This window comes from Sciurus carolinensis, chromosome X, assembly GCF_902686445.1.
Source record: "Sciurus carolinensis chromosome X, mSciCar1.2, whole genome shotgun sequence".
In the NCBI taxonomy this organism is placed as follows: Eukaryota; Metazoa; Chordata; class Mammalia; order Rodentia; family Sciuridae; genus Sciurus; species Sciurus carolinensis.
Window position 1 is genome coordinate 58,772,002 of NC_062232.1, and position 72,089 is coordinate 58,844,090.

General features: G+C 38.5%; 1 long non-coding RNA gene across 1 annotated transcript; it reads right to left on the reverse strand.

The window, feature by feature from the left end:
* Nucleotides 1–14,024: 14,024 nt before the first annotated feature.
* On the reverse strand, nucleotides 14,025–31,958 carry LOC124972357 (uncharacterized). Its single transcript, XR_007106451.1, has 3 exons — nucleotides 31,720–31,958; nucleotides 24,833–25,063; nucleotides 14,025–14,743 (listed from the first exon to the last, which is right to left on the reverse strand). It is a non-coding gene; the product is annotated as an uncharacterized LOC124972357 (long non-coding RNA).
* Nucleotides 31,959–72,089: the final 40,131 nt, after the last annotated feature.

A 72,089-nucleotide genomic window follows, 5' to 3' on the forward strand; every position in this document is an offset into this window, starting at 1 on the left:
ATTGCTGTCAAGAAAAATATCTTGCTTCATCTCTCTTCCTTCCCACCCTCTGGGTTTAGGGTCAGTCACCTGGAACTGGGATAACTATCAGGAGTAACTCTTAGCTAAGACAGCAAGATGGGGATTTGGAATGGTTTTTGAAATGAAAACAGGTTTTTGTTGTTTGCTTAGCATAACCTTATTGCACTCATCCTTTCAGATTTTCTCCAAAATTTCTTTTGTTTTCACTTCCTTTGCTTTCTATTGAGTTGTGGAAAGTGGTCTTGTCTCTGTCTCTCCCTCCCTGTCCCTCTCCATCTTCCTCTCCCTTCCTCTATCCCCTCACCCTATCTCCTCCCCCAAAATTATGAGAGTAATACAGTGCTTAGATCAGCCAACTAAACTTCTTTTCATAATTATGAATGAGAGATGGGAACTACTCTTCCCCTATGAGAACATAAATTAATTCAGAAAAGACCAACCACAACTTAACAACTTGAGGATCCCCGGTGAACAATGAACGGTAAAATAATAATTTTTTAAAAACAGCAATATTGTCCTATGTCATGGATGTTCAACTCCACTGTATTTTTAACAATTCCATCCTCTTGCAAGGAAAACCATGATATGGTACAACCTTTAAATCTAAGTGTTTGAAAAACACTTGGGGTCAACAACCACCATTTGGCTATAAATTAAAGGGAAGCTAAAGTCACAAGTTGCAGCCCTGTGGTGAATGCCTTTGAGCTAGGGCAAAACAAAAGCAGTTGTCCATAACCAATGGTCTTTTTCCAGTGCTGAACTCCACTAAAAAGCTTCCAGAGCAGCATCTAAGCAGATTTCTTTGAGAAGTCCTCCAAACACTTCCCAAAGGGCTATTATTATGTCTAAGACAATGAATTCAGTTCTCTCTCTTTGTCCAGCTAAAATTCCTCTATTGGATATCATCTTGATAATAGAAAAAAAGATGAATTTGACTTTTATAGACTTTTAAAGAAATCCTAATGGTTCTGAATTTATGTAGTGTGAAACCTATCTAGCAAGGCTTTCAAAACCAGAAAGAACAAGGTCACAGAGTTGGGCATCCAAAATTGAGTTTTATCCAATACATGACTGAATATTTCCAACTACTATGAATGTTAGGAAGAGAAGAATGAGCCATAAAAGTATTTTACCAATGATTTCACACCCTTAACTTTACCAAGAGGTGAAAAGATTAGCTAAAATGAGAAGAAAGCAGAAGAATGTCCAAGTCCTAAGCTGCCACTATGGGATTCATTGTCACTGGACATACTAAACATTGAATAAAAAGAACACATTTTTATCCAATATTTTAGTATGTATCTGTCCTGTTTTCAATGGATAAAGGAAAACAAAATACAGTTATGTGTCCTCAAGAAGCTCTTACATTCAGCAACCATGGCTGACACTTCAACTACACTGTAAGTTCCTTGAGGATAAAGATATTGCCCAATATATCTGTGTTAGTACCAGTGTCTAAAACAGTGTATCTCAATACCTACTAAATATTCTGTATGTATCAATACCTTCCAGTGGCACTTTGATGCTACTACATATTCAATTATCCTCAGATTCTCTTTCATTTAACTGTGCCTCACAGTCCTTATAAAATTATCCAATAAATAATCATTTCATGAGTCAGTAAACTCAGCTTCTAGTCTTAGTTATCCTGCTACTTATCTGAATTTGTGTCTGTTTTATCACTCATTAAAATATATGTGTATATGTATATATATATACACATACCTGTAATTTATGCCTTACATGATGTCCTAAGCTAATATACTTCCTGGAATAAGGTAGGACACATATAAACATCAACATGCACAAATATTATAATGAGTAAATAATATAATTTTATACAGATGCATAGTGGTAGTTACAATAATACTTCATATGAACTGTGTCTGGAACCTGATTGCCCAAATTTGAATCTTGGTTCAGTCACCTATTCTCACATTTTATGTTTTATCAGTTTCTTTTTCTATAAATTAGAGGTAATAATTATACTCACTTTATCAAGTTATGCTTAAGATTGAGTAGGGCTGGGATTGTAGCTCAGAAGTAGAGCACTTGCCTGGCATATATGAAAGACTGGGTTTGATTCTTAGCACCACATAAAAATAAATAAAATAAAGGTATTGTGTCCATCTACAAAAAAATTTTTAAAGATTAATTGAGTAAACTTGCATAAAAATGCTTAGAACATTACTTGGCACATAGCAGATACTCAATATTTAAGGTATTTTTTTCCAGTGATCTCTGACTTGATTGTGGCAGTGACTGTCAAGATATCCACCAAGTAAGACATCAGCTGTACACATATGGCTTCCCAAGACTAAAAACAAACTCTAGCATACTTAGAGATAGAATTCCCTCTAAATTCTACCCTTAACCCCAAAATTCAATATATATGGCCAACTCTTAAGAACATTCCAGAGATCTAAGGTATGCCATCTGGTCTTCAAAATTGAGTACATTTTCATTTATTTGGAAACTTTGTGAATTTGCCCCAGTAACCAGGGACAGTTCCAAGTTTACATATTTCCAATGTAAGAGCCAACTCCCCCCAAGTAGGTGTGATATAAGGGGTTCCCCAAAACCTGTTTCTCAATAAATCCCTACTGAACTTCTATTGGTCCCACCTCCCTCCTGCCTGATGAGAAAACCAATTGTCAGAGCCTCCTTGAGTCAGCAAGAGCTCATGAGAAGGAAAAATTGAGGAAAGAACTTTCAAGTACTTTTTATGTTTATTGCCTCGTAGAGTTGTAAATAGAGTAACTCAGCTCCCTTGGGTCAGTTCAACCAGGATTATATCTTATGACAGTTTCCCAAATCCTTTTCAGAGAATATCATACAAAAATTTGACTTGGAAGGAAAATCAATAAGCAGGGAAAGGGAGTTATACACAGAAAGTAAATGTGCTTGATTTTATACATTTGAATTTGCAGCATAGATGGAACCAGTAGTCTTTATTGATCCTAAAGCCACATACACCCAGAGATGAAAGATTTTTGCCATGTCTCAAAACAAAACAGAACTTGAAAAGGGGAATTTGAGTGAAGGGTAGGAGCTAGGGCTGAGTTTAAAAGAATTAAAGTTTGAAATTTGAGTCCTATTTTAAATTCTGGATTAGTGGACCTAGAAAGGGAGAAAAGAGATTACATCAAAAGGCTGCCCCTAACTAAGTCGATCCAATGATGAGAGGTTACTCCATTGGCCTAACTCTGATTGCCTCATCCCCATCAAGCCACTCATCTGCTTGCAGATAGGGTAGCATTGTTTTGGTTTCCAGCAGTCTGTTAAAGTTGAATTTATGACACTTGCAGTGAATTCTAAGTATATTTTTAGTATGTGTGTTTTTCTCTACCCTCCTCCAACACACTTATTTCTGATGTTACTTTTGAAATGAGCTATTTCAGTTGCTTCTGCAGATCACATGCAATTCCCAATAACTAATTTTAACTTTTTCATCTGGTTCCAGGAATGAGCCAGTGCCCAACAGAGAGCTGATGTTGCTCTTGGAAAACTGCTATCCCAAAAGAGGAGTGTAGCATAAGCCTCCAATTCATCAGACCAATGGGCCTCACTAGGTAGAATTAATAGGTCTAGTAGGAGACTTGGGGTATCTTGCAAGCCCAAAACTTCTCAATCAGATTTTCAATTCTTAGTCATTCCCTTTGAACTCCTAGACTGCAAGGAGACAAAAACGTCCAATGTTGCAGTTCTTTTCTAAATTTGCTTATGTTTAACACAGGACTATTAAATAAAACATTTTGATCTAACAGATTAGTTGTCTCTAACGAGGAAAGTTGATTTACTCATACAAATAGTCAACTCCACTTTTCAAGTCAATCTAAAAAAACAGGTCAATGTCCTCTAGTCAATTCAATCAATTCAGTCAAATAGACAATTCAGTCTAACAACAGATTAGAATAATTCTGTCTTACAACTAACAAAATTGGTACAAACACTTATTAATTCAATCAATCAGTTCATTCAGTTCACCAAACAACCAGCTGTAATAGATTATATTCATTCCATTGGATGAACTGACAAAAACAGAAATACCTGAGGGGTGGGTGAGTACAGAATTAGTCATAGCCTCCTACATCTAAAGTAACAGATATATTGCTTTCTTGTAAATATTAAATGTGCCAAACCAAAGAAAACTCCCTGAATTAAAAAATAATTTTCAGGAAAATAAAATTGCAAATAATAACTTATTGTTAATATGATACACTTAAGATAGATCGTGGGAACATTTTTATACGTGCTTTTCACACCTTGAAATATCAATTCAGATTTTTCAGTTCCATTGTAAGATAGATTGTTATCAATTTTCACTCTTAATATATCATTCCATAAATGACTATGAACAGTATCATTAACCTCAATAAGCATTTAATAAGTAATAATTAACTTACCACACAGGGATACTGAACCAAAATTTACATAGGCTTAGCCCTGTTTACTTGTAGCTTACATTCTAAGTTGAACCAAATACATACTTATAATAAATATACAACCAGATCAAAACATTAAACCCCAGATGTGAATAAGTATTAAGATATATGCATCTGGGTCAAAGGTAAATATACCTTAGAAGTAAGTCAGGAATAGTAGGAAAATTTTTCTTTTCAAATAAAATGATAGTAAAGGAGTCTTCATCTCTCCTCTCATTAATTCCAAAAGACATCATAAAGGTGGAAACTCACCTTGAGTAGACCAGGTCCTCTTACACACTTATTTTTTTTACCACTATATACATGCCACATGTCCACATGGTACAGTAACTGGAACATTTTCTCTAGAACAAACTCTTTGCTGCCTCTAACTCTACTCCTATCCTAGTGTATTATGATTTCCACTTAAGATTTAAATTCAAAAATTTCATGCTAAAAGTCTTCATTACAGATCATGTGTGGCCACCAAAAATGTTCTTTACTAGCTGCAGGGAAACTTCTGCATTTCTATAATGTTCTTTATAAATAATTCAAAGAGAAAGCAACATAATCTTTAGGATGATGCATGAATTAGCAATATGGAGACTTCCCTACATAACTTTCTTTTCCCATTCTAAGCCAAAATAAAAGAAGAAAGCAGGAAAACATTATTTTTTGACATTTATTAAGTTCCTGCTATGCCACCAGGAACTTTCTGACCTGCCTACTTTAACCCAGCCATTTTGATGGGGCTTAAAATAAAACAACTCATTATACTTTCAGCTGTTTTATAAATTACCAAGTAATATGTAAAACAGATGACCTTATCCCTTTCCTGAGACTCATCCTAGTGCCAGCCTCTACCAGAAGGTGAGGTTCAAGGATAGAGTGGGAATTTGGCGTATTTATATTTTCTATTTGCCAAAATTGGTGTGTTGACGATCCTTGGTCATTTCAAAGGCTCAATAATCATACTCTGTGAACTATCTTCTCACTTTGAAAATTTACTTGTATCTTGATATATACTTCAAATATCTTGATTTCCCTCTCCCAAAGTCAATGATATTACAGAGAGAAGGTGTCACATTATAAACTCTTATTCTTAGATTCAGACTCTACAGGAAATCCACAGTTGAATTTCTAATAATAATCTCAGGCATCTCAGTAATACAAGTATTTTTTACATCATAAGTGTCCTTTAACTGGGGGTTTTCCAAAAGCTTAAAGATACAACTTAGAAGTTAACCTAAAGGCTGGGGAGAGAGTTGCTGCCTAGTGTGTACAAGGCCCGGGGTTTAATTGAAAGAAAGGAAGAAATGAAGGAAATAAAAGAGAAATATTTTCAAATTAAAAGGTAATATACTCCTCAAATGTTTTAAGTAAAGAAATTAATATAGGAAGAAGTGAAATACTCTGCTAACTTAGGATTGGAATTAAGTAGATATACATGCACAGTAACTGATAGGTTTTAAAAAGTAATAACTTCCTTCTTGAAATAGTTATTCAAATGACAAAGTCAATATGAGCTTCTTTAGGATTTATTTTGCTTGTTTTTGCAGTGCTGGGGGTTGAACCCAGGGCCTTGTACATGCTAGCCAACATAACACCGCTGAGTTACATCCTTTGTCCCCAATGCTCTAGATCTTTGATAGTAATTGATGGTAGCAGAGCTGGAAAAGGTGAGAGACCAGAATCAGAGATTGGAAGGCTATTGATAACTAAAAGCATTATCAGAGTAAGGAAAACTGACATCAAATGAGACTCTGCTAATGCCAACTGCTATATAGAGATGCATAACTACTACTTTATAAAACGGAGAAGTAAGGACAAGCAATTCAATACCCCATGGAAGTGAGAGATAAGGCAATGAAGGCAGAATTAAGTTAAACAATGACATAGAAAAAGAAAGTTTTTAACATGTACATATATATTTATATTTCTTTAAACCTTGTTCTACATTATCCACTATGGCATGTTAGGAAAAATAAAGATTCATATTTATTTTACACAAAGACTAATATAAATGATCTCTACTGTCCTGACTATAGCAGGTCTATCTAATGGGTTTACATGATGAATATGTAAGATTCTACTCATTCCTTTGTCACCTATACCTAAATACCCAAAAAAAATCAACCAGAGGCAAAACTTGAAAATATAAATTGATGTAGTAGTGGTTCTTAACTTTTTGAGGACTTCAGATCCTAGAAAATCTGATCAAGGTCACAGCCCCAGAATAATGCACATATGAATATACACACAAATTATTTGCATACAATTTTTGGGGATTCACAGACATGAGGTTAAGGGACCTTGTCTCCTTTTCCTTTGGCCCTGAGCACAGGGCTCATTTCCTGAATAAAGATACATCTTTCTTAGCTGGATACTAGCAGAGTCACCTTCCAGCAACATGTTTCTTGTTCTCTTTTTGCCTCAGATAGCATGCCGATGAAGTGTGGATAGTGGCATAGCTCAATTTTACTTGGGGTCCTTGGGAAACTGGCACATTGCCACAACTGCTAACCCTGTCTTGGAGGCCAATGTGCCAGACCATGTATAACAATAACATAGTAAAAATAACAGAACAGAAACTCCCTAAAACTTTTTTCTTACCAGCATATTGACAGGCGTGCAAAACCCGACTGAAGGTGTAATTTTTTTCGCCTTCTTTCTACATTAATTTTTCTTCCTGATTTCAATTAGCCAAACTTGAATGGAGACATTACAGACAGTTCAACCCCACCTCAGAGCTGTGCAGACAGCTCTTGCTGCCAAGCTGTCTATCACCTAGACAACTAGGCCAATGTGCTTTTGCTCTGGGTAAATACCTCATCAGGGCCAGTTGCAGAAGGAACCTCTTTGCAATGACCTCCCATCAGATTGAAATCCTGACTCTTAGTAATCCAAAACACTTTTTGAAACTGTATGGGGTATATGTAAATAACCACTAATATTTTTCAATATTTGTTTATGCTAATTAAAGGTAGTTTAGTTCCAGAGATACTGTCATATGCATGCAAGTTGATGAGAAGTATCTAGAAAAACTCTATCCTCCCTGGTAAGTCTAAAGTTCCTCTATTTGTGGGTCATATTACTTTTCTTACTTTTGCGTTAATCATAACTTTATTCCAACACCTTCTTCTAAGCCACAAATTCCCCTGAAGCGGTCATCAGTTATATAGCAATCTTCCTATCTCCAGTCTCTCATTTTTAAACATTTTGAATAAGAAGAGATGATAAAAGGTGGGATGGCCATGTATGTATAGTATGTCAAAATACATTCTACTGTCATGTATAGCTAAAAAGAATAAATAAAAATTTTTTTAAAGGTAGGATGGTTGCCACGCTTACCTTCGATGAATGGAGATGGGTTAACTCTTTGGACATAGTGGCATTTAACGAAATTACATTTTTGATTAGTTCAGTACATGTAAATAAGTCAAAAACAGAAAAACTATATTTTCAGGAGATTCAAAGAAAGTTTTAAAAAAATCTTGGTATATAAGTGCCAAATTTGAGGGTCCTTAGGGATCTAGCAGAGGTGGCAGATCATTGTATTCCTCCCATCCAGGCTCCATTAATGCTGATCCACCCTCAGGAGCTTTCGGAGTAGTCCCTCATAGCTTTATTGTTTGCTGGTCTCCTTGGCGGCAGGTGTCTGCTAATCAAAGGCTTAAGAAGGTGTGGGGTTTAGGAGTCGGCCCTTACTGGAAGGAAAACTTTCCATTCAGCCTTGGGCAACAATATTGGAGTTTTTTTTGAATGTTGTAATCAACTCTGTGCCAAGTGGGGCCCAAGCTCCCCCTACACAGCCCCAGGAATCCAAAGAAAGAAGTGTTTTCAATTCTCTTCAGAACGTCTGATCTCCCACACTGCAGACCAAATAAAAACAGTCTGGGCCAATTGTGCCTCCTCCTACCCCCATCTATTGTGGAATCCGCCTGGGAGAAACTCAGGAAAGTTGGCCTCAGGCCAGCACTGGCCTTCTATGGAAGCAGAAAAATTCCCTCACCTACCCTCCCACAGACTGTTTTGGACAATGAAAGAAGAGCCCCCACCTCAGATATCCCATGGGGAGGGAACAGGGAAGAGCCTACAGTGATGTAGCCAGGATATCAAGACCTAAAAAGTTCTAACTCACCTGAGTTGGTATCTTCTAAGTGCCTACTATCTTGTTAGTTATCTTTCATCTTATCAAGATGACTGGGATGAAGAGTAGAAAAAGTTGGAAGTTGAACTGGGCAGGGATTGAATCTCAGCACTACTGCTTACATACTTACTATGATATTAGACAATTTAATCCACAGACCAAGGCTGTCATCCCAGTTCTCTCACATGTTAGCTGTGTGACCTTGGCCAAATCCCTACCTCGGTTTCCCTATCATAAAAATGAGGAGGTTGTAATAGAAGATCTCTAACAGCCTTTTTAAGTATAGTAGTTTAACTCACTTCCGGGAACATGAATTTTAAAAGCACTTAAGTGGGGGATGAGATCCTCGGAAGTTTTGTCTGCCCTATTCCCAACACCCATCAACCTCAATAGAAAACTTCAGCCATAACTCCCCCAAGCCATTTGTCTTGGGGGTCTCCCAGCCCTTTGAGGAAGGAGGAGTAGGCAATGAAATGCCAAATCCACAATAAAAGTCCAGGTGGCCATGCTCAAAGCAAGAATAGCTCAGAACTGCAGGTTTCCAGGCCAGAGATGCCTGTTTATAAGCTAATAATAAGGTAATAGCGGTTTTTCCCCAAGAATTTTACCAAGCAAACCTTGCCATGTAGATGAGAGGTAACTTGGAGAACATGGCTTAGCACCAGCAGAGCAAGGGCTCAGGGCTCAGTTAATGCATCCTGAGCCCTGGCAACAGCAAATGCTCCAATAGAGGAGAATCAGGGAGCACAAGGCTTCGAAAGTTCTTGAACACAGAACTATAGAAAGAAACACTTCTAAAAACTCAAGAGAAGGAAACAAGAAGAAAAGGCTCTCTCATATTGCAAAGGTTATCAACTTTGAGCCAGAAGAGATGATGCCAAAAGGCCTGGATAAACCTCACACAAATATTGGAATAAGGACTCTTGGAAACCATAACTCCCGTCAGGATCTAAATGAACAAAAGTTTACAAGGCTAATTGTAAAATTTCAGGTACTGTCATGGTTTTGGAGGGGTTAGGAATATGAGGAAGAATATAGTGGAATTTTAAGCAATATAATGCTTACAGTAGAAATACAGGCTATTTCCATTCTCAAACTATTCTAGTCTGGATTTATTAAAAATAAAACGAAATAAAAAAAAGAACAAGGCTAAATTCAAACTTATGTTTTTTGTGTTCATGACACTAAATAAACAGATTTTAGTGAATTCTCCCTTTTTAACTAGTCGGTTGGTATTGTATAGATGCAGCCAGCATCTAATATGCTTTCAATTGTGTCCTCCGCCCTCAAGACCCTGGGGGTCTGAAATCTCAGCCAACTTTGCAATTTAATCCAAAACCCAAAGCAGTTCAGATTCCAAGTAACCTGTTACCCTCTGCTAGCAAAACATCACTCGTGGTTTGAAAAATACCATTTTTAATAACCCCTTTTCAGTTTCCTGGCAGGCCCCCAGCTTTACTTCAAAGTTGATTTTCCCCAGTGAGAGTACAGCTGGAAGAATCCAGAAGTGCACTGTGCCACACTCCCACTATCCCAGGCTGTGAAGGCCCAGCTCTAGGGCAATGAGGAAGGCTGGGGTGGGAAGGCAGGCAGGGGGAGGGGCAGACTGTGGATCACAGGGAAATGGCCTCAGCTCAGACCTTTCCAGAGACAAAACAATGTATCGCCCTTAACAGTGAACAACTGGAGGAATTGAATCCAAATTGAATTTTGGATTGTATCATTTTGGTTTATTTTTAAATAGATTTGATAAAGAAAAACCATTCTAATTTGAACTGCCTCTGGAGTGCCATGTTTTTTTTTTCATTGACCCATTCTTCAGATGACACAAAAACAGATGCCAAGAACACAATCTATGAAGAGAGGCATTGGAGGCAGGCGTGAAGGCAAGTAAGCAGAACTTCATCTTTGGAGACCTAGGGTCTCTTAAGACAAGTGCAGACTGAACTCTCCTTAAACTCCAGGACAGTAGCCTCCCAGTCCTGAATTTGCTCTTGTATTTCTTGCCCAGGACTAGTGAAGTTGGGGTTGCCAATAAAATGACCACTTTGCTCAAAATGTCTCATTTAAACTCCAAGCCTTCTTAAAACAGCAGAGCAGGATTTTGGCCAGAAAGTGCTTTCTAGTACAAACACTAGTGCACTTTTACAAGGCAGGTAAAGCCCAAAATTATGTTGCTAATTAATTTTATATTTCCTCCAGCTACCTAGAACCAACTGCAGCCCAACATTCTCCAATTGGGATTTTGCCAAGAATTCAGATAATGCCATTTATGGACCATGCCAACAGCTGAGGTCATGCTTTCTGTCTAAAGGGAAAAAAGAAAGAAAAAATAAATAGGGAAGGATTCGTGGAAAGTACATATTAGGGGATTGGGGCAGAAGGGAGAGGGAAGAGACAAGAGGTAAAAAATCTTTCTATAGCAACCAAGCCCAAACAGACACACATACCAGAGGAGAGCCTGGAGGCTTTGAGTTTGTATGATTTTTGGGTAAAAGTGAAGCAAAATAGGAGAAAGCAGTGTCTCTATGGAATGCCAGGGGAATAACAACTTGACCTTAAAGAAGTAAAATCCTCTAAAATTTGAAGAATATAAAAATGAAGTCTAATGTTTTACATTATGGCTGGTGCAAACCCTCTCTGTTATGTGCATGCCAGGAATGTGAATTGAGCCCTACTTGATTTGGAGTTCTGTAATTATAAGTGAATTTTTTTCCAACACAAATTCAGATTCCAAGAACTAAAAACAACTCTAGGAGTCACAGTATCCTGAACATTAGAGCTGAAAAAGAGCTTGGATTGCATCAGATCTAATTGTCCCTATTTTAGAGATAAGAAAACTGAGGTCCCAAACTGGGGGCAGTAAGATGTCCCCAGAGTAAATTAGTGGCAAAGTCAAGACTAGAACCAATACCTAGTGGGGGTGGTTTTCAAATGATCAGTTAATAATGAACATTTCACTAGTCCCAAGGAAAAGTGAGAAAAGCAAGGACTATGTAGGGATTATTTTATAAAGTTAAATGTTTAAATAACTTTTAATTTTGATATTATATCCTTTCTACTTTTTTTTAATTTTAATTATAGATGGACACAATACCTTTATTTTATTTATTCATTTTTATGTGGTGCTGAGGATCGAACCCAGTGCCTCACGTGTGCTAGGCAAGCACTGTACCACTGAACAACATTCCCAGTCCCTCCTTTCTACTTTTAGATGTTAGAATATCTCTTCTTTTATTAAATGATGATGATAAATGATAATTATTGTTTTATAATGTCCTTAATTAATAAAATATAAGTTGGCAGCCCTATGTGATACCTCAATGTTTTGGGGGAAATTTGTGGTGTATGAAAATCACTAGTGCAGTCTAATACTCTGCAGGATATCACCACTCAATCCAACGTCTCTTCTGACCCTAACCTTGTGAACCCACTGAATATGCCACTGAAGTGTTATATCATGAACAATGCATAAAACAGGATGGCTGAGCTTGAATGTAGGGTAAAGATCAAATTAGAAAAGGAAAGCAGCACATGGCAGAACATGGAAAAAGAAACTGGCTTGTGATGAATACCTCATCCTGTTTTGTTATGGTAACTTCAAATTACCTTGTTCCTGATTTAATAGGCAATCATTTTTCCACTATATATTTATATTTTTCAATTCAAATTTTCACCATGAGGGGAAAAAATCACACATTTCTGAAAGGTAAGCACATTGTGTACAGGAAGCTAGAAAGGTTAAGTGACTCACCTGTAATCACTTGGTTCATATGGGGAATGAGCCAGGAATAAATCCTAGGACTTCATTCTAGATCTCATAATCCTTCCTCCCATCAGTATTTTTATCCTGTGGGCATGTGAACTCATTTTCTGCATATGGCTCATCAGCAGGACAATGGCATTATTATTATATGTTCTATTTGCCCCGAAGTACTCACTGTCACCACTCCAGGTGACAAGCCCAAAAAGCAAGCACCAGGACAAGGTCACTGGAAGTATAAAGACCTTTAGCTTCTAGCCATGCACTTATGTGATTAGTGGGAGATATGTGCCCCAAATTTTCCTATCACTATAAGTATCTATTGCTATCGCTTCTAGCCAGATAAAGGCCAGACGAACAAACCATGTGTCAAAATGTCCACCCAAGTATCATTGTCATCAATATTCAGTGATCCTACTTGTGGTGACTTGACTAATGAAGTATATTGGGAAAATGTTTCATCCTAGTCACCACCCTCTATCACTCAATCAACACTAAACATGATCATCTAAATGGATTTTAATGTCATCTTAAACCAATAATTATTTTAAAAATATTTTTTAGTTGTAGATGGACACAATACCTTTATTTTATTTATTTATTTTTATGTGGTGGTGAGAATTGAACCCAGTGCCCCACACATGCTAGGCAAGTGCTCTACCACTGAGCTATAACCCCAGCCCTTAAACCAATAATTTTAAAGACAGAACAACTAATACTAACCAAATAAACCACACAATATAGTATGATACCAAACCCAAATCCCTTTGAGATTTCTGCATTTTGGAACTGCCACTGGTTGGGATTGCTACTATTTGGGATTGTAGCTGGGATAATCCCGATCTGTACCTCTTTACATAGGTAGGAAACATACTTTTTTTAAGACAATGCCAAAGACTGTCTCTGGCTCCTGGTTAAATTGGTAGCTAGCAACTTTCAGGACCTAACTTAGCAAAGTACTAGAAGAATTACCTAGTAGTCCCTTAGCTGTGGCCCAGCTACAAACTGTCTTCATTCATAACAAACTTTTGAAAAAGAAACCAGTATCTCCCCCTGGACAGGCACAGTCCAATACAGACCTTAGACCTGGCCCATCAATAAATGTTTATCTCTGAAACCCTGGTAAAATAAAACAAGGCTCAAGGGCTTTGAGTAAAACAGTCAGCTTCCCAGACTCACATGGGAAAAAGTTAATATGGTGGTAATGAGCCACTTAAATGCCTGTCTGCCTATGTTACAATAACATGCCCTTTTCATTCCTTCCAACAGCTCCCAAAGGGCAGTGTGGACAGCTGTATTTTGTGGGTACTTCTCTCCCACTCCATACACCTAACCAAGGAAAGCAAATCACATCTTATCTCATGCAAACTTTTTTTAAACTTACTAGGTTTTCCCCTTTCCTTTGTTTTTGTTGTTATTGTTATTTTTACTTTTTTTATTATGCCTTTTATCCATTAAGTTTTTTTTATATCCTTTTCAGTGTTTAAGTATTTTTTCCCTTTCCCTTTTCATTCCATCTCTTTTTTTTTAATGTTCTGTTTTTATGGCAGTTTGTTTTTCTGTTTAGAGGAATTCTTTTATTTTAGGGGGTTCTGGGATTTTATTTTTTGGTTTTTCTTTTTTGCTTTGTTGTTTTATGTTTTGTGGAGTTTTGGGTGGTTTTGTTCCTTTTTTACTTGTAGTTTTTTTTTAATTTTTCTTTTCCAGTTTTTTTCCCCATTTTTAAATTTCCCATTTTTCTTTCCTTGGGTTTTGGATTTTAATTGTGTTTTACTTCTTTGTTTTTCAGGGGTTATGTCAGGGGGTAGGGATATTTTTTTAGAATTTTACACTGGTTTTTCTTATATAGCTTATCCTTTTCTGCGTTATTTTCCTTCAATTTTTAAAAAAACTTTCTCCTCTTATGTATATCATGTTTCACATTTGCCTACTGTCTTCTAATTTTTTAAATAGTATCTTTATTTTGGAATAGTTTTAGGTTTATAGAAAAGTTGAAGACAGTACAAAGTATTCAATAAACACAACACCCTTTTCAATACCACCCAGTTTTCCCTACTATGAACATCTTTCATTAATATTTTACATTTTTTACCATTAGTGAACTTATTCTGATATATACTTTTTATTATTTATAATTTTTACCAAAGTCCATACTTTATTCAGATGTCCTCAGAATTTACCAAATGTCATTTTTGTGTTCCAGGATCCCATCCAAGATACCATATTACACTTACTTGTCATGTCTTCTTAGGTTCTTCTTGGCTCGAACAGTTTCTCAGACTTTCCTTATTTTTGATGACCTTGCCAGTTTTGAGGAGTACCAGTCAGATATTTGTAGAATGTCTCTTAAATGGGATTTTTCCAATGGTTTTTCTCATGATTTGACTGAGGTAATGTGTTTTGGAGGGAAAAAACAGAGGTGAAGTGCTCCTCTCATCACATCAAAACAAGGGTACATAGTATCAACATGATTTATCACTACTGATGTTAACCTTGATCACTTGGTTGAGGCATATTTACCAAGTTTCTCCACTATGAAGTTACTTTTTCCCCTTTTTTGTACTGTACTCTATGGAAGCAAGCCATTGACCAGGCTTGGGATGGAAGGATTATGCTCCACCTCTTGGAAAGTGGCAAATATCCAAATCAAGGTTTAGAATTCAGTACCATATTATTTATTTTGCTGCTCTAATCGTTCCAACTTTGGCCACTGATAGTTTTTTACTATTGGCTCTTATGTTCCTTTGACATATCCCCTTCCTTGTATATTTTCACTCATCTAACTTTCTAAAATCATTTCCTCTTTTTTACATGTGTTTCCTTTTACACTTTAGTTTTCCTTGTAGTTTCACTCTTATTCCTCTTTTCACCCTTGATAGCTTTTAATGTTTTCTTCTTTCCTCCTTTTTTCTTTTAAATTTCCACCTGTGTTTTAAAAATAATGTTCTCCTTTTCCAATAGTCTTTTTGTCTTTTCTCCTTTTTACACAGCATAATTTTATTTTAAGCACACTCAATATCACCAGTATATTGTCAATAACTAGCAAAACTCTAATACATATAAAGATGCAAAAGAATAATATACCTGCATTCCCACCACATCAGCCTCACTATCAATATCATCAGTCATCTACTAGATTTCATACCACTCCTGTAAAGCTGTGTTCCCTCCCAGGAATGACCAAAAGACCCCATGTGATTATTTCTGAGAGTCTGCTACCAACTGTAATCCACAGTCATAATCATTAAAATGAAAATTAGCTGTAATTCCAAAGCCATCATCAGATATTTAATGCCTTTCTATATAGAAATACCCACATTAAAATTACCTTGGATAGTTATGACTGAAAGAGAAATATCATACAATGCCTGTTATCAGGAGTTTTTAGCTCTTAGCATCCACAGTGTGTATATATGTGTGTGAACATATTCCCAAGCTCAGGGAGCTGCTAAGAACCAGGAATAAAAAGTGAGTTGGAGCCTACAGATCTTAGGGAGGAAAACCTTGTCAGAAGTGAAATATTCATGTAGCTAGAAGGTATTAGGAAAATACCAGAAGCTTCACAACTCAGGTGACCTATTCGAAGACTTCATTCTGTTATCACTCTTTTATCTTAACTGTTTACTCTCTCTGTTCAGTTATGTTTTCTGGGAAGTTGACATGTCAAACCTAACCCTATCTGTAGCCAGGCTGGCAAGTAAAACTGAGTCTCCAATTATTTTGCTTTTTTTGCAGTCTAGTTTCCCTGGGTGGAAATAGAAATAATAATCCTAGAGCTTTTTCTGACAAGTCCCAACAAGTTCAGCAGTTAAGAGCTTGTTTCAAGTATAATCCTGCATAGGAGCTAGGGGTAGGGAAAAGAGAAGGGGTTAATACGATGACCCATAGACCCTACTTTGGATGGTGTGACTCATTTATCTGAAGGATTTTGCTGGTGATGTCAATTATGGTTGACACCAGGAACCAAACAGACTCTGAGCTAGAACAAAACTGGATTCCTTTTGGAGCTGCGGAGAGGAGAGAATGTCATTTCTAGATCCTACCAGAGCCTTCTGCTCCCTTTCCTTGTCATGCTATCTACTTAGAAAAGAAGACAGAGAGGGCTCTATTTAAAAAAATGTTCCATCCTTCCAACAAGGAATCCCTTCCAACCCAGCCTGAGTTGGAATGGTACTTCAGATCTAGGACCCCTGGCCTAGGGTACAGTGTGCTTGCTGGTACAGATCCACTCTACAGTGTCAGAGAGCTGTTCTTCCTGTCTTTTGCCTTCCACTATGTATCAGTCAAAGTCTTATACTGGCACTGGAACTGGAGACCATGTGACTTTATCTTCCTTCAATATGGTATTAATTTTCACTAGGAAAAAAAAAAGAAAGTGGTTAATGGAAATCAGGCACTTAAGGTAATAAGAGGGACAGAGTTTTGCCTCAGGGCAAAACATAAGGGTTTGATTTTCCTAGAATTCTCAAGATGATTCTGAGGTCAGCAGCAACCAGTATGGGGGTAGTGCAAATGCATGAGGTAAGTTCTCAACTGAAGACCTGGAGTCAGAAGAACCCACTAATTCAGCAGCCCAGTGACTTTATACAGTCCACGTGTTGGAGGCCTTTTCAACAATGTGGCTATAATCTACATGTAGCTAGACTGAGCAAGCCTACTCTGGGAGGTAACTTCAAAAAGGCAAAGGTAATATTGGGGTGGGAGAGATCTCAAAGAATGCCTCACAAGAATGATGGTGTTTCTATTTTGTTGGTCCAATTCTTTGCCTATGGCAAAGCCTAGCTGATGGCATAGCCTTTGCCTATGGCAAAGAATAGCTGTTTACAAGGGCAGATGAATGTGAAGGAAGCTAGGAAGGCCTCCTCCCAAACATCAGCCTCTTTGAGACTAGACATTTCACTGTTAGTTTAAGCATTGTGAATTCCTTGGGCTGCCTTTGGAAAAGGTATATTCAATCCTGGACACCATAGATCCTAAAGTGGAGAAGGAGGCCCAACAGGGAAGTTTTCCCTTTAGAATGTAAAATACTTCCTTCAAGTGAACCAAAGACTATTTATAGAGCAGGAAGTGACCTTAGAGATCTTTTAAGTCACCTTGAAACTTAACTATAATAAACAATTTCCACAGACTAACAATTGGAAATGAGGGGGAGAGATTAAGCTGGAAATAGACAGAGGCTCTAGGCTATGTAGGAAGGCTAAACCCAGAAAAGATTTTCATTTTCAGGAAGTGGGTAGTATATGATCTTGAAGGGAAGAGGCAAGATGGCAATTGGTAAGATAAAGGGGCACAGGCAAAGACAGGCCAGTGCATACACAGCAAGAATTATGTGGAGGTCTAATATTAAAATACAATTTGCAATGAATTCCAATGGTGCAGAAAACTCTTGAATGACCAGACACAAACATGATTTTTCTTTGCTTTAGGTCCCTCAAAGTAATTGAATTAGGATGTTTTTGTTTAAACAAACATCCACCTGAACCCAATCATAGTCATAACCCATTCTAATAAAGCAATGGGTAGGAATAGTAGCAAATGTCTATGTTTATCTCTATGTGAAATACAAAATACAGAATGTACACTTTTGAGGTTTGTTATGGACCTATTGAGAAGGTTTTAAAGACACAATAAGATTTCTCAGAAGACATGGGGGAAATTGCAATAGTAAGATTCTCTCCTGATAAGTTCCCTTCCCCTGCCTGATGTCTTGTTGTGAGTATTGAGTATTAATGTTTGGGGAGAAATGGGCAATGGGAAAGCAGACTTTTCAGAAGAGTATTTAGAAATTTATGCACTTCGACTATATGATTTGAAGGTTTTGGAGTTTTTTTCTTTATTTGAAAGAGTAACATACACACATAGCAAACAATTTTAACATGTCACAAAGAGTATATGCAGCTTTAAAGTCAGTTAACTTTGCTAGTGGAAAACACTGTTAAAAGTTCCTTGTGTTACCTTCCAGAGATAGTTGACTTTTACAAGCATACATCTACTAATTATAATTTGAGATCACACAAAACCTTTGTGAAGGCTTCTCCTTATGTGAAGTTTGCTTCAGAGCAATACTGGATTTCCACAGAAATGGTCTACACCATGTGACCAAAACAATCTCCAAAGACTCAGTCAGGTACCAGTCTCTTATTCTCCGTCACACACCAAACCCATGCTATTAATTAAAGCAGGAGGGGTAAAGCAGGATAGACCCTGGGAATTGTAACACTGTGTCTTTCTCTTAGGAAAATGAGGATATTAGTACTGCCATGGTTTAGATGTGGTTTGAGTGTATCCCAAGGCTTCATATGTTCACATTTAATCCCCATTGTAAGGCATTAAGAGGATGGAAAATTAATCCAAATATGGCATTTAAAGGTGGGGCCTTTGGGAGGTAAAGTTTAGACAAGGTCATTAGGATGGAGCCCCCATGGTTGAATCCTGGTGAATTAACAAGAAGAGGGAGAGAAACCAGACACACAGATAAACATGTGCTTCCTCTCTCTTGCTATGTGATGTTCTGCTCCATCTTAGGACCTGCCCAGCAAAGCCCCTCAACCGTATACCTCCTGAAACATGAGCCAGAACTAACCTCTTTGATTTATAAAGTATCCTGCCTCATGTATTTCACAATAGCAATGGAAAATGAACTAGTAGAAGTATCTACATAGTATTATTGTTCTAAGTATTGAAAGAACTAATATGCATAAAAGTGCTTAAAACAGTACCATGCATAGAGTGCTACTTAAGTATCAGTCTCTGTCATCATCACCATAATTGTTATTTCTTCTTGTTATTTTTGTTACTGTGAAAAGGCAGCTTGGAGCTTCTTGGAGCCATTCCCTAATTTTTCTATGTTTTCCTCACAGGTAATTCCCAAGATGGGAGTGGCTACCTGTCACTATTCTTCCTCTGAGATACCTCCCCTACCAAGATCTAAACTCTGGAACCAATTGGTAACCACAGTTGTACCTCAAAAGCTCTGCTGGACATGAGGATAACTTGGCCCCACTGCCTGACATTCCTCTCACAGCATCAGTGAGATAAACTGTTTCATATGTTATTACTCACTACTGTTCTTGTAAAGACCATGGAAATACATGGACAGACCAGCAGCTCACCACACTTTCTGGGGAATTACTCAGCCTAGAACATGTTGTTTCCATCTCCTTTGTGTGATTCAGTTCCTCCTCATCCTTACACTTCTCATTGCTTCTGAGGAGTTGCATGTTACCGGCTAGCCACAGACACTGTACTGCCTTATCCTGCTGGCTAGTCCTCTACACAGCTGGTGCTACTGGCACAGGCTAGACTCCACAGTCACAAGTCAAACATCTCATGCAGCCTACATCTGCCATCTCATTCCCTTAGAAGCCCTTTGAAGAGGAGAAACTAAGCTCACAGATACACAGCACAGCTTCTCTCACCTACTTCTGTGTCCTGGAAGGTAAGGGGATGAAAACTAATAGACTAGCCTTCCCTGCTAATGCATCTCATCACCAACATCTTACTTCTTGGTTTCTCCCAAACATAAATTGAATCTTTGACTCCTGATGCAAGTCTTTATATGATAATGGAGGAACATGAACATCATTAACTATGGAGCCCCGCTTCCATAACTCAACACCAGTGACCTGTTCCTACACTTTAGTTATCCACATCCCAGGTGTTTTCATTGCCTTGAAACTACTCTAACTCCGTAATCTTAAATTTGTATATCACACTCTTTGGTTACTTTTTTTTTTTCTACTGAGGACTTTTATTTCCTTGACATTGCTATTCCTATTCTTTGATCTCCTGATTTCTCCCAATTTATCCATCCCTTCAAGCATAATTATCTTCTCTGCTAGGCCTAGGTCCTACAGTCCATTACTTCAACCACTGTCCTTTCCATAACTTAGCTACATTTTGACTTGATGGCACTTAAAAATTCATGATCCCCTGCTTCAGGAGAGTTCTGTGTCCTGCATCAGTTTTTTTCCTGGAGTTCTTGGCCAGCTTCTGCTTTTATCTCCTTTTATATCCTCAGAGATCTAACTTCTGAATCTTCACCCCTTCCCTCTTTAATGGTTCTTTCTCCTCTCTACAATAATATGCTCATATCTCTCATCATTCAAGAAGCGGTCCCTCAATCTTACTTCTCTGCTCTCTCTCCTTCTTAACCAAGGTTTCTGAACAAATGGTCTATATTCACTTTCCTCAAATCCTCTTCCCACACTCAACCCTCAACACACTGCAACTTGGTTCTGTTTCCTGGGTAGGTCCTCTCCTATCATACCTCTGTCATTAAACTTATTTCCCTAGACCTAAGCACCTCAAGGAGAAGGACCTTGTCTAATTTATCTGTGTGGTCCCAGAGCCTAGCACAGTGCTTGATTGATAGGAGGTGCTCAATAAACGAATTACGTCACAAACACTTACTGAACACCTACTGGGAACCAAGCACTATATCGGCTCTGTTAGAATCCACAACACTTAGACCCGAATCCATCACAAAACCTGTACCAAAGCACCCTTATTCTCACAGCAACTTTCTCCCCTTTTTGCATGTGAAGTTAGTACATTAAATGAAGTCACACAACTCCTTTCTGTGCTATGTCATTCAAATTTTGTGGAATGAATATCTGATAGAGCTCAGCAGACCCCAAAAGTGTCACTGTGAAGAGCTGTGAAAGAGTTGGAAATGGCCACAGAGAGAACTGTTCTTGCATCTGGGAACTTATAAAGGGCTTTTCAGGCTTTCAGAAACATTTCTGAACAGGTCTATAGAAACACATTCATTTAAAACTTTATTTCAACATAGCCGATAGTTTTGCTAAGCCTACTTATGACTGTTCCTTTCTTTTTTCTTCAACTTCTCTCTCCTCTCTGCAAGCTTCTCCTCCACCCAAAAACAAGTGTAAAAGTCTCTTCTTGTTACAATGTAAATAAATATTTTCAGGTATGAAGAAATACGTAAATTAGAAAGCCTCTCTTGATGCAAAGGTACTACTTTACCTAACATTCTTCCTTTCTCCAGTAATAGTGTATACTTGCTAATTCCATTTCTTTCTTCCCACTGGCTCCTACACCAAGTGATCAGAAAGGATAGGATATGGGTTAGAATGGCCATGGAAAAGCTTTATAAACATGTAAGGACATAGGACACAGGGGACATTTTGTCATTAAAGTACAGAAGATGGAAATATAATGGGTGCATATGAGGTTTTTCTAATCTGTTTTGTGATTTTCTTTTTTGAAGTAAGTAGCATGCACATGCTATACAGTCAACAGGTACAAAATGAAAGTTGTGTTCATTCCCACTTTGATCAGATCCCTTCTCTAGGGGCAATCACAATAAAGTTTCTTGTGTATTCTACCAGAGATAGTGTATGCATCCACAAATTATATATAATATAAAATATACATTATATAATTATAATTTTATATGACAAATATTCTACAATATTTTACACACACACACACACACACACACACACACACACACATATATATGGAAAGAGAGAGAAAGAGAAAATCTGTATTCACTATAGTGCAAAACAATAGGATGTACCATTATAGGGGAGGTGTTAAAGAATTAGGGAATATTACCTTTCCCCCCAATATTCTTTTGAGTCCCTGCTTCCATTAATAGCTTTTCCATCCTCTCAGGTTGCCCAGACTCAAAGCTTCTGGGCATCCCCCATTGGCATTGAACTCTTCAATTTACAGAGCACTATCATAGCCCTTGTTTCATCTAACTTTGACACAACACTGTGAACTAAGACTCCCAATGGTTATCTGTGCATTCCAGTTAATGCCAATTAACAATCCCCACCCTATGCTGCAGCTTTTTCCAATTTTATTTCCGCATACATCTACTTCTTGCTACCTCCACTACCCCATCACCCTTTAGGTCCTCATTACTTCTCCTCTGCAAAATTGGAATCATTGCCTACTTCATGGGATTGTTCAGTACATTAGTTAAAATTAAAAAGACCAAATATATGTTTCTTTTTCCTTCTCTCCCCAGTATCTACCCACTACTCCACCGTCCTTAATCTATTTTCCACATTATATAACCTCACTCATCAAAATGCTATAGAATTCTTGAAATGTTTCTGTGTGTCTATCCTCTATTGATCTCAAGATCAGAGCATAAGAATATGACAACTTCCTGAACTCTGAGAAAAAGCACTAGAAAATTCCAGGTACAGTCACCCCAAAGGAGAATCACTTTTAGTACCTCTCAAATGCACTGACCTTATAGTCAAGGGTGGCATCATTGACATTTAAAAGCTAAGAAGTCAAGAACTACCCTGAATTTTACACCTAAAACCCTACAAATCCTTTATGACTCAGTTCAAATATCATTATCTTCTTGAAGATTTCCAAAATCCTGCATACCTTACCTCTTTTCACCCAAGTATATATGGATCATTTCTTTCTCCACAAATTCTGCTTTTCCTGGTCTGGTCCATTCCAGTAATACCCCATTTCTTATTCTGATGTATTGTCCCACCTCCTAAAATATGTCTAACTGAATAAGATTAAAGGAATGGTTACCAAGAAGCAGGGTAGGGGACCACAACAACTGGTAAAAAGTTAAAAACATACAATAAAATGTGCTTTACTCTTCAATAAACATTTATTTTCAAGTTGATTTATTTTTGTGTATATAATTTTACCATAATTTCATTTAATAATATATCTTACAATGTGCTTTATTTCAATTAAATCATGAATTTTTCCCATGTCATTCACTGTTCTTTAAAGTATCTTTAATGGTTTTATAAATCTTTCATCCTGTTTCCATCCATAATATATTCATTCCCCTAGTCTTAGACATTCCTATTTTGATTCCCATTTTTGTTTTTACAAATAATGTTATATTGAAGGCACATAAATCTTTATCTGAATCTCTTTCCTCAGGAGACATTCTTAGAGTTGAATTTCTGAGTCATAAGATATTAACCTTTTTAGAGTTGTTGATATAGACCACCAGACTACTTCCTAAAACAAAGTACTGATTTAATCCACAGGCAGTGTGCAAGAATGACCACCTCATTGCACTCTCCCCAGGAGAGTATTAAGTCTTTTTAATGTTTTTCTAATTTGATAGGCAACAATAATGACATGGCCATTGTTACTTCAATTTTATTTTCTTTATTACTACAAAAATGGAAATGTTTTACATTCATGTTAATATGCATGGGTTTTTACTTTGCAAATTACCTTTATACTTCCCTTGCCAATTTTTGAGATTTACTGTCTCCTTATCAATGTACATGTACTTTATATATTCAGTATGTTAGATGGTAATATGATCATAAACAATTAATATTATACAATTATATACCATGTATGATTATATCCAATTAAGTCTTTTTATTCATAATTGATTATGTTTTAACAAATCACAGCAAACATTGAATTAGTGAATACTGAGCAATAGCCCTGGGGAAGTGCAGAATTAGTTTCCTGCAAGCCTCTGGTCACCTTTTCATTAACCAGTCAATACACAACCTTGTTTACGTGTGTTTCTGTTTAAAGGCACCTTATTTAGTATATATTATAAACTGGGCATGGCAATGCTCACCTGTAATCCCAGATACTCAGCCACCTAAAGCAGGATTGGGGGATTCAAGACCATCCTGGCCAACACAATACAAGATCCCATCTCAAATAATAATAATAATAATAATAATAATAATAATAAATTATTGATTCATTAACATTTAAATCACAGTCAACAGCTGAAACTTATTGAACACATATCATTTCTCTAAGATTAGAAACACCAGATAGCACTACATTTGGCGTGGGCATTTTAAGCAGCAAAATCAACAAATATGTGGAAAACGTGGTACTAATCAGACTGTGCAAAGGTTACTTATTTACAATATGAAAACTGAAACAAAAGGCAGAAATGGGCTTCAGCCAGAAACACGCACAGTGGGCAATGCAAATATTTTGCCACTTTGTGGATATCTACAAGTGACTAAGAAACTGTTCTGAGTATTGATTGACCTTGGGTTTACAAATACATTTTAGTGAGCAGACCAATTTGCAAATATAGAATCCACGAAGGAGGAATGACTGTATTTTTCATGTTATCGACCAATTTTCCAGTCTATTAATTGTTCTTTAATTTTGTTCATGTTTTTAGATTTACAGGCTTTGGTTTTTATTTCTTCAAATATATAATCCCCTTCCTTTGTTATATCATGTATTACGCCTATACAAAGATGAACTCATATATCAACCCACATTTTCTTCTATTCTTAAGGCTTTAGTATTCTGCAAAAAAAATCTATTTAATACAACCTGAAATTTAGTTTGATAGATGTTGTATCATAGCAAGTACATCATCAACCAATCTCTTGACCACTCTTTGCCATTTTTGCTCCCCATGAAGTGCCCCTCTAAATACAGATGAGCCAGTTCCAGAGTTCATCTAAGAAACTTCCAAAACATGCAAAAGCAAGGGGGAAAAGGTCTTACCTTGTCCATGAAATCCAGGTGTTGGAAATCAGGAAATGAGATGGAGCTGCAGACCTCCTACAGCCATTTCCTGGCTGCATTCTGCAGTGAGCAGGGCAGCATGGGAGCTAGTTAACTGCCAGGAATGAAGATGGGCAGGACGCAGTGCTCTCCACGTGACAGCATGACAGTTTTCAGAGCATTGTCAAGGACAACCTGCATCAGAGTCACCTGAAGTACCTCACTGCAGACCTATTGAATCAGAAGATTAGTGACCGAGTACCCACAATCTGCATTTGTGTTTTAGGTTTTAAAAATTGTGAGACAATATGCATGACAGAAAATTTACCATCTTAACCCTGTTTAGTGGCATTTAGTACTTTCTCATTGTTCTGCAGCCATTCACCACCAACCAACTCCAGGATGTTTTCATCTTACCAAACTCAAATTGTACTCAACTTGACCCACCATCTTCCATCCTCCTGCCTCTGGTAACCACTATTTTAATTTCTGTCCCTTTGAGGTTGACAATTTGAGGTAGTTCACATAAGGAGAATCATACAATACTTGCCTTTTGGTGTAAAATCAGGATTTTTTAAATGGAGTAGGTAGTAGGTGCTAAAGCCAATCTCTATCCCAAAGTGTGACATCCTCAATCACTATTTTAGAAAATTTAGCAATGTAGTCTAAAGACCTCCAAGGGTCCAAGGAGCCTTTCAGGTGACCCATAGGGTCAAATGACCTGCTGCTAAGAAGTTATTTGATTTCTTTCACTCTCATTATCTCAGGAGTGAAATTTTCCAGAGGCCACATGATGCATGATTCAGCTAAAGACTGAGGAGATATGAGAATCCAACTCTTTTACTAAGTAAGCGTTAAAGACAATTTTTAAAAAGTGAAACAAGTCCACTCATAAAATATATTTCCTTTGGAAAAATACAATTAGTTTCCACTAAAAGGCATGTATTTATATTAACACATTTTGGGGTTTATTATTGTTCTAAAATTAGAAATTTTTTTAAAGTCTGTTCAAAATTCTAACATGGTAAATATCAATAGATGTAATTAAAAAAAAAAAAGCCTCTGAGAACCTGAAAAAATACTCTAAACTATAAGAGAATTATAAAACAAACTTAGAGAACGGTCATATTATGTTAACCATTTCTATATAATAAAAGCACTTCAGGTGATTGATATGATGCTGAAAATATAAAATAAAATAATTCAAAATATAGATTAGCCCAGAATCTGCATTTTTACCTATTCTTCCAGGTGAAGTTAAAGCACTTTAAAGTCTGAGAATCACTGCCACATTCCATCACTATTTCATAATGATTGGGAGAAAATAATATGGCTTATCAGTAGAACCTGCTAAAAGACTTAGGAGGCTTAGTCAACAATACATATGAGTCTGTGGTGAGGAAGACACTAAAAAACAACTAGTGAAATCCTGGGACACATCAATAAGAGTATAGTATCCATAATAAAGAAGGTGATGGTCTTATTCTTCCTCCATCCCATAACAGTAGCACCATGTTTAGGTTTAAAGCACCACACATCAAGAGTGACAAAACCAAAATATGATATGTCCTCAAAAGGACAACTTAGCTGATGAAGAGGCTGAAATCCAAGACAAATGCAGAAGTATCAAAGATGCTAAGTCTGGAGTTTAGTATCTAGAGATAGAAAACTTAGAGAACTGAATCATTGGGATAACATGACTATCAATCTCAAATACATGAAGGGCTATCATGTAGAAGAAGTCCCTCCACCTAGGCAATGTTAACCATGCATGTGGCTTTACATATCTTCCCATTGGCTGTTAATTCTCAAATCCCTATATCCAGGTAGGGTCATTCTTCTGAGTTTTACCCTCCCTGGATCTGTGCACCTGGACTTTGCAGACACCTCAAACTCCCCAGGGCTACAAACAAACAATTATTTCCATTTCTATAAGTATGGAATTTGAGACCCAAAGAAGTTAAACAACTTCCCATTTTTATTATGCTGACATCTATAACAGGGAGAAAATAAGAAACCACAACATTACATATCTATGTTACAGCTCTGAAACAGAGTAGCAAGTTTTACAGGGGAATCTGTCCCTCCTGAATAAAAAATCTTCTCTAAGAGGCTCTAATCCTGAATTTTCTAGATTATATTTAAAAAAATAAAATTCTGGCAGTATCAGGGACAAAATTATTAAGTAGAAGAAGTTGGAGAAGTCCCTTTCCCTCTCAAGACCACAGTTCCCTGATCTTAAAAAAAAAAAATTTCAATGTCCTCTCACAGATGTGCCACTCTGAGAGTCTATGGAAGACAGCGTTCTGTATAAGGTACAGACATTATGAATAAACACTCATGCCATTTCGCCTGTGTCATAGCTCAGCTGCTGTCCAACACCATCCTCCAGGACCTGCTGGACTAGAGGCTGATCATATATCTTCATGATATTCTCATCTACTCCAGGCACCCAGCCCAGCATGACGCACTTGTCCACACAGTCCTGACTCGCCGCTGGCAATACCAGTGCTTTACTCAACTGGAGAAGTGATCAGGTAGAAGCAAAAATTCTGTGACATACATATTACCCTAGGGAGGCTTCTGATGTCTGCCCCCAAGGTCAATTACCAGTGGCATGACCTTGGGCAAGTCACTTACTCACTCTGAGCCTCAGTTTTCTCAACTTTAAAAAAGGGGGGCATATAACACATAATTCACCCAACTGTGATGAAAATTAAGAAATAATGTGTGTAAAAGCCCCAGGCATATACTGGGTACTTTGTTAATGTTTTCTTCCTTCACCATCATCCTTGGCTGCGTCACACCAGCTAACCCAAGTGTTCTTTTGAACTCACTACTTACTATCAAGGTTCACCCTATACCTCTCTTTCCTGATCATCACCTTCTCTATCAATCAGACAAAGAACACTCAAGAAATGCCCATGGTAAATCTCCGTCTACTGAATTGGGGGATTAAGACTGCACTGAAATCTTATAGGATACTAAAGTCAGTAATACACAGTCAACCAGCTTCTGCTTAAATGCTTCCAATGAAAAGATGCTAATTCTCTTCTAACAGCTCATTTCATCTTTACTCAGCTCTGCTGCAACTTCCACTCAATAATGCCAATCCTGTTCCTTGTCATCAAACCATACAGATAAAATCCTCTTTCTCATGACAGACATAAAGATACAAGAAGATAGCAATTACTTCATCTTCCAGGAGTCTCTTCTTTCTTTCATTTCATAATCTTTTTTTATTTGTTCTAATAAGTTATACATGACAGTAAAATGTATTTAGACACATCATACAAAAATGAAGTATAACATCTCACTCTTCTGGTTGTACATGATGTAGAATCCCACCGGTTATATAGTTATATATGCACATAGGGTAATAATGCCCAATTCATCCTTCTATCCTTCCTACCCCCAAACCCCCCTCCCCTCCCTTCACTCCCCTCTACCTAATCCTAAGTACTTCTATTCTTCCCTACCCCAGCCCCCTTACTGTGAATTAGCATCCACATATCAGAGAAAACATTCACCCTTTGGTTCTTTGGGATTGGCTTATTTTGCTTAGCATGATATTCTCCAGCTCCATCCATTTACCTGCAAATGCCATAATTTCATTCTTTAAGGCTGAGTAATATTCCATTGTGAATATGTAGCACATTTTCTTTATGACAGGTTTCTCTTCTTAATCTTTACCTCTGACCCTCTCTAAAAGACAACTACCATAACTGAGTACAGGACTTGAGGTGTGGTTCTACGAACTCAGAAAAGAGCAGAATAATCACCTCCTTCATTCTGGACTCTATGCTATTATTTATGCAGCCTGAGTTTCCATTAACATTTTGGTAGCCACATTAAACATGTACCCATCCTGTAGAGTTGCAAATTTTCAATTTGTTTTATGAAACTAAAACAAGATGTCATGTTTATTCTCAAATTTATTTTGTTAATTTTGAACCACCTTCTTAGATTCCTGGTTCTGCTATGCAGCATTTTACTTTGCCTCCCATTCCAGTTCTCTCTTAACACTTGATGAGCATACTTTTCTATGTCTCTATCCAAGACATTAATTACAATGTTGAAATCATGAAGAACCAGATACGGAAGCCCTATGGCCTACCACCACAGACCTCTCTTTACAATAGAAAAGCTTAACCTTTTTCCAGTCTTATTACATGGGAGAGACCTTTCAATCATCCATTCACATCAGTCACAAGACTCACAAAATGTCAGAGATACCAAGGAGGGGTGAGCCTCCTAAGAGAGAAACTAAAATGGGGAAAAGGCCTGTGGTCTTTGGAAAAACATGTATCTAAATAATTCTGTTGACTCCTTCAGGGGATGTGCCCTTATCATCCATACTTCTGCTCCAGAGAAACAGAAGCAATAATTTACACCATTTGTAAATGGTTCCCTCATCTGTATAATGGAATTAATAATACACAATTCATAGAGTTGTTATGAGGATTAAATGAATAGCACACAAAACGTACTTAGCACAATACCTGGTACATAGTAAGTGCTCAATAAATATAGGACTTTCTTTAAAAATTCCTGTTTCAGAATCCAACTAAAGAAAAAATGTTCCATCTCATGCTTTCTACATTCTGTTCACCAGAATGTAGATACCATTAAAATAAACATCTTTGCCATGTTCCTTGCTATAATACAGGTATATTGTAACCATCACCTATCTACATGTATTCATCAAGTGACCCTATCAAAAAAGGTCATGTTTCCCAGTCCATAAATCTGAGTACAGGACCTGACTCCCCAATGGGGCTATTTCAGCCAAAATTATATTGAAATTTAAATTTTTCAAGCTGAAGCTGTACTGCCTAGTCTGGCTTACATCCCCCTCATTTATGAATGGAAGAAACAGGATCTCCACATTCTTACATCCCCCTCATTTATGAATGGAAGAAACAGGATCTCCACATTCTTGAAGGCCTACCTCATTGCCCTTCCTGTTGCTCCTTTACCTGATCATATTATTTTCAGGGAGGGCAACAGAATCCAGGTGAGGTAATGTAGGCTTGTCTTGCAATAAGATAGCTCCAATATGTCTATGGCCAAAGAAGAGACTGTAATACCCAACCATGTTCACGCCTATATTTCTGACATGATCCACACCACCACCTCCCACCTTGGGTCACTGTGGTCTGTGATGCTGCATACCACATGTCAGGACCTCTGGAAGCCACGGGTCCAGGGTGAAGTAGGGCAAGAAGTGAATCTGGATCAGAGATTCTTTGAGTCTGCAACACTGAAAGACATTTTATGCTGTGACTTTCTGTGTGCTACTTTAATGATAATCAACAAACATATCATTATTAAAATAATTATTTACATTACAGTTATAAAGTATTTCAATAAACTATTTCTCCTGCATTCCTCCAAACAGTTCAAGTAGCATCATTTGGAGGACACTCTGTTGGAAATTTAAGAAGAAAGTTTCTTTATCAAACTAAATTATGCATTGCCGCCTCCCCCCCCCACACACAAATAATCCCTAACACAATTCAGTTTGATCAAACAAAAATGTGAATGGCAGCTACTTTGCTCCAAAAGGCACTAACCTCTAAGGTTCTTATCTTTTAGGGCAGATGATATTAAAATTATTTTATAAATAAGACAAACAAGTCTCTGAGAGTTTAGTTTGCTCAAAGCCCATATGGCAAAATAGCAGAGCCAGGACTCAAAGGCTGGGTTATCTGACTCCAGATCTTCTGGTTTTTTTTTCCTACCTCAACATTTGGAGGTGCCATTCAACTGCCTTGACTAAAATGGCCACCATTCTCCCTCTTGAGAAATAGTGGCTAACTGAAGCCATCATCCTAAAAGACATATTTCAACTAACAGGTTCTCAAGTCGTGTTCTATCAGAAAAGGATCAGGTTCCCTCCCACACAGCTGAGTTTTTATGTCATTCTAGGGAACCTTTCTTTTTCACCTTACAGCCACATCCTTCTGCAGAAAAGATGTTGAGACATAATGCACCAAACAGAGCTCCAACCCCACCCTCAATCTTGCAGTATTATGTCACTCGTCATCAAAGCATCTGGCCTGCCCACTGTCCCACTGCAGAGATTTTACACAAATTAGAAATGTTGCAGTGTATGAAAATTTCATTTTTCATACTCCAGGTTTCCCAGTCCCCCACCCTTCACATTGTAGTCCCCACAAAGAACGAAAACACAACCAGCTGGGAGAAAACCATATAACATAGTCCAATTTCATCATCAGGCCACAAACCATAAGGAGATATATAACCAGTCCCACAGTTGAGAGATTAGAGACTGTTCTCAACCTGCCACCATCTCTTACATATCTTTCCAAAGAATTGCAAAGTAAACCTCTCAACTCCATTCTAATGAATTGACTGTTTCCTTCATGTCTTACCTATTTTAATTAGCTCTTCTTTTCAAGATTGACCTATCACCTCCTTCCAACTTAAATAGCATCCCTAAATAGCTGAACAATATCATGACCATGCACAGCTAAGGGGGTGGGAAAGTTGTGATTCATGTTTTGAGACTTTATAAATTTCAGCCTGAGGTAAGGTCAGACACAAAGAATGGCCCCAGGAGCTGGCTTGCAGAGGTAGGAATCACTGGAGCCACATACAACCCAGTCTGAGCTCCAGTCAGATGAGACTACTGGATGGTGTCAGCACCCATACTGCTTCCCAGACAAACCAAGACAGAGCCCCAAACCCTGCATTTCTGCCTTGAAATGGCCTCTCATCTCTCAAAAAATATATAAAAATAAACTTTGGGCAAAACTAATCTCTTCTGAACCTTCCCTAAATCGACTCTAGCTCCTCTATTTTCATGTTTCCTTATTCAATCTGTTTTATTTCCTAGGTCTCAGCTCGACTTCTGTAAGTACCTGGTTCCTTGCTTTGGCTTGAATCAGCATAGTCTTCAGCCATCTTCCTGGGTTTACCGACCTCAGGCTCCAGCTCTGCAGAATTAGCTTTAAACTGCTCAAAATAGATTTCAACTGGTCAGAGCTGATATTTTTTCTTGTCAGAAAAGATTTGAACTAATCAGGAGCAACTTCTGACCATTTAAAAAACCCATTGGGGCCAGTTTTACATTGCTAATTCAGGAGCAAGCCACTGAGGGGATCAGGATGAATCAGGAATGAGATGAAGCTGCTTCAAATCTGCTTAGAAGACCAGTGGGGGGGGGACAAAAAGGACCTGATGCTAAGGACCATACCATTTGTGGTGGTGATGCTGGAGGGGAAATCAGAAAGGACCTAACAGTACGTGAGGTAGGATCAAACCACTGTGGACCCCGGGGGAGGGGCTAAAAGAAACTGATGCTCAATGACGCAGGATCAAATCATTGGTGCGAGACAGGAGGGGGAAAGATGCTGATGCTCTCCAGACAGGATCAAACCACTGACATGTATAGGGGGCTGAACAGGGATGCTTTTCTATAAGGTGCCATCAAACCACTCTGCAATGGGGACGGATAAGAGGAAGAGGGAAGAGTAAGAACATAGGGGCCTAGTAATCTGTAAGACAGGGTCAGACCACTGTGGGGGATTGGCGAAAAGGGGATGCTGTTCTAAGAAAGAGGACCAAACCACTGTAGAAGGGAGGGGAGCAAAAAGGAACTGAAATTTCTTAAAGCAAACTTAAATTCCTGATAGTAAAGGAAAAGGATATGACATTCTGTAAGACGGAATCAAACCTCGTTTTTATAATTAATAAATGGCATTTACATATATTATCTCACTTACTCTATACTTTGCCCGAATGGTCGAGTCAGACCATCTTTCCACAAAGACCTCTCTGCAGAAATTCTCAGCTGCCCCTGATGGTTGCTAGGCAACACTGCAGCAGCTGCCCAATGAACCTTGCCCTTTTTGACATTAACCCTTGGATTTCTGGAAGGAAAATAATAGATACACACATGAAAAAAATGGGGAGTAAATTCAGACAGTATCATCAAATGGTAGGTGGGGAAGAGTGAAAAATAAATACACAGACTTTCAAAAATGAAAGAGAACGAGCAAGTAATTAGAAACTGATGGCTATGTGGAGGAAGCAACACTTTAACAAGCATGGTCCAACAGACTTAGCATCAACTCCAATCTTTCATAAGACTTCTGAGTCTTCCTATGGTACCCCTTACCAGAGGTCTTTGAATACCTTTGGTGAAAAAGTGGAAGATCTGATTTCCTGGGCAACATATCCCATTTTCATATGATGCTCATTTTTTTTATTTGAGCCCAAATCTCTCCCCCATAATTTCCATTCAATAGTCTGAATCTGTCTTGGAGAGTAGGGGTTGGCAAACTAGAGCTTGCAGGCCATATTCAACCCAATACCATTATTTGTGCAGAGTATAAACTGAGAATGGTTTTTACATTTTCAAATGGTTGAAAAAATACAAAGAATAATATTTTGTGACAGGTGAAAAATTATATGAAAATCAAATTTTAGTCCATGAATAATTTTCTTGGAACACAGCCATGCTTAGGCGTTGGAGATAGTATGAGTCTCAAAGCCTAAACTATTTACTAGCTGGGTCTTTATAGAATAAGTTTGCTGATCCCTGATCTAGAGCTACAAACAATCAGTTTTCAACAGGACTTTGCTTAATTAGGAATGTAATAGGAATGGTAGATATGAAAGAAAAGTGAAAAGACCTCACAGCAAAAGCTTAATTCTCAAAAGGAAAGAGGGAACTTGGGCCAAAGTTCAGTAAGTCCATAAATAACTTCAAGTCACCTCCCATGGGCACCATGGGTGAAGAGAATATTTACTTTGAATGGAGAACTGGAAGTCTCTAAGAAGAATGAGAAGAGCTGGAAGTTAAGGTTGAGATCAGACTGTGAGAGGCCTTGAATACCACCTGTAATTGCTTGAGCATTCTGAAAGCAAAAGAAGAGTCACCATTGGGTTTCAGGTTGGAACAGAGTTAAATGACAAGGTAAAAGCTGGACTTGGTGTCATACTTCCATACATTTTTCTAGTTTTATCCCAATTCTACACAAATTGCACTAGTCCAAAAAATGCAGGTCATTTTGGTCACCCAGGTTCAGAACCATCGCAAATAGTCTAAACACAATCTGATTGGAAGCCAGGATCCTACAGCAAATCAAAGATGTATGTTAGGTCAATTTCAAAGTATTTCTATCTTAGAAGCATGAAAGAACTCTCATCACATCTTTTCTGATTACCACTCACTTTTTAGGACCCATCTCAATCCATACCTCCCCCAGGGCTCTTGCCCTCCTCCTAACTCCTTTAGCACTTCTTTGAGTACATGGTCCTAACACTATCAGGCCTAGGGCTGAAAAGTATCTTTGTGAAAATGTCCTGTTTCCCTGGAAAGATCCTGAGCTCCTGGAGGAAAGAGATCACAACTGAGACTTTTCTGTACTCTCATGGGACCTGGTTAGTTGGTAAAGATATCGACCCAGTGATTTCATGGTCTCTCATTGTAGTGAGATCCCCACTTAGGAGACCTCAACTCTTGCCACACATCCACCTTTCTAGACTGAATAGCCCAGAAAGGGGTGAAGTCTAATGATATATTCCAGCATACCTAGACTACCATGACCATTGTTACTGAAGTTAGAGTAACTAGCTCTTTTGGGTCCTGATGCCACAAGGTTCCTGGCTCCCCATTACGCCCGTCTTCATGGGCTCAGGCTGAATGCACTGGTCAGGAAGACAAAGCCCACAGTTCTGACTGCCAGGCATCCAGTCCCATTTTCCATGGCCTCTGTTGATCCTGGACCCAGCCATCAGGCTGGACTCAACAAATTCAGGATGAAAATAGGTCCTTGGCCGGGAAGGCTGGCTTTCCACAAAGTGCTCTTTCCCCCAACGGCCAAAGCAAACGCCGCCGGCCGGGGCTAAAAGCCAGCCAGCCGCTCCCGACCTCTGCCGGCCAGCACCAAGGAGGCCCAGAGTCAACAGTGCATGGACAGGTCTGTTATTTCATTCCTCCTCATTCCTCAAACATCAGATTTCCCTTTAGTGAATCTAAACAACCAAATAGAACTAAAGTCAGTTCTAGCCTCTAGGAAAAAGTCAAGATCTCCCTTTGACCTCAATTGCTGAGATTTGGCACAGCCCTCCCCTCCCCTCTCCTTGGCCCCCTCAGGGGTGCCCAAACCCACAGGCCACCTTCTACAACCTCTCTGTTTAAATTGCTTTCCTCTATTCCCTTAGGGGAGAAGAAAGAGGTATGCAGGAATGAGCAATCAGCACCCCCTATTCTTGCTGGCTCACAGACCAAGCTGAGAATCAAAACAAAATCCAACCAATCATTCTTTCTGAATTAAGTAGCCAGCCTCCCCACATCAAGAGAGGGCAGGTGCCAAGTTTCAGACACTGACTGAGACTGACATGGAGTGAGGAAGTGGAAGAAGGGGAAAGAAAATAAGGGAGGGAAAGGCCAGATAGAGACAAAGGGAAGTCTTTTTGATCTAAAATACAGATCTCTCTTCTCAAAGAGTGACTTTCAGTTAATGAGTGAGAGAAGGGGAGCAGGAAGATCTTGGTAGCCACAAAACTAGAAAATGGCACCACTTTTGGTAGGAAATTTTCTTGTCTATAAGTGTGAAAACAACTCTCTCAAACTTCCTCTTTGTTACCCAGGTCCCCTCTAATACTAGTCATTTTCCAATAATAAAAGCTACCATGTGATTAATACGAACCAACTGCTTGGAAATGTTCTGTTCCCAAACTGGTCACCAAAGCATCCAGGGAGACATAGCCAACTCAGAAGGGTGCTACAAGATATTTTAAATTTTTTGAGGAAAACATACCTCATGAATTACTACTATTAATTTTTTTCATCTAATTACTCAATAAACAGAAATATTCCATATTTCTTTTGGCTTAGAGGGGCTATAAAAATAATTACTGAAACAATAAGGGTACAGCGAACCAATATTGGGAACTTTTGCCGTATGCATTACACAGATTATCTCATGTAATCCTTAGACATAGAGATAGGTCTTAATTTTGTTTCTATTTCTTAGATAAAGAAACTAAGCCTTCAAAAGATTTAAAAATTTGCCCAAGGTGCCCAGTCAAGTGATGAGAACCTTAGATGGCCAGGTTCCAGAAGCTATGCTCTTAAATCATTCACAATACTGCTTTCCCAAAATTGGCTTTGCACATATTACATATGCAGGCTGTGAAAAATGCCTTGATAGGACAAATGACTTTTGTGTTATGGAAATAGTATTACTATTCTAGAAATCCAGAATTGATCAGTCTCTAAATCAATGCACATACCATAGGAGGCATAGGCAAAGGTATACTGCTTAAAATTAAGAAAAAAAATATGAAACAGAAGCCAAATTTTAGGTTAATGACAAACTATGTCCACTGTTTAACTGCTTTTGGACAAATTCTTAGGAGACCTCCCATGCTTAGTATAATCCTGTCCTAAATTTCAGTAATCCTGTACCACTAAGGTTCACTTCTATGTTATGATGTAAGAAGAAATTCCCTTTACCTAACTGAATATAAAATATCCCCAGCTATCCTTGGTTCTCCTTGGGGAAATAAACCTGAGGACAAGGCCAACACATAGAGGATAGCAGTCAAGCGAATCACGCAGGAAGGAAGCCAGAGTCATGACAGAAACATACTTGCCACCTGCCTGACCTCTAGACTTTCCTGTTATATGAACCAACAAATTCCATACTTTGTTTTAGTCAATTTAAATTGGGTTTTCCATAATTTGCAACCAAAATATCATTAGTAAGAGTTACTTTCCTAAAGAGTCCAGCACAATGCTTGGTATACCCATCCAATGTCAATCTCCACTGAAGATTTGTTGCTGCATCCTTTTTCTATACATAGGCCATTATATGTAACTTCACTGTGTAATATATCACACTGGGTTATTTATTTATGGTTGCTTCTTTAACCAACTCAATGCCTAGGACATTCAGAAACCCTCCAAAAGTACACCTTGCTCTACACTGAAATGAAGTATCAGTTATTCAGTATTAGTTCAAGCCTCCTCCTTCTAGCAGGCCCAATGATGCCTAATAAATCCTATTATTTAAGTTCTAATGGCTCAGGACTTGACCCACTTCAGCTCCACGCATATGCAAAACAGCTCAAATGGCAATACTAGATCTGCTACTGCAGCAGCCAACACCCTACAACAGATGTGGCAGAAGCCAATGCAGAGATTGCTGGGACAAGCCATAGGCCTCATTGATCCCAGCCTTGACAGTAGCAACACAATGATAGCAAACACAGATGCAGTCAACCACCTCTAAGATCAGATCTAAGATGTGATATCTTGTGAAAACATTGGGTTAATTTCTAATATAATTTAATTGAAGGGAGGGTTTTTTTATAATCCTTTTTGCCTAAGGATAGATAGGGCTTCCTTCAGAGTTCTGCAGAGATCACTATTATACATGTGGATGGTCCCTGAGGGGTTTGTGTGTCGTGGGTTTGTGTGTGTGTGTGTGTGTGTGTGTGTGTGTGTGTGTGTTGATGTAGACCTATTCTCCTTCCTCTGTTAGATAATAAACAGCTTTTGTCCTTTAGCCTTCCTCCCCCAGCACTGTTAAGATTGGCAATGGGCAGTGGGAACGACCCAGAGCTGCACAGAAACTGAAAGTCTCTTAGAATCTATACTGGAATGGTGTTCTTGCAGATGAGACGCCTTCCTCATTCAGTCATGCTTCAGTTAATATTAACACCAATTTATGTTTCCTGAGCACCTGCAGGCTGGATAGTGAGAGAAGTCATCTAGGAACGGGAATGATGATGGGAAAAAAGTCACCTCTGAATGCCAAACTAAAGTCTGCCAAATTACTACTCACTGCTCTTCATACATGCCCTGTGATTTTTCTACCTCTGGATCTTTGCTCTTGCTGGTCCAGAAGTCATAAATGACCTTTTCCTTCTCTTTTCTTAATGTCAAGTGTTAGTATCCTTCAAGGCCTGCCTCAAATGCTCCTTTCTAAATCTTTTCCCATACATCAAACTCCCCTTTCATCTAGAAGTTGTTGCTCCCTCTTTCAAATTCCCTCAGAGTACCTGGCTTCTGGTGCTCACTGCTTTTCCATCATCTGTCTCAGTTAATGTCTCCAATGTATCCTCTCCTGGACACTCATCTCTTATCTGAAATATTAGTTACACACAAAGTAGTCTCCCTGCCACCAGTCTTTGTGGCCTCCAGTCTTTACTCCAGGCTATTGCCAAAGGCCACTATTCTGATTTAAAGTTCCTGATTTGTAGGAGAAATACCTAAACACAGTAATATAACATATCATAGAACTACCAAATACAGGTCCATGAACTCACTACCTCAGAATCAAGGGCAGGGGGTAGAGAGGTGGAGAAGTAATTTGTTAAAATGTAGATTCCCAACAAGATTCTGTTTCCTGAAAATCTGCAACTGCATTGCAGATCAGCCAAGGATGGCAAATATGTTTCACCTCATGAATCAATTCAAATTGGCTGCAAGTAGCCATTTGGAGTACTGTGTTTAGAAGGACTGTAAGTCACATCCAGGCTCACTAGAAAAGAACATTATGTCTGATTAAATTTCTGCCAAGGTCAGGAAACCAGCTGACAGTGGTGATCATGCCAGGCATTTCCCATACCTGCTCTAGACAAATAGAATACATTTGTGTGCTGTTCCATTTGTTTTGAACACCTCCCCACTATTCAGAGCCCCAATTCCTAAGTCCCTAGAAAATTCTTAATCATCCTCTAAGTTCAATTCAAATATCACCTAATCTGGAAAGCTTTGGATGGCTCTCCACATAATTCCTTCTCTCATCTGGCCTCTCATAACAGTTTCTTCACAAGCAGAACTTATGTTTGCCATTTCAAATCCATTTTTAAAAGGAAGGGAATATAAATGATCTGATTTTTAAAATACTGAATCATGTTGAAAATTTCTAGGTATATCTATCTGTTCTATTAGACTCCAATGTGCTGGAGTTAAGTGACTGTACCATATTCATCTCTTATTATTCTGATCCCCTGTTTCAGTGTCTGGTACCCTTGGGGTGCTCAGTAAACAATTTATTGAACTAAGAACAGACTTCATTTGGTGGGAACAAGGACAGAGAAAGCAAGAGACCTGGCAACCACATCAAACCATCATTCTTCCCTGGAGAACCATGGAGTTCGGGCCAGGTTCATAAATGCAAATGAACACTCCTGAATGAAGGAAGAGAAAGCACTAAAAGGTGTACAATCTAAAATAGGTACAAAGATATATATCCTTTCACCATAATGCATTCTGTTTCAGTCCCTGATGGCCTTTCATTATTCTCAACAGTACCTCCTGTCAGTATCACACAACTTGGCATATGCTTGTTTCAAGCAGGTAAGACTTGCTTCTACTGTTAGAACATTCCTAGAGAGCCAGAATCAGGGCTGAACATCTTCAGAGCTCCCTAAGCATCCAATACACATCTAGGCACTCAAAGATCTTATTAAATGATGTAATAAGTGATTCTTTCATTTACAGTTTAATAGGTTAATATTTATGAAATACTTGGTCCAGTTGTTGTTACCCTCCAATATCAAAGAAGAAAATGTTCAGGAAAACTCTTGCCTGTGGAAAAGTCAAATTCTTCCACCTTCACATTAATCTGCTCAGAGTTTACTTCTTCAGACTGACAAAGCCTGGCTTTTTCCCTATAGTTGAGAAATAAGATAAATTAGTTTGCATAGCATGGTATAGTAGGAAAAGTCATGGATCTAGACACAAATGAATTCTTACTCTCATTCTGCCAACAACTTGCTGGAAGGCCCCTGGCAAGACCCTTCCCCTAAGACTCACTATCTATTATATGAAAAATTTAGACTGAAGGTCTCTTAGGTTCCTTTCAGCTCAAAGATTCATTGTTCTATTAATGCATGTGTGTCTCTCATGAGGAGCGTGAATACAGAGGAATTGAATACAGCCTGTCCTTATGGCTTTGATTGTCCTTTTTAAACTTTATTTTACTTGTTTACGTGTGTGCTGAGGATTGAACCCAGTGCCTCATGCATGCTAGACAAGTGCTCTATCTCTGAGCACCAGCCCCAGCCTCTAGTGTCTTTTTTATTTATCCATCTAACCAAGTTTTTAAAATATCTACAATGTACCAAACACTGTTCTGGAAGCTAGGAAGTTAGCATTGAACAGAACAAAGTCCTTGTTCTTAAACAACTTATATTGTAGAGAAGAAAAAGGCTAGAATCAAATAAAGAAGCAAAATTGTAATATGTCACAAGGGCAATGGAAAATAATAAAGCATCAAAAGAAGGAAAGGGACAGCTAGAGTGTATCATTATTAATTTATATAAGGCAATATAGAAAAGCATCTTCTTTTAAATACCCCAATTCCTCCTTTTTTGGGGGGCAGTATCAGGGGTTGAACTCAGGGGCACTCAACCATTGAGCCACATCCACATCTGCAGTCCTTTTTTGTATTTTATTTAGAGACAGGGTCTCACTGAGTTGCTTAGCACCTTGTAAGTTGGTGAGGCTGGCTTTGAACTCGTGATCCTCCTGCCTCAGACTTCAGAGCCACTGGGATTACAGGTGTGTGCCACTGCACCACGCCCTTCTTTTTTTTTTTTAATTTGTTCTTTTTAGTTATATACGACAGTAGAGTCTATTGTGACATATTTACACAAACATGGAATATATATTATTCTAATTAGGATCCCAGTCTTGTGGTTATATGTGGTGTGGAGATTCATTGTGGCGTATGTATATTATGTTCATAGGAAAGTTAAGTCAGATTCATTCTACTGTCCTTCCTATTCCCATCCCCCCTTAATTCTCCTTTGTCTAATCCAATGAACTTCTCCACCCTCCCTTGTTATGGGTTAGCATCCAGATATGAGAGTGAACATTCAACCTTTGGTTTTGGGGGGATTGGCTTATTTCACTTAGCATGATAGTCTCCAGTTCCATCTATTTATCAGCAGATGCCATAATTTCATTCTTCTTTAAAGTTGAGTAATATTCCATTGTGTACATATGTATCACATTTTCTTTATCCATTCATCTGTTGAAGGGCACCTAGGTTGGGTCCACAGCTTAGTTATTGTGAATTGAGTTGCTATAAACACTGATGTGACTGCATCACTGTAGTATGCTAATTGTAAATCCTTTGGGTATATATCAACGAGTTGGATAACTGGGTCAAATGTTGGTTCCATTTGTAGTTTTTGAGGAATCTCCATGGTGTTTTCCATAGTGGTTACACCAATTTGCAGTCCCACCAACAATGTATGAGTGTATTTTCCCCCTGCATCCTTGCCAACATTTATTATTATTTATATTCCTGATAATTGCCATTCTGACTGGAGTGAGATAGAATCTCAGTATAGGTTTAATTTGCATTTCTTTAATTGCTAGAGATATTGAACATTTTTTCTTATATTTGTTGACCATTCATATTTCATATTTTGAGAAGTGTCCAATCAGTTCCTTTACCCATTTATTGATTGGGTTATTTGGGGGTTTTTGGTGTTAAGCTAGAAAAACATCTTTTGAAGTAACATTTGATTAGCATCATAAAGGAAATAAGAGAGCCAGTCATGTAGATATCTGGGGGAAGATAATTCCAGAAAAAGTGAACAGAAACTACAGAAGCCCTGATAAATGGTGTACTAGAGGTGTTCAAGGAACAGCAAGAAGGCCAATGTAGCTGGAACAGAGTGAGTAAGGAGAGAGTAATAGAAGAGGAAGCAAAAGAAGCAAATGAGGGCAGAATGAACAGCATGAAATGGCCTTGCATGCCATTTTTAATACTTTTGATTTTGTTCTGAATGTGTCTGGGGACAATTACAAAGTTTTGATCATAGGAAGTGACATGACATGACATGTATTTTAAAAGAAATACTGTAGCTTCTGTCTTGAGAATACACTGTGGACAGGGCAATAAGAATTGAAGCAGGAAAGCCAGTGAGAAGGCATTGTTGGAGGCAGCAATAGTTCATTGAGAGAACATAAACATCAACATGGGAAATTCAAACAATAATGAAGTGACTACATATAGAACATAGAGTTTTAGTATTATGGTTAGTGGGTAGTGGCAGAACCAAGTATGTGAATGGTACTGTCATAAAGGAGGTGAAGCTCAAGCTTGGACTTAAGGGATGAAGAGGTAAGATCTATCAAATGGGAAGAAAAATCTAAGCCCCATGAATTCCACAGGATTCATGTGAAACTCAACTGAGAGCCTGCATAGAACAACACTATGTAAAAAAACAATATAACTTTCAGCGATGAGAAAATTTTACCCCTGATCCTTGAGCTACATATCCCCTATTTCTCATGAGCAACTAGAGAAAAGGGACTAGTAACTGTGTAACTCTAGACAGCCTGGCATGCTAAAATCACACTAAGGAATTGACTATCAATTCAAAAGACCTTTATATGTAGTAGCCTTATAAGCTGCCCTAGTCCCATGGGTAGGTAGAGCAGCCCTTACTGGTTAACTAAATCCTAGAAGTTCCACAGCATTTGAGTCTGTGAGCCAAGGCTAGACAAGTGTGAAAATCAAGCTTGACCCAATGGAAAGGACCAATTCTTAATAACCACAGAAAGTGTTCCAACCCCCAAGCCTCAGGAGTCTTCTTTCCTATTCTGTGAAATTGCTGAAAGAAAACTGCTGAAGCCACAGTCTATAGCTCTCTCAATCCTTCCTCAATTCTGTGACATCACTGTCACGCAAGAACCTCCCCCCACCCCAATCCTTGAACAGGCTGTAAGGACGGATGAACAAACTTTGCCTGTGCTGTTTCCAGGAAAGCAGAGTCATGGAGGACCTGAGCTAGCAGGTACCCAGAGATCATCCAGCACAGTGATTGACTCTGATGAAGCAGAGAAGTGACCAAGTAGCCTTGCTTGTTCTTCTCCCATCCATCTCCACTTCCATAGGCCCTGACGGAGCTCTCTATATCCCTGGTGTTCCCCAAAGCATCAAGTGAACCAAGCATCATCTACCAAAACAAATATCCTCAATCACAGATGAGACTACCAGGATTCAGAGATGAAGAAAATTGTCCAGTCGCACACTGAGTTCGTGGCCTAGGCTCAAGTCTCCTAAGTCTCTGCCCTTTCTTCTTTCCCCTTAGCCTTTATGGGATAAAGGCTCCCATCATGTCACTTTCCCAAATCCTGTCTGAAATTATAACTTTCATACATATAACTTATCCTTTGTCCCTGTTTTATTTTCTTCTTAGCACTGAACACCATTTAATACACTGTGTTTTACTTATTTGCCTCATTTGTCAATCATACCCTCTAGCCACAAGGTAAGCTCCATGCCAAGAAAGAAGTGTTTTGTTCACTGCTCTATCCCCAGTACCTAAAAGAGTGTCTTACCTTTATTAGTCATCCAATGCATTTAATGAATTAATAAACAGAGTGGTGACTTACTACTGTTGAGAATCAAGGTTCTCATTTTGTTTCTCTACCATTCTTAGCATGTAGCTTTTAATTCCTGCTCCAAATTAACTGCCCTAGATCCTACCATCACACAAGGTTCCAATCAGCAGTAAAAAGACAAGGGAAAGTGAAAAAGTAAAACCTGAAATTTGTATACATCACTTCCTCTGAGCAGAACTTAATCACAACTAGATGCAAGAGAGGCTTAGAAATACAGCCTTGATTTGGGTATCTTTGTGTCCCGTTAAAATGTTCCTTACTACAGACGAGGAAAACTAATATTGAACAAATACCAAGCTATGACTCACAAAGCAAAGAAAGTCTAAAACTCATAAATGGTTTATAAGCAGTCCTTAACCTAACTGTTCCACTACCTATCCCCTAACACACATATAGAAGCAAGAAACAGCCTATGTCCCCAGAAAATTATCATAAGCACAATAAAATTGTTGTTGGTGTAGTGTTGTTCAGAGTTGGGAATTTATAAGTCCCATTTCTGTGTTACTTTAACCAAATAACATGATCTTTAAGCATGTTTCTTTATCAACTAATACAGAAGTTCTAAGTTTTAAGTTAAATTGGAGATAGTGATCTGTAAATTGCAATGCCTTATACAACTGAGAAGCATTATCATAATCACAGAGAATGTCATTCTGATCCTCACAGCCTGAGGGAGTCAGCCCCAAATTATCCTCTTCAGCTGACCCAAGGATACCACTCAAACTTGGTGTTTTCTAGCACTAGCTTTTTTCTATACTGGCCTCCATTATAAATGTCCATCTCAGCTACCTGGAAAAGAGGACTAAGATGAGGCAGTGCAAAGAAATTGATCCCATTCTGGAAATCTATTGACCTCTGAAAAGCTATTACCTTACTGAGTGATCTATAAGATTATTATTCAAAGGGTTAAACTGTTCTTGTGTGTCCTATAATATGGCAAATAGAGAAGAAGGTCTTGTTCTCAGATAACCATAATCTGGACCAGTGCAATACAACAGTATGTTTTAAAGCATACAAGCTTAGGTTCAAATCCCAGCTGTACCAATAAATGGCTGTGTGGTCATGAGCAAGTAATTTAGCCTCTCTGATCTGCTTCCTAATCCATAAATCCAGGGTATTAGTAGTTTCTATTGGCATAGAATAGGTATTCATTCCTACTGATCAAGGAATAAAGGAATGAATTTATATAGGTCATTAAGCAGCATGCCTGGCATATAGCAAATGCCAGGCCCCTTTCTTCAAGATTAAGGCCCTGTGAGTAGTAAAAATGCCTTAAATTTCAATGAAAGCAATAATTTGAAAGCTGTATGACTATCTTGGTATTCAAATATGTTGTGTCTAAGTAAAAGAAGGTTGGGTTACAAGGTGAGTGACCTGGAATCCATCATTCATTTATTCTTTCATTTGTTCATGCATCCATTCATCCAACTAATCAAGAAATATCTGTAAACACCCATTTTGTGCCAGGCCCTGTGCTAGGTGCTGGAGACATGGTAGAGCATTAAAATTGACAAGATTCTTGATCTTATAGCACTAATAATCTAATGGAAAAGAGGAGTTAACAGATGATTATAATATAGATAATCAAATTTATATTAACAAGCAAGTCCTGTGTACCTTAGAAATTTAGAAAAGAGGCACCTAACCCAGTTTTATGGTTTGAAGGTGAGGTTTCCCCCAAAAGCTCACATATTAGACAATGCAAGCAAGGTTTAGAGGAGAATTGGTTGAGTTATAGCCTTAAACTAATCTGTGAATTAATCCCTGATGGGATTAACTGAGTGGTAACTGGAGTCATAAGGCCAACCATCTTCAAAGACCTGAAAACATTTAGTTAGTGGGAGAGTAGAATGCAAGGAGGAAAAGGAAGAGACTAAGCTAAACAGACCATATGGAACTGCATAGTCCAGGTTCAAGAGCTTGCTCTTTAAACTAAGAGCAGTTGGAAGGATTTTAAGGAGGAGCATGTCACAATCAGCTTTGTATGTCAGGAAGATCACGCTGAATACAATGTGGAAGAGGAATAGAAGGGCTAGGGCTACTGTGGGGATGATGATGATGGAGGTCAAGGTGGGGAAGAGAATAATCCATCCTTGTCAGTCAACTGAATACAGAAAGGAGTCAAGGATGTTGCCTAGGTTTTTTCCACTCTCAACCTGACACTATCACTTAATAGCTAGGGGCCCTTGCCCATTGGTTTACTTTGCTGAGCCTCAGTTTCTTTGTGTGTCAAGTCATGTAATAACTCCTATTGTAAGGTGGGGATGGGCTTCCTAAAAATCAAAGGGAGATCAGTAGAGGAAAGGACCCAAGGGAAGAGTCAGAGAGGGAGGGGGAAGCTGGGGAGTGATACTGGCCAGATTCTATTGTTATATTGCGTGTATACAAATATGTAACAACAATTTCATTATTATGTGCTACTGAAAAAAGCAAACAAACAAAAATCTCCTGTGTGCTACCCTCTACAGTATTAGGGAAGTTCAAGTGAAAGACTGGCTATGGTACTCTTTCCCAGGTACAGAGGGCTATGAAACAGGAAGCTGGAGGATAACTGGTGGGTTTTTAGCTCACTGCAAAGGCAAGTGTGTAATCACCAGATGGTAACAAGCCTAGTCCAATCACTCTTTCCCAGATTTTCTTTCTTTTTTTCTCCATAAAGAACCCTAATACAGAATGAGAGCCTTACTCTGCTCTTGGGAGGATATGAGCTCTGAGTTCTCCTAGGAATGGTGGGCTGTTCCAAGCAATCCATATTGTTATCTAGGCCTTCTCATGAGCAGTGCAGGGCTGTTTGGGTAGTGGCTGCCATGCCAAATAACATGTTCTTAAATCTCAGGTGGCCAGTAAGTCAGAGATAGGAGCACCAGGTAGAACCAAAATGAGCTCCAAACCCAGAGAGGCTGTTTGTTATTGACATTCCCTTTCATATATATGCAGCCAAAGTGCTACCATTATCCAAAGGAAATCAGGGGCTTGCAGATACCAAATTTAGGCCAAAGAGTCTGGCTACCCAGGTGGTTAATGAAGGTAATATCTGGAGTAGGATTAGCACCAGTCCAAGGCACAATGATAAGAGGCAATAAAATTTGTCCTTGGCACTCTCTACCTTCCTGGCACCCCAAGTGTCACCCCATCCCAATATTTTTCCCTGTTATCAACAAAATTTGCATCTAGCAGGCTTTCCACATCTCCCTGATAAGATTCTTGGGTATTGCCACTTTCTTATTAGGCTATGCTACAATTTTCCCTCCCCCTCTGACTATCTAAATCCCTGGAGACTTTCTCATACCCTGCCTTTCTACCAATATCACAGGACAGCAGGAAAGGAAAGAAGGGTAACTAGCTTAGTTCCCTGGGTCTGGGAAAAGACAAGAATAAATTCCTAACATCCTTTCATTTCTGCTAGCCCACTCATCAATGTCCCCCCAAACCTTATTCTCACTCCATAGATGAAACAGGCACTAGTAACTCCACTTTAAATGGAAGAAGTTGAGACACAGAAAGGTGATAACTGACTTGCCTAAAGCCACAGTGCAAGTTGATAGCAGATCCTAGGACCTAAACCCAGGTCCTAGGTCTCCTGCCCACCAGCCTACTAGATTCTCTGTCCATGGGAATATGCTTTTCCATCAGAAGATGACTTCTTCCTGTTGGAAGCCAGTCAGTAAAAGAAGTGCAACCAGCTGCAAGCAGGGATCCACCCAGCAGGGGCCTGTTCCACGAATCCCTCTCCCCTACCCCCACCCCCAACCCGAGAGACTCACTCAGTTCCAGGCCTGAAAAATGCAAGCACCAGCCAGGCTGGGGGGGCAGTATAGAATCTGGTCCCCTCCTCCTCTTCCCCTCCAGATCCCTGGAGCTTGAGCCTTGGAAAAGCCACGCACTACAGGGAGGGGGCCGCCCCGTGACAGCTGCAAGCAGGTTATTCCAGAGAACGTTGAGATGGCAGGAATATTTTCCAGTTGAAATCAACCCAATTCCCTTTGCGTTTGAGTCTCGGGAACATTCATGATGAAAATCTAGACAGCATGACACTGTATGAACTCTGAAAGCCGGGCTGATGCTACTCTGGTTGGTGTTGCCTTTGGCTCACACTGAAGACCCAGCCAGAGCCCTGGAAAGGTTCGGCCAAAGCAACTTCAGCCAAAGACCCTGTGCCATCCATATTTTAAAAGCTGCTGTGTGTAGTGCTGACCTGGCCTCTGAGTCAACGATTAGCTTCTTGTGCTTTTGCCCAAGGAAGATCTGGGGTTGTGAACCTCACCATTTGGGGTAACCCAAGGAAGGAGAGCCCCTTTGGCCACACCTTTGCTCCAGCTACCCAGGATGAGAGAAAAGGATGGTAAAACAAAAACAAACCAGGCTGCAGGCAAAGGTGACGCATTTTTACCAGAGTGTCACTAGCATCAGACAGAGGGAGGGCACAGGTCTGTGGGCGGGCAGGGCGAGGGTTTTCCCACCAAGGTGGAGAGAGGCAGTATGGTATTGAGGGAGGGCCCCTGCACTGGAAGTGAAGAGAACTCTGTTCTCCTATCTGCTTCCACACCCTAGTTGGGGCCCTGTGTGAAATCTGAGAGGCTTTTCAGTATGCTCATAAAAATGACCACCCCAAAACCCCAACTGCACAAATGGAAGCATGGAATATTGCCTGGAAGGAAGAAGAAGCGGGCTGTGCCAGTCACTGACTGCATAACAAGTTACTTCCCCCACTCTAGTCTTCAGTTTCATCCCATTAAATTATGAGTATAATAAGCCCTGCCTACCTCACAAGACTGTTGTGAGAACAGAATGAGATAATGGGTATGAGTGAGTTTTAGAAGCTGTAAACTAAGAGGCCCTTGGTTGTAGCAAGGGTGTCTGGAGCTGACCGGGTGATGCAACTGACATGGTGACATGTACAAGCAGTCTCTCTGGGCCTGGGGCTTTGTGAGAGGAGTGGGAGGAGGAGCCAGGTACTCCCCAAACTGTGGGCCCCAGGCTCATAACACATAGAAACCTGAGTGCAAAATGAAACCAAAGAGGAGAGAGCAGCACTGGGCTTTAGCAAGGTCTGGTCTAAGTGCAGTCCAAGGAGTAGATCTCCTTCACTGCCTTATGTTCCAGGGCCAGGAAGGCTCTGGCTCCCAAATATCCCTATCACTGATGGCTGCAATTCCAGAAGAAAGGCTGGATTTTGAAAATAAATCATTTATTCTATTAAAAATGCAAATGTAAGGCTGGGATTGTGGCTCAGTGGTACAGCACTTGCCTAGCATGTGTGAGACAGTGTTCAATTCTCAGCACCACATATAAATAAATAAATTAATTAATTAAATAAAGGTCCATCTACAACTAAATTTTTTTTCAATTTAAAAAATATACAAATGTACTCTGGCATGAGAAGGGGAAGTGGGTCTGGTATTTCCAGCCTAAAATATGGGTTACTTCTTAGTTGCTTTGCTCCCTCCAACTACTGTCCCATTTCAGTCCATAAAGTATTGCTGCACTACATTAAGTCACAGGTGATGCTACACCTTAGCTCCAGAACCTTCAGCAGCATCCCATTACCTACAGGAAAAATCCAAAAGCTTCAGTCTGTCTTTCCAAATTCTCAATAATTTGCCCTAGCCTCCTTCCAGCTATACATCAGACACATGCCTTCTAACCTCTGTACTTTGGCCAAACTGCTCCATTCCAGAAGCCTCACAGTAAATATAGATTACAAGTAGAACACACTGGAGTAGAAGTCAGAACTGAGTTTCAGTCCCAGCTCAGTCATTAACTTTTTTGTTGCCCTTATATAAGTCATTTATTCAACCATAATATCCAGAGTGTTGAGATTACTTGAAAAGTGTATTAAAATCAATTTGTTACTAAAGTCAAAATGCTTTTGAAATGACTTGACGTTTAAATTCTAGAACATAGTCTAGGTCCTCCCTGTATCATCACATATATTCATTTTTTTCCTCTTATGCCTTCCAAAGTAAGAAGAACATTTCTGGAATTACAGCCAACGTGCACAGAATCACACAGAACCCTAGATAAATATAAGAATTCCTCTAGTTTTAATACTACAAAAGGCGAGGTCACGTGCTATTTTTTCTACCTCTATGTCTCAGAGTCCTTCACAGTCTTCCCTCCTGGAAAGTGTCTAAATCCTCCCCATCGTTCAAGACCCCACCACCACCATAATACTAGAAATTCTTTCCAATGCCACAACCCCCCAGCTTTTCCTCCCCCTGCATCTCTAATACTACCTGGGCCTATTCTTTGCTTCTTCAGTCACATTGTGACTTCTCTAACAACCATCTGAAATAGTGTGCCTTATTTAAACTACCTACTTCATACAGTGTTTAAGAGCTTCTAAGGGTAGCTATGTCTCATCTTCCTTGAGAAACACTTCACAGGGGATGAGGGGTGAAGAGCTTAGGGGATGAACCTGGCTGCGGAGGCATGGCATAAGTTCAACAGGAACATCATTTCATCATTATCACCATCACCATAATCATACCTGAATATACAGGGCACAGCATAAAATGTATATTTATACCCACTATCTCATTCAATCCGAGAATCGAAAGTAAGAAGACCTTAGGTGATTCCATTCCAGTGGTCCTCTTTGCCTGGAGGTCTTGTTGAAGGTCCCAACCCCAAAGTGCCCAATTCACTGGATGCAGGTTGAAGCCTGAGAACTGGCATTTCTAACAGGTTCTCAGGTGATACTGCTGCTGCTGATCTGGGGAAATCACACTTCAGGAACCACTGACCTGGTTCAGTCCTACCACTTTACAAATGAAAAAAAAAAAAAAGCGGGGCAGGGGAGGCCCAGTGAGAGGAAGAGACCTGTCTAAGATTACCTAACAAATCAGTGATCAAGCTGTGGCTCCTGACTCCTAAGTCAGAGCTCTTTCTTCCTCACCAGAGCTAAACCTCCTCCCCTTCTTTCTTCTCTCCCAAGAGTACAGTGAAGATGAATTAAATGCTGTCTGGAAAAGCCCTTTGGGTTCTACAAAGCTAAGATGCTCATAACCAGGTGGCAGTGTTATTGCTCTACAGAGACATCTGATCCCAATTAGGCCTCCTCTCCTCTCTGCCTGGACTCTGATGTTTGGATGATCTCCTTTGCCCCCACCCCCTCCCAGCTGTGTCTGCAACAAAGCGCCACCCTTGTTGGCCCTGAGCCAGCTTGAGCCACTGTTACTAGCTGTGCCTTCCCTGAGGCGGTATGCATATGAAATGGTCTAACTCAGCCAAGGGGGTTGTGGGGAGCAGGGGAGCTAGTTTGCTTCAAGCAGGGCTCCAGATGGGACTGAGGCTCAGGTTCCACCTATGACCTGAACCTACCTTCATGTCCCAGGCCCAAGCAAGAATGGTCTGGAAACTGCAAGCTATACACAGGTCCTGTTGGGCATGGAGGATAGCTTACACTCACTCTCCCCATCATGTACCTGGTCAATTGTAAAGGGGGTTCAATGCTGGGGTCACACCACAGATTATCCAGGAGTCACCAAACTATAGACCACAGGTTGTATTTTGTTCATAACCTGTTTTTGTACTGCCTATGAGTTAAGAATCCTTTTCTTTTTTACATTTTAATAAGATTTAGAAAAAGAAGGGGGAAGAGGTGGTGGCAGTGGCAGCAGCAGCAATAGTAACAGTTCACAAAGCCTAATATATTTACTATCTTTCCCTATACAGCAAAAGTTTGCTGACCCCTAGACTTCATACCCATGCCAAGAGAATCCTCGAACTACGGAATGTCAGAATTAAAAGGACTTTGAGACATCAGTTACCTGAAGATCAAACTGCATTTCTTGGTATCCTGGGGTTCTAGAAGTAGCTCAAAGGATGCCTATGAGGTGACCTGAGCTTCTATTTCCTCCCATCCACCTAACTTGCTTTCTCAACCAGAGAAGCCACACCATTTTCTTTTCTAAAATGAACTTCTCTGCTTTTAAATATATTGAAAATCACCAGTAGTAACCAAAACCCCTCACTTTATACATGTAAAAACTGAGGACCAGAAAAGGAAAGGGTCACATTCAAGATCACAAATTTATTCAGAGTTAGAGCCAGAAGAGAAACTTTGAGGTCAATGATATTTACACATCAAAATCCTACAGATAAAGTAGATAAAGTAGGATATAACTATATCAGTAACAATTATCATTTACATAAGATTTTCACTTTCCCAGTGTGTTCTCATATTTGTCATCCAAATATCACATAATAGCAGGACTTTACCAACTCCATTAAAACACTGTCTTTAAGATAAACCATTCTAGAAGATAACATCATCCTATCCAACTTTCTCATTATACAGGTAAGAAAACAGACCCAAGACATATGGGTGACTTTACTCAAGGTGAATAAAGAAACAGTGGCCTAGTTTTTTTCCACTACCACACTTAGAAATCAAAATACCAATCTGGGGAAAAAAAGCGAAGATGTTTCTTCCCAAGAGATGAGCTCAGTTTCCACTACTTTCCAGCTCCTTGAAAGATCAGAGACTAAGAAGTTTCACAGAACTCTCCTTTCTCTCTACACTTAAGTCTCTAATTTTCTCATCAGTTCTAATGACTTATAATTTCATCTATTTGCCAAAGACTCTTAAATTGTATCTTCAGTCAAAACTGTTTCTTCAATTTCAGATTAATATATTCAATTACCTTTTCAACTTCTCCATTCAGATGTCAAACAGACCTCTCATATTCATCACGTTCAAAACTAAACCCCATCTCCCCCACCTTCCAAAAAGAGGATCTACCATACCCAGAGGGAAGAGGTATCAATAGCTTGGAGACTAGTGGAACCAATCTAAAGAATAAAAGGTATTGGTATATATAGTGATGAGTGAGAGGTTGCCTATATGGTATAAGCCAAGTTCATTTCCATTAAGGAAGAAGCTGTCCTTTAGCTGTTTCTTTTCCCTACCAGAGCATTCTGGGAGACCACAAAATCAATTAATCTCCAACAGCATGAAACTAAAAGCAAATGCAAAAGTGGTTTGTGGATGTTTTGCTCCTTTAAAAGTGACTATGAGGGATGGTTGAAAAAAAAATGGAGGTGAACCAGCCCAGAGATTAATGATCTCTGTTTATGAGTGAAGGAGATGGGCTAGAAATAGAGGCAAGAGGAGATGAGAAGAGAGCATATGAACAGGAAGTGATTAGAAGGAAGCAAAGTGGGAATAAATAGTCCCTGAACCTCCACTCATCTTGAGGCTCAGACCCAAAGAAATCTCCAAAATATATAAATAGGCTCTAAAGAGACAACTACACCCTTCTCTTCCCTCAAAACTTCCCCCTCCTAATGACCATCTGCAAACACTCTGGCTCACATTGCAACTGAATTCTCTTTGTAACATTACACACTGCTTGAGCTTTTAGTCTTTTTGAAACTTCTCTGGTCAGGATATAACCAGCTCAATGAGAAGGTATGGATGTACTGAAAGTACTAGGCTTGGAGTTAGAAGACTTGGGTTCCAGACCCAGATCAACTCTAACTTTCTGTAAGAACTACTCCTAAACCCAAGTAAAGGATTAAAGACCATAGTAAATGACTCTCACAGGGTCTCTGGACAGTTCCATACAGGAGCACAGAAACCTGACTGGGCAAGATAGAAAGGGGTAGGGTAGAAACGACTCCCAAATGGCAAAGGGGTCTTTGGCTCATTTCCCTCTGGAACCATTTAGGAAATAGGAGGAAATGAGAACAGTTGGGTCCAAGCCCCAACTACCCCTACCCCCAGTTCGATCATATTAAAAAGTAGAAGGGCATCTGGATATGTATCTATTTCCATGCCAGTAGGGAAGCCTTCAGAGTCTCAGAGCTCACACTATGTTTTCCCACCACTTTGTGGCAGCTGTGACAAGATCCCTGTACGCCACTCTAGCAAATGTATGAAAAGGTGAAGCTCCTATACAAACTAGCGACTTCTCAAGAAAGTCTACAAAAAGGAGCCTATTAGTTAAGTCCCACTAATATTTAGATGGGAAAACTGAGAATTAAGACCCAGAGAAGGAATATAACCTCACAGGGGAAGATCAAAGGGACAATTGGGACATGCTAAGTCCACAAAGGAACCTACTGGAAAAAACCCTAAAATGATAGTCCAGGAGTCCTCTATATCTAGTTCTACTTTTGTTGCTAACTAGCTGAATAGCCGTGAGCAGCTCCCTTCATCATTTAGGTTTTTTGATTCTTCATCAGTAAAACAAATGAATTGATTTAAATATTCTAAAGACCTTCCCCTACTGCTGATGCTCTAGGAGAAGTGATTCTGTGCTGGGATCCTTTCTCTGAGCTTGAGCTCTTAATGTGGTTGGCCCCAAGGAAATTTATGACAGGATCAAGGATAATGAAGGTATAGGAAAAACTCTGGCCATCCCACCAAGAGTACGTCAGAGCCCTGCAGATATCCAGAAAACTATCCTTCTACTCCTGACTGAACCATGTTTTCCTGGCGGACTCCTTATGAACTTTTAGGACACAGCTTGAAGTGTCATATCATTTTTGAGGGCTTCTCTGGCTCCCCAGAGCAGAATTGATTGCATCTTCCTTTAGACCATATTTATGCTTGGTATAAATGCTTACATTAAAATACTCAATTCTGAATTAGCCTTTCATTTATAAAATGAGATAAAGAATGAGTTTTGGGAACCTTAGGAGATAAAATTTAAGTCAAGTCTTAGCCTTGAAAGTTAAGCAGAGAGGCCTGAATCAATTGAGAGTACAATAGGGAGCCAGTGATAACTTGTGTGAGCCACATGGCAAAACAGGTGTTCATTATGGTGATAGTAAAGGCATGGGTGTGGGAATGATTCTAAATTTCATGTGTCTGCCTATGTGCTGAGGGAATGAAAGAACTAGTGAGAACCCAGGAGTGACCTGGTATGACCCAGACTGAACTGCCAGATAAACCCAAGTAAAGGATTAAAGACCATAGTAAGTGACTCTCAAAGGGTCTCTGGACAGCTCCATACAGGAGCACAGAGACCTGGCTGGGCAAGATAGAAAAGGGGGTAGGGGTAGAAACGACTCCCAGATGGCAATGGGGTCTTTGGCTCAGTTTGCTCTGGAACCATTTAGGAAATAGGAGGGAATGAGAAGAGCTGGGTCCAAGCCCCAACCCACACTGTACTGTGGTCTACCTCAGGAGTCAGCTCAGGGTCGGCCCCTACACACACAGACCCTTGGCAGCCCGTAGTGCTTCCACACAGCAGGGGAAAACCAACCTTCCCAGCAGCCTATGCAAAGGCCAAGGAGCTGAAAGGCTCCTGAAGAACCAATTTAGAAGGTATGAGAGGGTGCAGGGTGCGGCCAGGAACAGTGACCAGCAAAAATTTTGAACTCCTGCTTCAAAGTGGGCTTGGCCTGGTACTGCCAAACAAGGCAGAAAGAGGCCCAGCTTGGTTTTGGCCTGACTTCAGAAGGGGCAATAAGTGCCCACAAACAGCCGGCTATGAAAAAAAATATCTGCTCCCTCTGGAAAATCATGGCCTTTAGCACATTCCCCAGAATGACATAAACCAGGGAACAGAGCCAAAAATGTGACTTTCACGTTTCTGTAGCAACAGACGATTTCCTCTCCCCACTTGGCTTTTTTTCTTATATGTATAAATAAAGGAGCCAGTCAATCGTTCAAAAAATATGAACATCTTAAGCACTTCCAGGCTTTGCAAGTAGTAATTATTAATAGAAGCAAGTGACCATGTCTCTTAGAAATGTTATTTCACCTATCCCTTTTCTGGCTCCTTAAAGGAGATTTATATATGTGGCCATGCTGAACTGAAATAATAAGAATTGACAAAATGACCACACCAAAATGGATTTTTCCCCACTTGATTTATATCACTAACCTTGCACATGAATGTTCCATTTGGTCTGCCCAAGACTCTTAAGCCTGGGGACAAGGGACTGGAGGTCACCCAGCCCATGGTGGCTAAGGATAAAATTCACCAGGGCAGAAGTAGGAAGATGGAAACATCAGGAGAGTCCAGCTGTGTAAGTGACTCGCTGTTGTTCAGACTTAGCCAGAGGTCACCATAAAATCTAATGAGGAAAAAGCAATATTCATTGTCTAGATTTTGCCTTAAACTTCTATCTTCTCAGCATTACATCCTTGCCTAGTATGACCTTCTTTCTGAGCCATAGCATTCCTCTAAACTCTGGAAAGTATATGTATCTTATCTCTTGACTCCTGAACTTGTCTTTTTCCTTTATCTCCACCAACCATTTGCCTCAACAGCCTTCCCAATATGATAGAGATTTAGAAAGTTTGCCCAGCCTACAATAGCTCATATCTGATTGCATCATAAGCAACAGTCTCTCAGTGTGAATTATAACTGGGACTATACAGGGAACTAAGGCCCCAAAATGATTCCTTCTTCTTAGGTTGTATAGGGGGCTGGGAGTTTTGATTAACCTAGAACTGAAAGAGCTAATTACTTGTCCAGATGTTATGTGAACAGCCTGCTCTGATGCTAAAAGGACGTTGACTCCAGCTGTTAGTTATCTAAATATCTAGCTGAGGGAGGGCTGCCCCATTCCAGAAGGTGGCAATAGAGATGCTGAAATGGAGGTCTTTGTGATATAAGAGTAGAGCAAATTTTCATTTAGGAACAGGTGGCTTTGCAGTCAGGAGTCAAACAACCAAGAAACGCCAGTTAAGAGTTTGCATCAAGGGCTGGGGAGATAGCTCAGTCGGTAGAGTGCTTGTGTTGCAAGCACAAGGCCCTGGGTTTGATCCCCAGCCCCCCCCCAAAAAAAAAGAGTTTTCATCAAGGATTGACTAAGCAAACAAAAAGTCAAATTAACTTGGAGCCAGTTCTCCAGCTTCCTGTACTTCGGGAGACAACTTAGAACAGTTTTCTATACAACTTTGATGAAGATGTGAATTAGGTTGAAGAAGTGTAAGGTGATCCCTCCAAAATCATATGAGAATACAAAGAAATGTTAGAAGTCCTTGGGGGTTGCTGGCATACCAGCTCTAATATGCACAGACTGTGTTGGGAACCCAACAAAATGGCCCATGGGGAGATAGTTTGGAACAAAATCTCAACCATGGCCTGATAAAATATGCATTTTACAAATTTAGTTAAGGTTTGAAATTTCCATGAGAGTGCTGGGTTCAACCAGCCCCTGCTATAGTTTGGATATGATTTACGTGTGTCCTCTCAAAGTTCTTGTGCTGGAAGCTTGTCCCCAGTTAGGTGGTGTTGAGAATGTAGAACTTTTAAGAGGTGACGACTAGTGCAAGGAATTAGGTCATGGGGTCATTGTCTTCAGAAGAGATTAATGCTAGTCTCACATATTGAGTGAGTTCTTATGAAAATAGTTTGTTACAAAGTAAGGCCCCTCCTGCACATGGCTAATTCCCATTCCATTTTTCTGTCATATTATGACACAGCCAAGGGGATTTTCATCAGAGGCTGAACAGATGGGGCCATTCAATCTTGAAATTTCAGCCTCCAAAACTGTGAGCTACATAAACCCATTTTCTTTATAAAGTTCACAGCTTCAGATATTTTGTTATAGCAACAAAATTGTGCTAATATAGTCCCTTAAAATAAATCAAGCACTATATTTCAATGATCATGTACATGGGTTTCATTGTCAAAAAGACCTGGGGATATGCTTCCTTGGCGTATGTATCATCCTCCCTAACAGTCAGTTTTGTAATTTATAAAATGGGAATAAAAATAGTATCAACTTTATTTAGACACTAAATAAAATAATATATTGAATATAAATCACTTAGTGCACTGACTTGGTACATGATAAGCACCTAGTCAATGGTAACTTATTTTTATCAGCTAAATGATTATATGTTCATTAGGTTACAAAATGTATAAAGTTTGTCTTATTTGCACATGTAAAACATTATAAAGACCAATGTTGTAAATCTATATCCATAGCACCTATATCTGATTTAGGAATATCATCTCACAAGTCCACAAATAATACTGTTACCCCCAAAAGGACAAGCTTTGTGAAACTGGTAGCAGTGAAAAGTTGATCAAACAAGCCAAGGACAGTGACTAAACTGCAGGTCTAGTAGTCATTATAGAGCAAGATTTCCATTTTCTTTGTGATGGAAATTACTACAAGTGTTTAAGAAAAAAAATCATAGTATAGGCTAAATGCAAAAGACTTGGCCATGGTCTACAGTAAGTCCTCAAGTTTTTCATTTTTGTTTTTCCTAGTTCAGAATCTTCTAGAAATCAAACTCTCTCCTGCATCACCATTTTTCCCACTTTAGTGGATCATTTCAGTCAGTATACAAACAAAAAACAGATCTTCTCATGACTCAGCTTCCTTCCCTGAGCCCAAATTCTCTGCTCTTCATTACAGAAAAAAATAAATCTTTAAGATATTGTCTAGAGTCACTGTCTTCATTTACTTACCTGTTTCTAATCTAATTGAACTTATATTCCTCAAGTTACCCTGAAACATCTCATCAAGGTTACTAATGGCATCTATATTATTAATGTGTAGAAACCTCTGTTATATAAGAAACATCTTATACAAGTACTAAGCAGCATTCAAACTGATTAATCACATCCTCCTTTCTTGACATATTCACCCGGTCTCTTCCTACCTCACTTGTCTCTCCTCATTTTCCTATACTTGTCTCTTTTCCTCTGTTCCAACAGAACTTATCTGTTTTCCTTGGAAGTACTGATTCCTGAAGAATGTGCTCAGTGTTCATGAGGATACCACTTCCATCACCATTTTTATGAATTTTCCAATAATATGACTGCTCATTCCATTTCTGGATAAATGGAGGACTAAACACATGCTTTCCCCATCTTTATCTCCTTCCAGAACCCCAATTAAACAACGATATGTGAATTTTTTTTCATAAGGCAGGTTTTAAGAACTTCATATGATGAATTTGACTCATCCACAAAGAAATACCATGTATTGACATTGGGGATTTCTCAACTAAATAGTTTAAGTTAGAATTTAGAATATTTAATGGTGAAGCCCACAAATTTCAAACCCCAACCACCCACACAAAACTTCCAATAATTTCTTTTAATATTTCACTCTTAAATATATGCAGAAACTCATAGAGCACCAGCTATCTAAGAAAAGCCTGTAATAAACATGTAAGGAATAAGACAAACATGAATATTCAACTTTTTCTATTGTTGATTTAGGAAGCATATGAAATACAGGGGAATGAAAACATCAATAAAACCACAATAAATATTCTCAAAGAAATATAAGCAGATTTTTTACTCCAGCAACCAACAACCGGACATTATTAAAAAAGAAAAATTAGGAAATGTAAAATGGCTCTTGGAAATTAAAATTAAGAGAAGAGAATAAAAAGTTCAACAGAACAGTTGAATGATAAAATTCAGGAAATTATCCAACTACTAAGAACAAAAAAGAGATAGAAAATAGAACAGAAAAGGTAAGAAAATCATAATACTTGTCCCAGAATTACAGCATCCAAATAGTATGACTTCTGGGAAAAGTAAAGAGAAAAAAAGAGGATTAAATTATCAATGAAATAGGGTTTTAAAAAAAAATTCCCAGAAGTAATAAACATGAGTTTGTGGGTTGAAAGTGATCACAGAGTGGCCAGCACAAATGGGTAAATATAGACCCAAATAAGGTATATCACCATGAAACTTCATAATACTGAGTACAAGGAGAAAGTTTCATGAACTTCTAGACAGAAAAATAAGTTTCAACTAGAATCAATATGGTCAATATGGCCATGATCTTGTCAATAATGTCTCCTGGAAGCTGAAAAACAATTTAGGAATATAACCTAGAATTATTTCCAACCTAAAACTCTATCACTAGACAAAGGCTCAACTGAGTGTGAGGGCAGACTAAATTTTTTTTTTCAGAAACTAACAAAAAGTACATAAGTATGTACTATCCACGTTCCCTTTCTCAACAAACTACTGAAGGATGAACTCAACCAAAACAAGATAGAAAAATCAGGATTCAAAAAACAGAGGAGTTAATAAAAGAAAGAGGAATCCTCGAGATAGTGGTAAAAGGAAATCACAACACAAGAGGCATACGGCAGGCCCAGGAAGCAACTACTCCATATTGATGCAAGATAGAACTCTAGAGGAGAGACTTGTTCAAGGAGGCAATGTTTTTATGTTTCTGAATACATTTAAATCTGATTTATACAACTGAGGGAAAGTGGATATAAATAGAGAAACTAAGCAAACAAAACAAAACAGAAAAAATTGGGCTGGGGATGTGGCTAAGTAGTACAGCACTTACCTGGTATGCATGAGGCCCTGGGTCTGATCACTAGCACCATGAGACAAAAAAGAAGAAAAAGAAAAAAAAATTATAAAAACAAAAATTTACATGGAAAAAGTATTTGAAGTATAAGCATGACACACATGAATAAGTTAACTTGGTCATAACCAGGTACTCACTGAATATTAGTAGAATAAAGGACTGCAAATATACAAATGTGCTGTGAGATACACATAAATGGGGTGAGAGTACAAGTTTCACTTTCCATAGCAGCAAGTCAGGAGACAATACCTAAAATTGAAAAAAATCAAAAATTAGTAATACAAAATATTATTTAAGTATCTGGACACAAATACTTAAGAATTTGACTTTAAAAGGCAGAAATTATTGTCTTTGGGGACTATGAAATGGAAGAAAAGGAAACTGATTTTTAATGAGCTTTGTTATTTAACTTTTTAAGCTCCTTGAAATTTTATTTATAAGCACATGAAACCTTAAGAATAAGAACTAAATTTAAATATGATATGAACCTGGTGGCTGAAATTTTGTAAAGGTGCTTAAAATACCATCATTGAAGAAATTCAGCGGTAAAATTTATAGCAGGTATTCATTCATCTATTATCCCCATCAACACTCAAGCACCCTATACAGTCCTTTGTACAGTCCTATGCAGTCCTTTATTCTACTAATATTCAGTGAGTACCTGGTTATGACCAAGTTAACTCATTCATGTGTGTCATGCTTATACTCCAAATACTTTTTCCATGTAAATTTTTGTTTTTATAATTTTTTTTCTTTTTCTTCTTTTTTGTCTCATGGTGCTAGTGATCAGACCCAGGGCCTCATGCATACCAGGTAAGTGCTGTACCACTTAGCTACATCCCCAGCCCAATTTTCTCTGTTTTGTTTGCTTAGTTTCTCTATTTATATCCACTTTCCCTCAGTTGTATAAATCAGATTTAAAGTCTACCAATACAGACTACAATTATTAGATCCCCAAACCTATCATACTCCTTTAATCACCAACTTACAAGAAAAGTTCCAAGTAGCTGTAATATAAACCAAGATGGGCTTCTTGGTAGATATAAATTTAGTTCAAATTTAAAAGTACAATGAGTAAATCAGCCTTATCATTGAGATTTCAGGCCTCATGAATATAAAATATTAAGCCTGAGTTATAATGCATTCAATTTTCTAACAATGAGTGGCATTTTCCTATACCTTCATTACCCACCTAGCTGATATCTAGGTATTTATTAATTTCTTAGATGCAACTCAGCCAAATTCACATATCTACCACATTCACACGCATTTATTGAGTGCTTATTATGTGCTAGGAGCAAAGTAGGAAGTAAAAGCACAAAGACAGTGACACAATGTATAGAAGATAGTTGCAAACACAAGGGGAAAGAGAGATAACACTCAAAGGATACAAACTTCTGCTATAACATGAATAAGTACTGAAGAGCTAATGTATAGATAGTGGCTCTAGTTAATAGTTGTATTGCATACTTGAAATTTGCAAAAACTGTAGATCTTAATTGTTCTTACCACAAGTAAATAGTACCTTTGAGATGATACCTGTGTTAATTAGCTTGATTGTGATAATCATTTCAGTGTCTATGCATATCAAATCATCACATTTTATACCTTAAATGTATGCCATTTTTGTCAATTATACTTCAATAAAGCTGGAAGACAATTACAAGGAAAAAGTGTAATTAGTTGTGCCTGATAGTTTCCAATTTTTCCCACCTATTTACCCTTTATCATAATCCATCATGCTCTAAACACTGAAAGGCTGATTTATGCAGAAGGTACCAATGGCCTGTCTTGTCCACTAGCTTTTGGACAAGTTAGCAAATATGGGAAAATGGCAAGAGACTTAAGGGCAGGAGAGATGAGCTCAGGAAATTTATTTCCCTGGATCCCTTACTGCAGGGTAGCCACGGTCTGGCTGCATCTCTCAACCAAAGGTCTTGGCTTGTACTAGTCAGATGCATGTTGCTGTGATCAAAATACCTGACAAAAACAACTGAGAGGAGGAAAAGTTTATTTTGGCTCATGGTTTCAGAGGTTCCATTCATGGTTGACTGATTCCATCACTCTAGGCCTAAACTGATGCAGAACATCATGGTGGAGGGTAGCTGCTGAGCTCATTATAGGTGGGAAAGAGAAGGGGGAGGGAGGGAGAAAGAGAAAGGGGTTTCAGAGACGATGAACCCCTCCAGAGTATGCTACCGTGACCCATCTCCTCCAGCCACACCCCTATCTGCCTATAGTTACCACCCAGTCAGTCCATTCAAACTAGGATGAACTGATTAGATTACAGATCTCATAATCTAATTAATTTTGCTTCTGAGTATTCCTGCATTAACACAGAAGCTTTTGTGGACACCTCAGATCCAAACCATAACATGGCTCCTATCAGTCAATTCTATTCACATATCTTTCTTGGTATCCCTTTCAGGAACAGTGATGGCAATGCACCTAATTGCTATTAGATCCATGGTACTACACTATCTATACTTTGTGGATTTTCTACTCCTTGCCCACATCTTTGCACATAGTGCTTCTAATAAGCTCTTTAACTATCTGATGTGTTATCAGTTTCCTGCAAGGACTCTGAGAGATAAGCTGAAATCAGTAAAGCCTCAGAGGAGGGAACAGTTAGTTCTATACACAGGAGGAGGGGGAAGTCAAGAAGGAGGAATGCTTAAATAGAGTCTTAAAAAATAAATAAGTATTTTACAGAAAGAATGAAAAATGAGAGAAAAAAAATGTATGCAAATCAAGGTGAGTAAAATAATAAAGGCATAAAAGAGTTTGGCATTGAACACATTGGGAGAATTATAAGATCTTCAGCATGATTAAAACTTATAGTTTGAGGGCAGGAATTGAAGTAAGATAAAGTGGGACAAAATTATGTTTGCAATTTCTTCTGTACATAAATCAACCACATACTGCTACATTTGGTTTGCAGGGAGTATATACAACACAAAGTCCTCTTTGGTCAAATATATACACCCTAATACTGTTAGCTTGGACTTTGACTCCATGTTTCCATATATTCCTAATCCAATGAGCTGGGATAAATCTACCAAAAAATAAAAAAAAAAAAAAACTTAAGAGCACTTGGGCTCTCCAGAAGCACCTAAATGAAACCTCCCTCATAGAGCCTGAGAATGAAAAAAAAAGAGCTCATGTTTCATATATATATTTGGGGACATGGTTTTTCCATGGAAATAAAGAATCAATGTGAAAATGGAATAGGATTTCAATTATTAAATTTGGAGTGTAAAAAGGATGTCAGAAAGATGGCACAATAGTCGTTTTCTACCATCATCTCCCTACAGAAGTATCAATTTTGACAACCATTCAGACAAGAATATCCATGTGGAACTCTGGGGTCTAGTGAAGAAGTTCCAGCATACTGTTAGAGTAATAAACCTGAGCATTGATGCATTGAATAGGGCAAGAAAAATAATTTCAGTTACCCAAAGAGGCACAATTCAGTGCCAACCCCCTTGGACCACAGTATCTCCCAAAGGGAAAAGAGAGAGCATGGTGAGTGATAGATTGGTTTCCCAGACATGTGGGATGCTACCCACCACATTACTGCCCCACCCAAATACTCAGGGTATCAGCACAGCTTAGCAGTTAGGAGGTGCCAGGATCAGGAAAGATAAATGGGGAATCAAAGTAACCAGAGCTCAGAACTCAACAATGAGCCATAGATTCTATGAATTGTTTTGTAGACTTCTCAGGAAGTCAGACCACTAGCTGCTTGGAATGCCTTACCTATTCATCCCCTCAACTGACCGGTGGGTACCCACATTGTTCCCTACACCTCACCTCTGCCCTGTGCCCAGTTCCTTGCGCCTCACCCTCCACTGACAGCAAGTATGAGTCTCTGAAGAATGCTCACAAGTATGAACACCCAGCCCATCTCTGCAGGATTGTGAGCAGGCACACAAATTTGAGCATTTAGGTGAACTACACTAGAGAAAACAAAAGGTAATATCTCAGCATGTGACCTTACTTTGAGGAATGGATAGAAGCCATGCAATTGTAAGAATTCCCTGACCAAGATGAAACAAGAGGTGTGGATCAGGTTTGTATGGGAAGCTTAAGCATCCCTAATCAGGTTCATTGGGAAAGTCATTGATCTCCTAAAGCTAGTCAATAAAAACTGGCATTGGTGACTGCTTTTTCAAATAAAGTGATAAACACAAAAAATTTAGAAACCACAATACCACCAAAATAACATAATAATATTCTAATTACCAACCCCAAAGAAACAGAATTCTATAAATTGCATAACATTTTTTTTAAATAATTGCTTTAGGAAAACTCAAAAAAACTAAAACAACATGGACAAATCAACAAATTCAGGAAAATAATACATGAACAAAATAAGAAGATCAATAAGAGAAACCATTTAAGAAACAGAGATTCTGGAACTCAAGAATATAATGAATTAAATAAAATGCAAAATGAGTACTGGCGCGCAGTTACTCAAGTAGAACAAAGAATCTATAAACTTGAAGACAGGTCATTTGAAATTATCCAATCAGAGGAGGCCAAAAATGATTTAAAACATGAGACTGATAGGACACCATGAAGATAAATAATTATACAGACTGTGGAAGTTCTAGGAAAAGATAAGGAAAAAGGCAGGAAGCTTATTTAAAGAAAGAATGGCTAAAAACTTCCCAAATCTGGAGAGTAATATGGACATCCAGGAACATAAACATCAAAGATCCCCAACAGGTTCAACCCAAAGAAAACTTCACTGGGATGCACTGTAATCAAATTCTTAAAAGTAAAAGACAGTATTTTGAAAGCAGCAAGAGAAATGTACTCATTATATAAAATTACTGATAGAATTTATTACTATAATAATATCAATAAATTTTTCAGAAGAAGCCTTACAGACCAGGAAAGAATGAGATGATACATTAAAAGTACTAAAAGAAAAAAAAAAAAAACCTGCTAACCAATAATACTTCATCTGGTGAAGCTGTTCTTTAAAAATGAAGGAGCTAATAAAAACTTATCCAAACTGGAAAAAAAGCTGGGGGAGTTCATCAACATTACACCTGCCTTATATGAAATACTAGAGAGAGTTTTCCATACTGAAATGAAAGAACACCACTTAGTTACATGAAATATATAGACATATAAAACACATGGGTAAAGGTGTTATGGTTTGGATATGAGGTGTTCCCCCAAAAGCTCCTGTATTAATGCAGAAATGTTCAGAAGTGAAATAATTAGATAATGAAAGTGATGACCTAATCAGTGGGCTAATCCATTTGGTGGATTAATAATTTGAATGTATTACTGCACCCAGTAATAACTGTCTGCAGTTGGGACATGGATGGAGGAAGTAGATCACTGTGCATGTGACCTTGGGGATTGTATATCTTATCCCTGGCTTTCCCTCCCTCTCCCTCTCCCTCTTCCTCTCTCTCTCTCTCTCTCTCCGTCTCCGTCTCCCTCTCCCCCACCCTCTCTCTCTCTCTTTCCTGGCTCTCAGGAGCCAAGCAGCTTTCCTCTGCCATGCTCTTCCATTATGATGTTCTGCCCAGGTCCAGAACAATGGATTCAGCTGACCATTGACTGAACCTTTGAAAGCTGAGTCCAAAATAAAGGTTTGCTCCCCTTAGTTGTTCTCATCAGATATCTTTGTAACAACAATAAAAAGTTGACAAACACAAAAGTTTAGACTGAACTTTAGAACACCCTATACTGTAACAGTGGCTACTTTCATCTACAGTATAAAGGTAAAAAGGCAAAAGCATTAACAACTATGCTTGAACTGGGTTGTGGCTCAGTGGTAGAGCACTTGCTTAGCACATGTGAGGCACTGAGTTTGATCCTTAGCATCACATAAAAATAAAAAAATAAAATAATGGTATTGTGTCCATCTACAACTAAAAATATATTTTTAAAAAACTATGCTTATAATAACTTGTTAATGCGTACATAATATAATCAGATGTGAACTGTGACATCAATGGCAGAAGTAGAAGTATACAAAGATAAGTTATCAACTAAAAATAGGCTATTATAACTATAAGATATTTCACATAAACCTCATGGTAGCCAATATGCAAAAAGCCATAGTAGATACAATAAAAAGAGAAAGCAGTCAAAATATACCACCACAAAAATTTATCAAATTATAAAAAACAAAAGCAAGGGAAGAAGAAAACAAACTATAAAAAGTCATGAACAACAAAATGGCAATAGATAATTCCTCACCTATCAACAAATACATCACATGTATATGGATTATACCCTCCAATCAAAAGACATAAAGTAGCTGAATAGATTTAATAAAAGAAATACCTAACCTATGAGAGCCCATCTTCAACATTAAAGCTAAAAAGGAAGGGTTAGAAAAATAAATACTATGAAAATGGTAACAAAATTAGAGCAGAGGTAGCTATACTTATATCATACAAAATAGAGTAAGTCAAAAATTGTTATGAGAGACAAAGAAAGTCATTTTATAATGTTAAAGAAATAAATCCCACAAATGGTATGCCTTTACGCCATGTACAAACAGAGAAACAACATGTATCCCATTTGTTTACAATAAAAAAAAAGAAAGAAATCCATCAAGAGGACACAATTACATATACATCTAACATCAGAGCAACAATGTACATTAGGCAAATATTGATAGAACTGAAGGAAAAGATAAACAGACATATAATAATAGTAGGAAGCTTCAATATCCCATTTTTCAAAATAAACAGGTCATTTATACAGAAAATCAATAAGGAAAGAGGGAATTAACACTATTGATCAAATGGGCCTAAAAGATATATATGTAACATTCCTTCCAACACTAACAGAATACACATTCTTTTCAGCACACAACAGAACATTCCAATGATAGAACATGTTAGGCCACAAGACAAGTTTCAACAAACTCAAGATTGAAATCATATTGACTACCGACACAGTGGTATGAAACCAGAAATCAATAGAGTAAATCTGAAAATTTCACACATATGTGGAAATTAATAACATGGTCCTGAACAACCAATGAGTCAAAGAAGAAATCAAAAGGAGTATTTAAAAAAAAACAATATCTTGAAACAACAAAAATGGACACACTGCCTACTAAGACTCAAGAGATGCAGGAAAAGCAGTTCTATGAGAGAAATTGAGAATAAGAATGCCTACATTAAAAAATAAAGAATTCAAATAAAAACCTAACTATAAACCTTAGGGAACTGGAAAAAGAAAAAAATACTCAACTCAAGGTTATAGAAGCAAAAGGAATTTTGAAAAATCAGAGCAGAAATAAATTAAATAGTAAATAGAAAAACAATAGAAAAGATCAGTGAACGTAAGAGTTGATTTTTGGAAAGGATAAAACAGACAAACTTTAGCTAGACAAAGAAAAAAGAGAATATTCAAATAATTAAAAAATTAGACATGAAGGCTGGCATTGTGGCTCAGTGGTAGAGCACTTACCTAGCATGTGTGAGGCATTGGGTTTGATCCTCAGTACCACATAAAAATAAATAAATAAAGGCATTCTGTTCATCTGCAACTACAATTTTTTTTAAAATTAGAAATGAAGAGGAGATATTACAATTGACACCACAGAAATATAAAGGATCAGGAGAGACAACTACAAACAATTGCACACTAACAACTGGAGAAGTTATAAGAAATGGATAAATTCTTGAGAAAAAAGGACAAACAACCAAAGCTGAATCATGAACACAATATCTGAAGAGACCAATTCAATCAGTAAGCAAAAAGTCTCCCCCAAAGTAAAGCCCAAGAAAAGATAAATTCACTGATTAAGTCTACCAAACATTTGAAGAATTAATACCAATTCTTCTTAAACACTTGCCAAAAATGAAGAGGAGGAAACACTTCCAAACTCATTTTACAAGGCCAGAATTACCCTGATACCAAAGTCAGACAAGGACATGACAAGAACAGGAAATTTCAGGCCAAAATCCCTGATGAACATAGATGTTAAAATCATTAACAAAATACCAGCAAAAAGAATTCAGCACCACATCGAAAAGATACATCAAATTCTACACTATGGTGGACAAAAATGTGGGGAATTTTATAATGCTGGTATTTTATTGTTTAGGCAATACAGATGCCATTATATTGTGCATGTTAAATAACTAGTTAAATAACTAGTTAAATAACTTGGTTAAAGTGATATGTATATTATAATATGGTAAATGTGACTCTTTGACTTAGCATGAAGAGTGGCTTTGGATTAAACTTATAAAGGTGTTTTTTTTTTTTTTTTATGGTGCTGGGGATTTGAACCCAGGGCCTTGTGCTTGCAAGGCAAGCACTCTACCAACTGAGCTATATCCCCAGCCCTAAACTTATAAAGGAATATTCTTATAAAATGTCTCTGGGGACCAATATCAAAAGAAACATTTGTAAAATGCCTTGAAGAACTATCCTACTAATACCATTGGTCCCAGGTAGATTGACGAAATAGAGGGAGGAATGATAAGTAGTCTTGTGGAGCTAAAAGAAGGAATTTTCTGAAACAATGCTGATCTCTTTTCTCAGTGGAATAGCAACAAAACTGGGAGATCACAGACCTGGCTGACAACCTCAGTTGTGTTGACAGAGAACAAAATGTAGCAAAGTATTGGCCACACAGTCCAACCTCTATTAGAGGAGCAACTCATCAACCAACATTCTTTCCTGCTCCGGGAAAAAACAGCTTTGATGTGGGTCATGGAGACCTTATTAGTAGGGAGAGGAACTTTCCATGGGAGGAGCAGGAAGATTCAAAGTCCTGTCTTCTTTAGGATTTGACTAAATTGCATTTTCTTTTTTCCCTCCCATATGACTGATGCAGTAAAATAGGCGTAGAGTTGCTGAGAAAGAGTTCCACCACCACCACCTTTGAAAAGCCTAGCAGGGTCAAAGAAAATGGAAGCATAGAGCAGGCAGATTAAAGAGAAGTACTCTCTTTGGAGTTTTGGTCCATGTTGCACAGTACAGATAATGGTTAAGTACATAGAGAAATAAGAATAGAATGTAGTCAAGAGAGAGACAGAGACAGACCAATGAGCAATCTACTCCACCTTCCCTATAGCTAGACCAGTGGTTTTCAATGTGGGTTCCCAGCACCAACAGAATCAGCCTCACCCTGGAATTTGAGAGCTACAAATTCTCAGGCATTCTCAGATCTACTAAATCAGAAACTCTGGAGTTGGCAACCAGAACAAACCCTTCAGGTGATTCTGATGCACACTCAAGTTTGAAAACACTGGCACAGGTAAATAGAATATTTAAAGTTCAATTATGGCCCAGCTCAGTTCAACAGAGTACAACAATAAATCATGATTAATACAGAGGCAAAGCACTAGTTAAAAAGTGGCATTTGCCTCCAGTGTCCCTTCATATACTCCACAGGATCTTACAGGATGGAATTCAAAGTTCGAAAAGTCCCAATCTTGGCCACCTTGATTAATGGGATTGCTAAACAGTGTAGACCTCACTGAAATAAATGGTAATTTTCTAGAGCACTAATAGGCAGGGTTGTATGATTTTTCAAAGCATGCAGCTCTGGTTCCAGATGCTTCCAATGGTCACTCAAAGACAGGTAAGCCATTCAGGTTCTAAAGGAAACCTCCAGTTGTTATAAATGTATACCCTATATCCTGAATGGAAAAGATTACTCTCCAAACACACTTTTTAATCTGAATGCATGTGTTCTCAGTCTTCTTTTCCTCATATTTACATAATCTATTTCACTTTCCAGTATAACATTGTCAAAGAAGGATTTAGGATATGTAAGAATAGAAGTCACAAAACATTGTTTTCTGGGGATTGCAAATAAAACTGTCTACAAAGAGTATCAGGCAATATTTTGTGTCTCAATATTCCTAGTGTAGGGAACCTTTGCCTCACTAACATGAACAGAAATTTGCCCTATGTCATCTATCCCACTTGACTTTTGGTACTAAATGCCCAAGCTGTCAAAGTAAAACACCTTCAGCAATGCTACCCAAAAGAATACAAGAATTAGGACACCATGGAAATTCAAGGGTGTTTCTTTGTGAAAAGAAATAAGACTTCTCAATTGTACTGCAACATTTGGAGTAGGAAATAAGGAGCTTTTTCACCAATAATGACAAACAGAAAGATTTTAATGATGCATGTATTTCTCAGGTTGGAAATTGAACATATTTTTTTTAATCTAGAAACATTTACTCTTCTTTAAAAAGTCAGATTGACTTTTGATTTAATTCTTCTGCTTCAAAAATGGATAAGTAAAATGATACCTCTTTGATTTGCAAATGCATATGTTATAGTTTCACTACCATGACATGTTTATTAAATAGAATTTTATGTTCCTGGTCCCTAGAATGAAAAGTGAATGGCTTGCATGCTTTAGATTTTTTTGTTTTGCTCTTAAAAAACAAAAACTAAGCTGGGAACAGTGGCACATGCCTATAATCCCAGCAGCTTGGGAGGCTAAGTTTGAGGCCAGCCTCAGGAACTTAGCCAAACCCTAAGCAACTTAGTAAGACCCTGTCTCGAAGTTAAAAATGGAAGACTGAGGATGTAACTCAGTGGTAGAGCACTCCGTGTTCAATCCCTAGTTCTAAATAAATACTTTAATTAATAAAATAAAGACAAAATTACTTTTCATGAATATTGATTTTTTAAAGATTTTTTTTTAGTTATAAATGGACACAATACCTTTATTTATTTATTTTTATGTGGTGCTGAGGATCAAACCCAGTGCCTCATAGATGCTAGCCAAGTGCTCTACCACTGAGATAAAACCCCAGGCCATGAATATTGATTTTTATTGATTTTTTTGTTCTGCATCTCTTTCTTCATGTCAATAGTGTTTGACAAACATTTCTCCACCTCTGCTCTAAATGGACTGAAACCCACAGAGTAAGTTTGCTTACAATCTGTCACAAGCACAAATGAAGTGAGAGGAAAATGTATGGAGAAAAAATGAGTAAGCATCTCATTTTTGTGTTTGGTTGAGAAAACGCTCCAGGCAACATTGTATGGTAGGAAGAACATGGCACCAATAGTTACGTGACATGGGTTCTAGTCCCAGTTCTGTCACTAATTAGCTGTATTACCTAATAAAGGGTACTTCTTTCCCACTTACATGCCTTACTCACCTCATCTTCAAAAAGGAGGTGGAGGTGGGCAGAGAATGGAAGAAAAAGTAAGACAAGGAGAGATTGGACTACATGATCTCTCAGGTCAAGTTCTAACATTATTTGAGGTCCCAGATGTTAATGAATCAGAAGAGAAAGAGAAAAAAAGCTTCGCTTAAATATGCCAGGGGCACTCCAGAAAAAGAAGAGCTCACAGCTCAGCTTGGTGCATTAGCAAGTCCAAAGTAACATCCTAAAACCTTACTGCTATCCATTTTCATAAAGTAATCAGACTTCAACATGCCACCTAGCCAACCTTGGCAAGGTCAAGGAGAATCTAGCAGTGACATTTTCCAAGGCCTACTACCTATGTGTTCTCTATTGAATAATTCACTGCCAAATCCAACAGGACTGGCTTCTAATACAACAACAAGGGCTGGCCAGGATTCCTCAAAGGGAATTAGCACATTATCTCCTTTGCAGTCAATCTGCCAAGATTCCTCTCTCAACTCTGTAGTTCAACAGTTCCTGTGTCAGTCCCTGCCCAGAACTGGGTGGCCCACGTGCCAATCAACGTGATCTATTTACTGGCCCTGCCCTCTTTCTCCATCGGAGATCGTAAATCTTTCAAATTCCTGGATAAAGAGATCAACGCGCAGTTTGAATGAAAGTGGTTCCACCCTTTGCTACCACAGAAACAGGTGGGTAGAGAGAAAACTTTCATGCATAAAAATTTAGTTGGGGGTTGAGAGACAAGCAGTGTTGGGGTCAAGGAAAGGACATAGACCCTTACATTCCTGGGCTAACTCTCCTTCTGGTTAGCCCTCAGTCTCATACTCTAGGGGCATATTAAAAGTGTGGTCCTGTTAGTTATGACTCTGAATTGTGTTTATGTGTAAGTATGGTATGGGCATTGGGGGAGGGAATAAGCAAGCCTTTAAGGCATGCGTGTAACAAAACCTCATCCTCTATGTCTCAAATAAAACTGTTTACAAGATAAAGTCAAGGAGATGAGCCTGGAACTCAGATGGAATAGAGATTAACTTCTCCAGAAAGGCTTTACAGGGACTGAACAGAGCCAAGAAGAAGACAAGTAGTTCAGTAACAAAAGACAATGGAAGCAACCACAAGGCTCTAGAAAGGATATGATTAGCTAGAAAGTTGTAGATTAGAAAGTATCCAGAAGAAGGAAAAAAACATGCTTACAAAATAGTATCAGATTTCTAGTTCTGAAGGATATGGAGCCAATGTAGTCTTCTACATTCTAACCATGAAGTATAACTGAAATCTTCAGAAACTATACATAAAACAAGCATAAGAAGATTCTGAAAGATAGAAAGAAGAAAGAGGACTGACCCAAAATCTTGGGCTCTGAGAAATGCCACAGTCATGAGTGCCTTAAATATACTTTATGCCTCATATGTCCTATATTAGATGCTGGGGAAGTCAACCTAGAAATACCTATGGG